At 43.9% G+C, this 71,926-nt stretch overlaps 1 protein-coding gene across 1 annotated transcript; it reads left to right on the top strand.

Annotated features, from left to right (window-relative positions):
* The first annotated feature begins 11,770 nt into the window (after positions 1-11,770).
* On the top strand, positions 11,771-65,328 carry LOC111160520 (mitogen-activated protein kinase kinase kinase 21). The gene is made up of 10 exons (XM_022523677.1): positions 11,771-12,593; positions 27,628-27,808; positions 31,924-32,072; positions 33,339-33,514; positions 41,334-41,574; positions 49,038-49,160; positions 58,598-58,748; positions 59,113-59,210; positions 62,832-63,617; positions 64,931-65,328. The coding sequence occupies exons 1-10, from the start codon at positions 11,771-11,773 to the stop codon at positions 65,326-65,328; spliced, it is 3,126 nt and encodes a 1,041-aa protein (XP_022379385.1).
* Positions 65,329-71,926: the final 6,598 nt, after the last annotated feature.

Genomic DNA, 71,926 nt, shown 5'->3' with positions numbered 1-71,926 from the left:
TACATGTATATTCGTAGGACTCTATATCTGGAGAGATACAATTTAACTCTTTGGCAAAGAAATGGACGGTGGGGAGGTGGAGGGCATGTAGAAGAGAAATTAACTCTTCCAAGTATCCTTTTGTATCCATAACTTTTAAAAAAATATGTATGCAGATAATCATCTAATCAAGAGAACAATAAACTTCTAAAAAATTTTTTTAACTTCTAGAATATTAGTGTTACTTCTAGAATATTAATGTTAGAGCTTGGAATACATCTAAGTAGGAAAAAAAACAAGGTCGCCCATACAAAGGTTAATATTAGAATCAAAATCCAGAACAAGTGGAAGATGGGCCGCATATATTTTCAAGATGTTTAATTTCAAATATTTGAGAGGCTGAGTTTTTTGTTTTTTTTTTTTTTTAGGGCATTCTTACTATTAGTCTAGAAAACCAGTTTGTCCAAGAGCATTATCAGATAAGAAAACACCCCTGAAAGAGATATTTACTGGAAGCATTCCCTCACTGAACCCTCAACTTTATCAAGTGACTGGAGAAAAGATTAGAAAGACTTCAAATAATCCTGTGATTAAATGACAACCACAAAGCCATATTTTACAGGGCACGAGACCGTTTTCAAAGGATTTCACATGGATCATCTCCTTCAGGATAACGTAACCAACCCAACAAGGTAACAGTAACACCCATAAAATCAGGGAGTTCACATCATGACACAGAAGCTGTGGCTTTAGGCCCTGGAAATTCTTGCCGAGAATAAAACTAACATTGAGGCATGAGGAATGGTGGCCACAAGAATGGATTAAACCAGAGTAGTTATAACTGGTACATTCCACTTTTGTGTTTGACGCAAGGAGAGGTCAGCTGGGCTAGCTGGAGAGTTCTGGAGACATTCCTGCAGAAATTTTCCAAAGACTGAGAAAAAGTCTTCACTTCATGAGAGAAACCTCAGCTACCTGGATCAGAACCCAATTAACCTATGCCGAAGCATGAATTAAAAAGAAATGCTTGGATTTATTTATTCTTATTTATTTTTCTTATTTATTATTTATTATTCTTCCAAGAATCTCAAAAGAGCGGTTTCATTTTGTTATTTCATTAATGCTCAATGTATTCATCAACTTCTTAAGGGAGCGGGTTAATCGTCTTCCAATTTTATAAACTAATTATAAAATTGGAGCATAGAAACAAAGGTCAGTGGTGTAAGTTGGCTTTTGTTGTATATCCCAGTATCTTTTAGGAAGCTTATGGATCTGATAACGTAAGAAAATAGATTTGATATGCAGGAACCATCATTTTCATTTTCTTTTTTTTAATGATTATTTTTTTATTTTTATTTTTTTTTAAGATTTTATTTATTTGACAGATAGAGATCACAAGTAGGCAGAGAGGTAGGCAGAGAGAGAGGAGGAAGCAGGCTCCCTGCCAAGCAGAGAGCCCAATTTGGGGCTCGATCCCAGGACCCCAGATCATGACCTGAGCCGAAGGCAGAGGCTTTAACCCACTGAGCCACCCAGGTGCCCCCATTTTCATTTTCATAATGAATAAGATAAAAAGGCACTACAGAGTAAGATTGTTCCGAGTAGAAAAGTCAACTCACAAAAGGAGACCCATGAGTCCGAGAATCAGACATTCTGATCAAGAGCATTAACTTACTGTATGTTTTGTAATGTAAATAGCAAGTTGTTTACACTTAATTAAAAAATGGCAAAAATCAACCTATTATTCTATGTTTTTTTTCACTATGATCTTAGAATGATGACTTGCTCTTTTTTAGAAAGCCATCTCTGTCCTTTGTGTCCTCTGTTTAATATTTCTAGCAGGTTAGGAAGAATTAGTCACTACATTTGAAAATAGTCCAGTAAATTATAAATAAAACTAATTTTGATAGGACAAGATGTACAAAAACGGTAACTCAGGGTGGAATGGCAACCTTCCTATCTCAGGTCCAAGGTCAGGAGCTTTGTAGCTTTTCTTCAGAAGAGATATCTTCAAGGGTTCAAAAAAGCCCTTGGCTCTGTGAAACGACTCGCGTTTTCACATTGTCGTGTTATTCAGCGAAGCAGTTAATTGTCCATTTGGGTAGCCCTGATCATAATCTGTAACTTTCAGCATGGACAGGCAAGGCTCCAGTCTTGTCCAGTGATTAAAGTTCCAGAAATTCTAAAACTCACAATTACTCTAAAGCTGAAAGCCAGCTGAAACTTGGAGAATGGTTAGTAACCCAACACACGGACTGAATCCAAAGCTTCCCCACTTCTGATACAGGCTGATAAACGTTACCTCGTCATTGTTGCCATATCATCACTGTCTTGCTATTATTACTCACTGAACCCCACATCTGTAAGCTCATGAAGCCAGAGAACCAGATGCAAGACACAAATGCTTCCTTGACAACCTCAACACATTCACAAAATTACTTCTCGCTGCTTTGCTTTGTGCTCGTGCTTCATTCCTACGATACTGAAGTCACGAGTTGGGCCTTCCAGAGAGCGTGAAAGTCAAAGTGTACCGTGAACTCCCTTGTGGTATACACATGCTCAAGTGATCTTTCTCCAGATCATTGTTGTCTGATTCCTTTATCTCCTTCCAGTTTTGTTCTGATCTGATCTCACCTTCTCAACAAGGCCACCCTGTCCACCTACCGACGAGGACATACACCTGTTCATTCCGACTCTGCCCCTATTCCTGATCCACGTTTTCTTGTTCTCCTTTTTATTTTTATGGAGCAGTTCATCAACTTCTAATAGACTATGTAATGTATTTATGTATTCTCTTTCCCATCTACTGCTTCTAAGATACAAGCTTCATCATGATAGAGAACTTTGTTGTGTTTAGTCTTATATCCCAAGTACCTTGATTACTGCCTGATACTCAAAAAAAAAACAAAGAGAAAAACAAAAACAACAAAAAAACAAAAAACAAATGTTGAATGATGAGCCTATTCATTCTCTAATTCTGTCCTATCTCAACTGTAACTTATCCATATTGTTGCTTGGTTTTATTGTAGCGTAATTCATGACAAATAAATAAGAAATCTGATGACTCCAGGGTAAAGTTAGAATTTGTGGCGTACACGCCCAATTCGGTTTGTTCAGAAAGCATTACGTTTTGAGTTGTGATATTCCCAAGAGTCTTGGCAATTACCATTCCAACTTTTAATTCTGACCTCCTTGTGAAAAATGTTTAATTTCTGTTGGCAGATGAAGTTGATTTGGGGTATAGGAAAATAAACAAAATGGAAGCAGAAAAAAAAAAGGATATATATACTTTCTGGTTTTTCTTCTAATGGGTCCTTTATGAACAGTAACTAATATTAAAACAATACAAGCTAACATTTATTAGCCCTAATGAAGTGCTGGTACTTGAATATGCTAGTCCAACAAATCTTCAAAACAATGCCAGGGTAAAGATGTATTGCCCTACCATGTTGCAGAGGAGGCCATGGAAGAACAAAGATCCAGTATCATCTAGCAAGTAATGGCAAAGTCAGGATTGGAACCCAGGACTGAGTTAACGCTTGCTGTCAATCACAGTGGCATGGTCCCTTTCTTTGTTCAGTAGTTGATGACAGGTTATACCAAATTATACCACATGAAAACACATCACACACACCATCTCCTAAATGCAATTCAAGTAAGTCACAACAGGTGACATTTGCAAAATTCCAGGATATCAATCAAAACACTTGCTGTCTTTTAAAAAAAAAAAATTGTCAGGGGTGCCTGGATGGCTCAATCGATTAAACGTCTGCCTTTAGCTCGGGTCATGATCTTGGGGTCCTGGAGTTGAGCCCCACATCGGCTCCCTGCTCAGTGGGGATTCTTCTTCTCCCTCTCCCTCTACTCCTACCCCCACTTATGCTCTTTCTCTCAAATGAACAAATAAAATCTTAAAAAAAAAAATTGGCACAGTACCAGACAGAAGCAACTAAACTGAGCTATTAATAGTCTTCTTAATGTTCTTTATTTCACATCCCAAAGTATAGGGGTCTGAGAAAAATAACTAAAAATTCTGGGAATCAATTTTTGAAACCCAAATATTTTTCCATTTTTAAAAGAATTCACACACACAGTTCCTGGGGAAATATTTTTTTCCTCTCCCTTCCTTCCTGCCTCTCCAGGGTTTGTCACTTCTGGCTATGTCCAGACACCCAGCCCATTTTTGAAGTTCTTTCTAATCTGTCTTTTTTCTCAACTCCTCCCAAGAAAACACACTTTCCTGCAGTTGAGTAAACTCAGTGGCCAGTGTCTGGGAACCTGGAACAGTGGTTGCAAACAATCTCTCTTCTCACTGACCTCCTCTATCTTCCAACTGCTCTGTCATTCCACACGTTCCACAAAATATGGCCGTCTCACATGGCTATTTTCTCGCACCTGTTAGTCTTGGCTCTCAGACCCTTGATGGCAGGGACGGCACTAGATGAATTTTCACCACCTTACCTCCTCAACCCTTGTTTATTCCATGGTAGACCACATCTCAGCTCTCCTGAAGCTGAATTTTTACATGTCAGCAGCCTTCTCTACCCGCCCAAGAAAGGGATGATCTTCTCGGCTGTTAGCTACTGAAGTTCTTTCAGGAAGGAAACTGGAAATCAAAGCAGGTGGGAGAGTCAACATGACTCTCTCAGCATTTTTTAAAAGATTTTATTCATTTAATTGACATAAAGAGCACAAGGAGAGGGAACAGCAGGCTCCCCGCTTGCTGAGCAGGGAGCCCAAGGCAGGACTTGACCCCAGGACCCGGGGATCATGACCTGAGCTGAAGGCAGACACTTAACTGACTGAGCCACCCAGACACCACTACTCTCTCCGCTTTTTGTCTTTAAGTCTAAGCTAAGGCAAAGCCCACGACAAAAAGCCCACTTTTCTGGTTTAATGTGAGGGTTTTTTCTATTTTGTGGATTCATTGCCTTTACTGCCATATTGTTGAAATGTCCCAGTTTTGCCTGTACTGTCCAGCAGTAGAATAGGGTATTGAGAAAGGGGTCTAATGCCCTATTTAAATAAAAGCCCCATTTAAAAAAAAGCTTTTTTTTTTTTTTTAAATCTTCTCCTTAACTAGGACAACTCTAAACTCAAATCTCAGGACCCCTTTACATGCCTACAAATTATTGAAGACCTCAAAGACGTTTTGTGTGTCTGTATATATTTTGTGTATTTGTGTTCTAACTACCAGTAATTTCCATGTTGGAAATTAAAAACTGAGAAAATCATAAAATATGCATTTATAGCTTTATTTTAAAATAATAACAATAAACCCATTACATGGCAACATGTAATACATTTCTATGAAAGAAATATTTTTTTTTCCCAAACTGAGACATATAAATAAGTTGACTGGTATCACTTCAGATTTTTCTAGATCTTTTTTCCACCCGGCTAAATAGGAGATAGCTGCATTCTCTTCTATGCTTCTGCATTCAACTTATTGCAAAACATTGTGCTGCTTGAAACATACAGAGAAATTCCAGCCTCATACAGATAAGCGATTAGAAAAAGCAGAAGCATTTTTCCATTTTTGAGGTAATTATAGATTTCCATGCAGTGTAAGAAATCATGCAGGGAGACCCTGTGTTCCCCTCTCCTAATTTCATCTAATGGTAGCATCTCCCATAACTACGATATCACACAAACAGCAACACATAAAGTCCAGTGAACTGACCTGGGTTTTAACATGCATTCATCCATGTGTGTGCATGTGTGTGCTTGTATGTGTATTTACAAAATCTGTGCCATTTTTTCACATGTGTACAATCATATGACCAACACCCTAATTAAGACACAGAACAGTTCCATCCCACGGATCTCTCCTACCACTCTTTTATAACAATATCTCCTTCAGGGCGCCTGGGTGGCTCAGTGGGCTAGGCATCTCCCTTTGGCTCAGGTTGTGATCCCAGGGTCCTGGGACTGAGCCCTGCATTGGGTTCCCTGCTCAGAGGGGAATCTGCTTCTCCCTCTTTCTTTGCCCCTTGTCCTGCTCATGCTTTCATGCTGTATCTTAAATAAATAAACAAAATCTTAAAAAAAAAAAATAACCAGAGTCATTTTCCAATCTCTTTCTCCACTGCCCTAACTCCTAAACACTGTTAATCTTTTCTAAGGCAGACGTGTTTTTCATAGCCTTCTCAGAGAAATCATGGATACTCTCTAATACTATTCCAAAACTGGACAAGTGGTGCTCTTTTAAAGACTTTAGCTACAATATAGAATCTGAAGTCATTATTGATGAATCATAATCTGCTTTGAATGGTTCTCTTTTTCCATTCATGATTTTGTGATACCAAAAATATATTGGTCTTTGGGAAAGTATTAGTTCACGGAGCTATACAGATCTTTCAAATGTTGGTTTTGTTCCTTACATAATACCAGGAAATTGATTAATATTACTACCAATCCTATCAGAAAAGTCTTTAAGTATTTGGGAAGTTATGGAGCTCATGAAAGCTGCTGAAGTTTTCCAAAATCCTGATTTTTGCTGGGAAGCTCAAATTTTATCATTGGAAACTCAAAACTTATCATTTTACCAGTGGTTTTCCATGAAATAATAGTCTTGCTCTGTTCATTTTCTAGGAAGTGTGTCTGCATAAGGACAATTTGTTTATCACTCATTCTTCAAATAAAAGTTGTATTCCAATGACAAAAGTGACTAGGTCAACATTGAACTCAAAGTATCACCCAAGTGCTTTTTTCTTAAACAGTCATCGTATTTGGGTATGCAGCAGAATTGTTTTATATATCCTTTTCATTATGTCACAGTGACTATTAAAGACCTATACTCAAGAGTGAAGATTTGGGGCACCTGGGTGTCTTAGTTGGTTAAGTGTCCAACTCTTGATTTCAGCTCAGGTCATGATCTTGGGGTTGTGGATCCACCCCACCATGGAACCCCCCATCAGGCTCCATGCTGGGAAGGGGGTCTGCTTGAGCTTCTTTCTCTCCCTCTCCCTCTGCCTCTCCTCCCCACCCACGCCCAAGAGTGTGCGTGTGCATTCGTGTGCTCCCTCTCTTAAAAAAAAAAAAAAAGTGAAGCTTTAATTAATAGTTTTTACTGCTTTATCAAGGATATTTCAAAGCAAACCTGACATTTTTTTTTCTTTTACTGCAAGTGTGTGACATTGAAGAATATAGTGACTGCTTGGGCAAGCCGGTGTCACTGCCCTGATTTGCTGCACTAACCATCAGTGCAAATGTCAACACAGTGAAAAAGGCAAATAATATTTTGGTATAATTATGAAAATAATTTTAACCTTGTGAACCCCCGTGAAACAGGGATCTCTTGAGGCACCCAGACCACACTTTGGGAACTGTTGACCTAAGACCACAAGGGTAGTGGTAATTAATTGGAGCAAGATTCCCAAAGAGAAGATGATTCTTCAGGTCTGGTTCTCCTTCTGGAACCAACCCTGACAGATACAATTTTTCAAGAGCACCATTCCATATAGCTGTTCCCCGTTTTCCCTAACATTAACCTATTCTCTTCTTTGTCTGATTCCTTTTAATTTTTCCCTCTTGATTATTTTTTCATCTTCCATTTAAATGTGTCTGTCACCAAAGCTCTGTCTTAGCACCCTGACTTTCCTGTGTTATGATGTTCCTGGAAGAATGTACTGGGCTAGACAGAGTGAGCATGGGTATAGCACATATGTCTAGGTAGTGCTAGTTGCCCAAGTGTAAGATTGGGGGAGGTGTTTAAAAGAAAAGACACTACAGTAACAAGTCATGAATTTTAGGATCATCAAGCCCGGGTGTATCCCATCAGGACAGTCTGCTGCTGAGAGGTCCCAAATGGGGAAAAGGTCCCAGGGGATCACAGTGCTGGAGGTTCCAGGAGGGTCTAGAGAATAAGTCCTTGAACTGTAGTCACTTGGTCCTCCTGTTAGTATCAGTTGTGTGAGTCAAATGAGGGCTCTGGTTTAGCCAAGTTAAAAAGCTTCGCAGGGTGCCCAGGTGGCTCAGCCGGTTGGGCATCTCCAGTTGACTCAGGTCATGATCTCAGGGTCCTGACACCAAGTCCTGCGTCTAGCTCCCTGCTCAGTGGGGAGTCTGCTTCTCCCTCTGACCCTCCTAGCCCCAACTTGTGCTCTCTCGCTCTCTCTCATAAATAAATAATATCTTTTAAAAAATAAAAGACTTCACAGACTCATCCATCTGGAACTGGAGAGGCACGAGGAGTCTGCCAGGGTAAACAGAACTGTCACTCCGCTCTCATAGGCCTTCCAAGTAAAGGGCACACAGGAGGTCCTCCCGCTTTCCGTACAACCTAGAATAGTTCTCTAGAGCGTGAGACATCGCCTTAGAAAATTACTCCCCAAATTCAATTCCCTCCGCCCCTGGTCTCCTTTTGGAGTCCCTGATTTTCTGATATTCCCATTGTATGACTAGGTGCCCCCAAGCCGTCCCAAATTCAACACATCAAAAATAACCCTAAAACCATTTTCTAGGTCATTTGACATCACTACCTTCCACCTACTTGCTTAAGTGAGAAACCCGGGTGGGCTCTGCTTGAACCCTTCCCCACAGGCCCTTATCCACAATTCTAAAACCAAAAGACTCCGAAAACGAAAACTGATTGCTAAGGTGGCATCAGAACTCACTGGGCAACAAAACTTACTTTGAAATGACACGAGGCTCTTTGTGGTCTTTATTTACCTCACTTGGTGAGATTACTTTAACATCTGGGCGCAGAAATGCCAGTGTGTTTGATCGTGGGGTGCGGTCCCATCCCCAACTGGAAGAGTTTATATTAAAATATGTACTATATTATTAAAATTCCCCCAATTCTAAATTCTGGGATGTACCTGGACCCTTGAGTTTGGGATGAGGGGCCGTGGGCCTGTAATTGGTGACCAAGTCCTTTTGCTTCTCTGAACACATCTGGCCCCCGTTTCCTTCCCAATACCAGCGCCATAACTTCTAGGCCCCCTTAATTCTCCCTTTTACTGTCTCGGGAGTCTCCCTCCTGGTTCTCTTGCTTCCCACCCTGTCCTAGTCAAACCTATTGTTTCCATATTTGCTCATTTCATCTCCAGGCAGTTTCAGTTTAATCCTGTCACCACTTGGTCCTAAAGCATCAAGGCTCCCCACCCCCCCCAGCCATGCTATTTCCCACCTCATTCATTCCAGGATGACCTCCTTGATATTTGCCATAGCCATGTGCCAACTGTACTATTTTAATTGTTTTAAGTCGAGTCATCTTTTTTACTTCATTTGTTTGCGTAAGAATCTTAATTTCATTGCTGTCAACGTAAAACCCATCATGCTAGTCATACACAGAAGCCAACCCTGAGTGTAAGTGCTAGAAAAACAAAATGACTAGAAACTATGTTTGCCAGAGGGGTTGACCACAGACAGACCGGACTGCTCTCTTTACTGAAAAGGTGTATCAATTATAAGAGCTAATATATATTGAGAACTTAATATGCGCTAAGCACCTTGCACCCTTTCCATCCATTACCTGCTTCGGTCTTCCCTATTCCCCCCTATACTATTCTTATTATTCCCATTTTACAGATGAGGAAACTGAGCCATAGGGAAGTAAAGCAACATGTTCAGGGTCACACAGCCAGTCACAGTATCATCTGAGGGACTGTAAGTAAACTGGAAAGGCAGTGAGTTTCTCGTTGTGCTACTATAGGCTCTATCCTCATAAAACCCAAATAGTCACTCTGTTCTCTGTTCTCTGGTGGTGAGACTTCAGGAGACTCTGGCTCACTACAGGGCACTCTCATTTCTTTGGAATTTTTATAATTGGGCTTTCTTCTTTCTAGTCTCATCGCTTGCCATGGTGATCTTTCAGCTCTAGCAGTACCCTGAGCCCGATATTTATTTGTTCTATCTTGCTTTTGCTCACAATGCCTAGGATGACCTTCTTCCTCTTTTTTTTTTCTTCTTCTTTTTTTTAAAAGATTTTATTTATTTATTTGACAGAAAGAGATCACAAGTAGGCAGAGAGGCAGGCAGAGAGAGAGGGAGAAGCAGGCTCCCCACTGAGCAGAGAACCCGATGCGGGGTTCGATTCCAGGACCCTGAGACCATGACCTGAGCCGAAGGTAGAGGCTCAACCCACTGAGCCAGCCAGGTGCCCCTTCTTCCTCTTTTTATTAATCCTAGCCATACTCAGCTCAAATGACACACCACAAGGCATTTCCCAGTGACCCCAGGCAAAATGAAATGCTTCACCTCAATCCCAGGAAAGCTGGTTCATTCTTTTGCTGTGGAAGTTTCTCTTTTCTCTTACCACTCTCTAAAGAAGGGGCTTTGTAACCTCCAGTCCTTAGCATAGGATCTTACACAGGGTATGGACTCAATAAACATTAGTCAAATGAGAAGTGCTGACACCTGGAGCGGTTCTTCCCACATCTTCATCAATATAGAGCGGAGCTCCACGTCTGTACAGGCTTGTCACGATCAGGGCAGAACCTGTAAATGGGGGTAGAACGGGGATCATGGAGGCGGAGAAGGGAGTTTCCGTGAGTCTGGGCTGGGCACTGCTGCCCTTTCAGCAACGCAGGGAGAGGAGGTGGGCTTCTACCCCTCCAAGATGATTAAAAAAAAATAATAATAATGGAAAAAATGACAGAGAAGAAAACACGTACATACAAGAAAATCCCAAAGCTCCTCCTTATCGCTAGACTTGAAACGATCCGTGCCCCCAGACATCTAAGCTTCCCTTCCCATCCGTGTTAGGAGGCCACCGTTCCCGCACCGAGCGCACCGAGACCGGTGGAGGTCCTGCTCCGGAATGTTCCTTCGCACAACTGGTCCTACGCGCAACGCCAGGTGCGCCGCGGTGAACCGCCGGCGGGCGGGCCGGGGGGCCTCCGGAGTCCTGCGGACCGACTCTCGCTTTTCTCGCGGTTTATGCGAATACGGACGGCTCAGGACTCGAGCACGCAGTCGTGGCCAACGCCTCCTACACTTGCACCTGCGGCTTCACAGGAGACAGGCGGTCCTTCCCCACTCGAGGGAGCAGTAAAGGCAACCGCTAGGTGACGCGCCACGAGAACGAGCCTCGGGCCTGTACCACCTGCAACTCACGGCGCGGCGATGGGTCGTCCGGTCAGTTCCGCGCGGCCGGCCGGGGTTCGAACTCCCGCAGACGCGCACACCCGTCTGGAGACGCGCTCCGCCGCGTTCTGCAGCCCGTCCCGGGTGCACAGGGACTCTCCCTGGACGGCCACCTACTCCTTCGCGTCCCGCTCCAGAGCACCGAGTCCTCTTCGCCGGGGCTCTGCATTTTAGAGGATCGTGGGCTCCCCACAGCCTTTCCCTTGGCTTGATTTTTCTCGAAAACCTCGTGCAGCCGCGGCCTGTTCCGCCTCCCTGGCCGAAGGGGTGCGGTGCACCCAGCCAGCGAGCAGCGGCGGCGGGCGGGGACCCGCGGGTCTGGGCGGGCCCCGAGGGGGCGGGGCGGGCCGGCGCGCGGGGCGGGTCCTGGCCGGGCGGGGCGGGGCGGGGCGGCCGGAGGGGCGGGCCTGGGAGGCGGCGAGGCCCAGCCACAGCCGCAGGCCCGCCGCAGGCCCAGCGCGCCACTATGGTGCGACAGCGCCCGCGGCCGCGGGGACCGCTGCAGCAGCAGAGGCGGACCAGGCGGAACGCGGGCTGAGGCCGGGGCCTCCGGGTGGCGGGGCCTCCGGGTGGTGGGCCCGCGAACCCCCGCGTCCCCGAGCCCCGACTCCCCCTCCTTGCCGGACCATGCGCGCCCCCAACCGCCCCGGAGGCTGAGTCCGTCTGCCCGCGCCGCCGTCGCCCTCCCGGCTGCCCCGCCATGGCCTTGCCGGGCGCCGAGGGCGCGGCTGACAGGCCGGTATCCCCGGCCCGGAGCGCCCCCGCCGGCTCCGCGTCGTCGTCGTCCGCCTCCTCCGGCGGCTCGGCCTCCGCCTCGGCCTCGGCGGGCGCGGGGCTGTGGGCCGCGCTGTACGACTACGAGGCGCGCGGCGAGGACGAGCTGAGCCTGCGGCGCGGGCAGCTGGTGGAGGTGCTGTCGCAGGACGCCGCCGTGTCGGGCGACGAGGGCTGGTGGGCCGGCCAGGTGCAGCGGCGCCTCGGCATCTTCCCCGCCAACTACGTGGCGCCGTGCCGCCCGGCCGTCCTCCCTGCGCCCCCGCCGCCGCCGCCGCGGCCCGGCTCGCCCGCGCACGTCGACTTCGAGCGGCTCGAGCTCCGGGAGCTCATCGGCGCGGGCGGCTTCGGGCAGGTGTACCGCGCCACCTGGCAGGGCCGGGAGGTGGCGGTGAAGGCGGCGCGCCGCGACCCGGAGCAGGACGCGGCGACGGCGGCCGAGAGCGTGCGGCGGGAGGCGCGGCTCTTCGCCATGCTGCGGCACCCCAACATCATCGAGCTGCGCGGCGTGTGCCTGCAGCAGCCGCACCTCTGCCTGGTGCTCGAGTTCGCCCGCGGCGGAGCGCTCAACCGCGCTCTGGCCGCCGCCAACGCCGCCCCGGACCCCCGCGCGCCAGGCCCGCGCCGCGCGCGCCGCATCCCCCCGCACGTGCTGGTCAACTGGGCGGTGCAGATCGCCCGCGGCATGCTCTACCTGCACGAGGAGGCCGTCGTGTCCATCCTGCACCGGGACCTCAAGTCCAGCAACAGTAAGTGGGCCGGGGGTGGGGGGTGGAGGTGGGGGGACGCAGCCTCGCCCCGCGAAGCCCTCCTTGGTGCCAGTCCTGGGCCAGCCCCTCCCGGCCTTGAGCCAGGTGGAAGGAGGCGGGGGGTCAGCCTCCCGACGCCTGCAGCACCCTCTGTGCCCGCTTTCCGGGGCCCGGAGGTCCAGCTGGACCTTGGTTACTTGCCTTGGGGCGGGTGACGCTTACCTTGACTTTGCTTTGTTGCTTTTTGGGCGCCTTTTAAAAAAAAAATGCAGATCAGACTTGCTTGCTGACTACACAGTTGTAAAGTAGCTGGATCTTCTAAACCTCAGGGTGCTCTTTGGCCTTTAGGTACAATAAGTGGGTCGTTTTGTGCAACTGCAAACCGAAGCCTTCCTGAGATTGTGAGGAACCCATGACCCTCCTTCTCTACTTCATCAAACTCCTCCTTTCCTTCAGCTTTACAGGTGCTGAATTGAGGTCGCTCTTTACACTTTAAATATGGCTTTATGTCCCCTGACATTTCCAAAGCCTTTTCACTCAGACATCTCTGCCCACGAAGTATGCTTCTCTCCTTCGTTTGGTGGCTTGAGTGTTGGTGGACCGTCTCCAGGCAAGAAACAGCCGATTAGGCCAGCATGCACATGTAGGCTTAGACATGCGTGGGGTCCTTGCACAAGTACTTGAACTCTTGAAGACCTGGTCTGTATCGTTTACTTTGTTTATAAACTAGGGTGGATTTTCTAGCTGTCAATAGAGAACTGACAAATGAGCTAAACCAAATCCTATTAAATTTCACCTCTTTATAAAAGACCTAATGGGATCCTCGTTTAAAGTTGGTTCTTGAACATTGAAGATCACCTCGTACATAGTCTCAGGATGGGATGAAATCGCATGAAAGATTAAAAATGCAGCCAGAGCTGGCATTGGCCTACCACCGCCGCATGTCTTTCAACCTGGTAAAACCTGCTAGGACAGGCGCTAACCTAAAGGGAAACACTGTCCTTCCCCAAGTCTGCAGGAAGAAGAGTGACAAGAAGAAATGATGTATTTGTTTCATGTTTGTGTACATTCTTTTTCCTATTCGAAATTCTTCCGCTTGGAAAGTTAACTTGCAAATGATGAAGGTGGCCCTTTCATTGTGGGAATCGGGTTACTTAAGTGTTGGTAACTACATGTAAGCATTGGATACTTGCTTTGGATTTTATTTTATGCCTCCTGCTAACCCCCAGTATAAATTATAACCTTATAATTTAGACGACAACTGGTCAAGTGTCAGAAGCAGATTCAAACAAGATATGGCATTAGAGAGTGGCAGTAGTAGCGTGTGTTCTTAGAGTTCGAACAGAGGACACATAAAGGACTCCAGAATTGTTTACTTTTGGACTGTGGGATGATAAAGACATAGCACAGTTTTCAGTATACTTATTTTTGTCAGTGCTTCAGCCCCTACAGCTGGTGCTTATTTCCTAAAATGTGCTTTCAGTGAACAATGTGTTTAGCTTGCTACCACCGAGCAAGGCCTGCGTGCCCTGTGGGTCCTGTAAGCTCTCTCACCAGTGATGTCCTGCAAGCCCTTCTCTGCTGGTTATATTCTGCAAAACCAGGTTATTTTAAGGACAGCAAAAAAGAGCATCATTGCTTGGGCAGTCTTGGCATTTGTGGCAGTTCTGTGATATACATGGACCTGGCTTCTGCAGACCGATTCTGTTACAAGACATCAAATTACCAACACAGGCAAACGGTTAGGGTTAGACTGATCCTTAGGCCAAAAGAGCAAAAGGGCCTGTAACGATTATTTTTTTCATTACTTTTAATTGGTTTTGTTGCGTTTTGATAATGCCTGAGGTGAGGTCCCTATGATCTGTCCCATTGGCATGTTTGCTAATGTTCCTAAACACATAGAAGGGTAGATTAATCCATGTTCCAATATAACCTTTTTATATGAATTAAGAACTTTCAAAGTATTAATACTATTAAATGGGAAAAAAGAAATATCATGACCCTGGAATAAGAACATGGTTAAATGGTTTTTATTGACAGCAGGAGACTTGAACAGCAGAACAGAGATGGTAGATATGTCATTTGGAGGTGGTTATTTGCCGCAACTTAGTTTTTTGAAAGACTTTACACGCTCAGAAGAAATTGCCGAACTTGCTGGAGCATTTTAATTTTTATAATTGTCAAGCAAGGTCGCCTTTGCTTTAAATTTTTGCACTTTGAAAAAGACATAATGGGCTTGGTCACTAGCCTAGCCAAATATTTGTTACAATATGACCATTACTATAGTTTTTAATGACTATAACAGGCACATTTTGCATAGAGCCTAAAATGTGCACATCACAGTGCCCAGCACAGTGCCTTATCCTCTCTCTCTGGTGTTAATTCAGCGAATAAATGTGGACACTTTGGGACTTCTCTTGTGGTACATGAAACCATGACTTCTTGTTCAGACTTTTGAGAACAGCAGAAACCCTATTACAGTGTGTTTTGTTTGAATTTATTGGTTATTTGCTAATGGTGGTAGTAAGTTAATGATAATGTAAACAAGGTTTTAAAAATCAATATTGAATTTTATCTTCGTTCTGGAGTCCACAAAGAGCCAGTGTAAAACGACCTGGAGCCACATTAGTTGAAATTATTGTTTAAAACAAATGTTTAAGTTTGTCCTAGGAAGATATGGTTCTTGACATGTTTTCTTTCCTCTTTTCTCTTTGGTCTTCTTTTAAGTTTTATTGTACGTGGGAGACAGTGTTTATGTTGAAATAAGAGCTGTGTTTTGATGGTACAAACAACTTTGTTCCTTTTCTAACAGTAAGAGATGGAAAGTTGAACCCAATGACCAAGATTTAAGCATCATTTTGCTTAAGTGCTAGGCCCTGGCACTCCCTGGATGAGAATTGTGTAGAAAATACTGTGCTAAGTCTGTCTATGTGCAACAACAAGAGAGGAGTATGAAACAACGCTGGGTTCCTGTGAACATGGCCAGTTCTCTGTGCATGCAGGGAAGAAAGAAAAATCACTGTGCATTTGTTCAATATGTCTTGAGCCTCCCCTCACCCCCCAGCCACTTCTGGACCCTGGGGACACGGGGGCGAACCAGATGACCGCATCCCCTTTGGCATCGGGCATAGTCTCGTGGGAAAGCTAGACGGTAGCCATGCAGTGTCAGATACTAGTAAGCATCGTGGGGGTAGATGGTGGTGGGGCCAAGGATGAGGACGCCCGTGAGACTGGGTGGCGGACAGAAGACGCTCTGAGGAGTGACACAGAGATGTGGGTGAGGAAGAAGGAGAAGTCCAGCGAAGATCCAGGCAAAGGGAGGGTAGAGGGTAAGGACCCTCACTTCCTGGGGAGTGGAGGGAAAGCTGGGAGGCTGAAGCAGAGAGAGGAGTAGAGGTCGTCACTGTGGGGCTTCTGGCCGTGACCTACGGGTGTCCCACTCTCAGTGCCATCTGTCCAGAGCCTGGGAGAGTTCTGTACAGAGGACAGGTGGGATCTGATGCTGTGTTTACAAGATTCCTCCGGCTGCTCTGAAGGATGGACTTGAAATTGGCCCATGTAAAGGCTGTCGAGGTGGCACCCTTCAAAGAATGTGGTGGTTTCACCCAGGGTACTAGGAACGGGGAGTGGTTTTCAGGGAAGTTACCAAGGAGGAGTGAAGATAAACTAGTATGGTATGTGACTTACTGAGGCTGGTTTGAATTATTAGAATTTAGTCTGTGTTTTTCTGGCATAATTCAGTATTGAAAGAAGATTGTGTGGCATAATGTGTTTTTTCTGTTGTTTTGTTTTGTTTTGTTTTGTTTTAATAGTGCTTACTGTGTTGTACTGGTGGTGGTGGTTTTAGCAAAAATAAACATTCCAGGAGAAACTGAACCACAAATTTTATTTTTTAAGATTTTATTTATTTATGTGACAGACAGAGATCACAAGTAGGCAGAGAGGCAGGCAGAGAGAGAGGAGGAAGCAGGATCCCCACTGAGCAGAGAGCCTGACTCGGGGCTCCATCCCAGGACCCTGGGATCATGACCTGAGCTAAAGTCAGAGGCTTTAACCCACTGAGCCACCCAGGCACCCCTGAACCACAAATTTTGATCCCTACTTACTTTTATATTTTTATTTCAATGAGTAAGCACCTTTTTAGCTTGCTTTTTTTTTTTTAAGCCTTCTGGGGGAATAATTCTTATATGTATTATTATCTACAATGGCATTTACAGTCGATAAATAGACATAGTTACATTTAGTAGCAAATGCAGTTTAGAGCTCTTACTAAAACTACAAAAGGGATATAATTTTTTGAAAAAATTTTCTCATTAATACAGTGTAAATAAAGGAACTATTTGAGAAAATTATAGGAAATGTAATCTCCAAATAAGGTGCTTAAATAGCTCATTGAGGTGATTTGGAGGAACTATTAATTACACTGTTATCAGTTAAAAGACGCACGTCTTCTTTCCCCTCTCGTCGGTTCTTTTATTGCAGACGTGTAGCTTCATGCCACGGCCCCTTCCCACTCCAGGGGGCACCAGGAGGTCAGCACAGATGCCCCAGTGATGGCAAAAGCTAACCTGCTTCTTATAAACAAAAAAGCTAAAGGATATATTTTTAGAAGAATAGCTATGACAAACGGTCCCCACGTCATCCCCTACCATTTTCATACTTACATATTAAAAAAAAAAACTAGGCCACCACTCATTTCTTTCTAGTTATAAGGGCGGGGGTCCGTTATTTGGTTCAGGATTATGCAAACTCAGTCATCCCTGTACACGCCTGATCATGTCTACAGCCATCGTCAAGTGTATCAGAGCACGTGAAGGAACGAGGAGGGGGACGACCCCTCCGTCCACTTCAGAAGGTGTCTGCGAGCTCTGCTTTCTCCTCTCGCACCAGCACGCAGGTCGCAGGTGTTGAACTTCTCCGGAAAGGTGCAGTCACCGGTAGGAACGTCGCCTTCGAAGTCCTTGAGACCTTGGTTCAATTACTGGTGTCGTCATGTTCTCGACGTGTGACCTTGGACAAGTTGTGTAATGTCATTGAGCCCGAATTTCTTGATTTCTGAAGCTGTCTGCTGAATTCCTCTCTGGGGTATGGACAGAGTCCCGGAGGGAACATCTGTTTGATGCTTCTTCAACCCATCAAAAGCATTTGTGGGAAAACCGGCATGAAAACGTAGGGCTTTTTTTAGGGAACCGAGAGTAGTTGGGTGTAGCTAGAAGGAAAGAGAGACAAGGGGTTTTCTGGGAAGGAAACAGGCATGGAAGCCAGCAGGGAGTGGGTGGGCGACTGGAACGCCATCCTAACACAGAGAGCCCCACAACAAGAGCCAACCACGGGAGGTCTTGGGGAGGAAAGTGGTCTGCTCTGCTGGGAGATTAACACCTCTACAGAAAAGAAAAATATAAGCTTGGGGTAATTTGCTTTACGACTGTGCTACCACAGGTTATCAGTAGGGCAGTAAACATTAAAATTCTTAGACACTGGTTTGACGTAAATTGTTTATCATTTACAACTGGAACCTAGATTTTTATAATCAATATTCATCTGGTGAGTTGGTTTAGAGCAATTTCTCCCTCTGGTTCACGAGGGTTAGAAAACAGTGACGAGATTTACCGGGCCAGGCTGACGATTTTCAGTCCAAACCCTCCCCAGCCCTCAGGCCCTCCCACAAGGTGAAACACCCCCATAAAGGAGTGTTGGGGGGCAGGGGAAGGGTTCCCAGACAGGCCGGCAGAGCTGTGCTGGTTTCGTTGTGGCGCTTGAAACACATTTGTACGGGGGACTTCCAATCAGTGCGAATTTCGTCATTTTTAAGAATTCATCTTTTCCAAATACTGCTTCACCTCGGCTGTCTTACTGAAGGGATGGTCTCAGGCACAAGCTCGCGAGTATCTCGAGCTTACCAGGCACTGGGTGCTGCCCAGCCTCGATCCGCACTTACTCTTCATAGCAACTTTCGGGGTTGGTATTTTATTCCCATTTTACAGGCGGAGAGAATGAAGCCGGGGTTTGATTGCCTCTGTGAAGCTCCCTTTTCAGAGAGCTGAATCCAGAGCCTCTAATCCTGGAGCCTCAGCATTTATCTTCTCCATCTGTTGCCCAGATGAGCAGTTCTCAAGTGTGTGTTATCAGGCCTGCAAGGAACTCTTGTTTACGTGGGTGATAGCTGCTGGTATTTACTGAGTTAGAAACTTAACATGATACATTTAAAAATGCTTAATAATATAAAAATAACAGACCCATGACATGTTAGCATAGCATTTTTAATGGAAGAAAAGTCTTATTTTCCCGAAGAAATTTAGAAAGGAGAGTGGCACTGCTTTACACTTTCGAAGCTCACTTTGATGCCAGACTTAAGAGAAGACCAATGGATGTTCATATCTGCTTCTATATTTAATCTGTTGCTACCTTAGGGTTGCCCAAGGGTCCCTACTTTGAGACCCTCCCCCCAAGGCTAGGTGATCAGTTCTGTTGGGAAAGAACGGGACTCTGGAGGAGTTGTTCCTACACTAGCATCAGAAGCTCCTCGTGAGCTTTTAAAAAATAAAACTCTCTGTCTCACTTTTGGATGTTCTGATTTAGTTGACTTTGGTTGGGAACGAGCAATGAATTCCCCCCCCCCCCGATATTTTATTTATAAAATATTGAAATATGAAATTGAAGGAGCTTGAAGTGAGCACTTACATCCTCACCACCCAGATTCTACCATTTGTGTTTTATCGACTTGCTTTAACACAGATCTGACCCTATTCCTCCATTAATCCATCTGAGCTTTTGATGAAGCAATATATATATATATATTTTTTTTTAAGATTTTTATTTATTTATTTGGCAGAGAGAGACACAATGAGAGAGGGAACACAAGCCGGGGGAGTGGGAGAGGGAGAAGCAGGCTTCCCTCCGAGCAGGGAGCCAGATGCAGGGCTTGATCCCAGGACTGTAGGATCGTGACCTGAGCTGAAAGCAGATACTTACGGAGCCACTCAGATGCCCCAACAACATATATATATTTAGAAATCTTCTGGATGCCTTAAAAGCAGAGCCAAGTTTGGAAACTGCTATTCAAAGGGCCAGATTTTGGGCTCCTTCTGAGGGTTCTCTGGGTTGATCTATATAAATCCTTCCATGAACCCAGACTGCATCTCAGATCTGGTTAAGCGTCTGATGAAATTGCACAGTTGGTCATAGAAGGCACCAGGTGAGACTGTGGGTAGCTTTTTCTGGGCTTGTGTCTCTGGGGAAGGGAATCTCTTTAAGCATTTGTTCCTTTGACATTGGGTGACGAATAGTGTCATTGTGGTGTCTGAGGTTTGCCCTCTGACTCCACAGCTGAAGCAGCTGTGGGTTCACAGCCCTGACTTCCTGAGTAAGGTGATGTGAGGATAAAGTGAGACAGTGTACTGTCGGGGTTGGCACACTTTCCCTATGAAGATCCAGATAATAAATATTTTTGAGTTTGTGGACTATAAGGTCTCTCTTGCAACTGGGTCAAGTCTGCTGTTGTAGCCCAAAGCATCTACAGACAGTATGTGAAAATGAATGTGACCGTGTTCCAATAAAACTTTATTTACAAAAACAGGCATGGGATTTGGCCCATGGGATATAGTTTGCCAACACCTGGCCTATTAAAGTATTTAGAAAACTGTAAGACACAATCTCAGTGGAAGTTGGTGACTATGCTCATTTTTATATATTGTTTAGGAACACGTTGAGTGCTTTAAATATCTCATTTGTGTGTGTGTGAACTCATCGATACTTAACAGTTTTCTACAACTCTCTATCATCTTAAGAACATTATTATTAGTCATTCAGCAATATATAGTGCCGGGTAATCACATATTTCTTCATCTTGCACAGGGGTGAGGGTCTTTTTGATGTGGCTAATTTGCTTGACTGGGGCCAGCCAGCAGTATGAGGAAACAGTCTGCAGCTTTGTTCTCTGTAGGAGTGCTGCCATCTGCGCGCTTTGGCAGGTCCGCTGGTAACTTGGCTTGATAAGTTGAGGGTCAAGGAGGAGGCATGAAGTACTATGTTGCTATTGTAACTGTTTCACTACCGGGTTTCATTACCAGTTGCTTTTCTAAGCTATTGGAAAAAGACCAAATCACATGCCATGTGGGGAAGTATCTTGATGGCATACAGGAATGTTTGAGTCATTACTGGCTCAAGGCGATATGAAGGAGTTTATTTAGTTTCAGGTTTTCTGCAAATGTTGAATCACATAATATCAGGTATATGACTTTCTGTTCACTAATATACTAGCATAGGATACTGTCGAAGACTTCTTCCCTCAGTTTGCTTTGCACCTACTTGGTGAAAATACTGAGGGGACACAAATATTGAACTAGATTTGCACACACAATGAAATGTAAAAAGGTTTCTTGTTAAAACGGAGCGTGGTATGTGTCCATAAAAAGGTTTGTACGGTGGCTTTTCTTCCTGGCACAAGAGCAAGGTGAAGCTCTATATTAGGCAATCACATCTCTATTTTCTTCAGAGAAGTCCGTCTTCTTGTATTCAGCAAGCCAACTCATTCATTCATGCAGCAGCTGTTTATGAACGTGTACAATGGGCCAGGAATCCTCCGGGGCTCCTGATGTTCTGTCGTGAGCAAAGCAGAAATGCTTTCCTCCGCTCCCAGAAGTTACGTTCCAGTAAGCAGCACAGATGTTCACCGAGAAATAGTAAGAGATGTAGCATGTTGGAGAGTGGGGAAGTGCTTTAGTAGGAAAACTGAAAGAGTAGGATCGAAGAGGTGAGTCTGTTGAGGTGAGCGGTTGAGGTTTTAAGTGAGATGGGTAAGGATGGCCTTCCAGAGAAGGTGGCTGATCAGGAAAACCTGAAGACGTGAGGGCACGTGTCATCATCAACCGCAAAATCCCCAAAGCAGGAGGCCAGTATGGCAGGAGAGGACTGAAGGAGAACAGTAGGACAGGAGGGGGTGGGGGGTCAGGTCGGGCAGGTCTTGCAAGACCTTTGACTTTACCGTGACCGTGGAGAGCTTCGGACTGAGGACTGGGATCTGCCTTACTTTCTATCGGAATGTGCGGGCTGCAGCGTGGAGGAGAGACGGAAGGGAAATCAGGGCAGAGGTGAATCTGGGAGTCATCTGTGTCTGGATGGTATTTAAAGCCCTGAGGTGGGCTGAGATTAGCTGGGGAGTGGGTAGATAGAAAGACCAGAGATCCACAGCCCTAGTCCTGGTGGTCTGCAGTAATTAGAGATCAGGGAGATAGGAGGAATCAGAAAAAGGAGTGGTTAGAAGAGAATGGGAGCCCCAGGGAGCCGTGGATGCTCTGGAGGTCAGGGAAAAACATGTTTCAGGGAAGAATGATCAACGAGGTCAAATGTCACAGACGGACTGGAATTCAAAACAACTGTTCTGTTGTAATTCTCCTTAAAATGGTCTGTGTTTCCTAATACTGTTTCGAGAGTGCAGAGGCGAGTTGGTTTTCTGTCGTAGCAGCTGACTTCATGTGAGAAAGCTGGTAACTCATCTTCTTCATACTCCGTTTTCCCCCGTATACTATCTATGTACCCATTCACTTAGCAGATATGAACGGCTTGTGTGTAGCATCAGTAAATCAAATACAGAACATTCATTGGGTGCGGATTCTGTCCTCCAGTTGCTTATAATTTAATCAGAGAGATGAGAGGAACAGGTAGGGTGAGACATGATGATAGAACTTCAGGGCATTAAAAATGGGAACTTCTAGCTGTGGTCATGCGGGAAGGTACCCAAGGGGAGAAGGTATTTATTGACTCCTGGAATATTGGACCAGGGGGAGAGTGAGGAAGTTGCCCTTTTTTTTTTTTTTTTTTTAAAGAGAAGGGGAATTGGAGATTGCACAGGCTAACCGACTTGAAGTGGTCTCCCAGTTAGCACGGCAGTGGGAAGGGGGTGCCGGTGCCCTGACACGCATGCAGGAAGAGGGGTGCCCCCCACCATGTGGTTTTCATGCAAGGTGGGAGGGGAGAGGGTTCTACGCAGCAAACGCCGGGATACAATGTTGTGTTTTCCAGAGGTGGCCAGCAATACACAAAATTGTTAAGATGCAGGCTTCATCGTAGAGGATGTAGCATCTGGAGAGGTCATTTCCAGTGAGGTCCAGAAGGGGCTTGAAGGCCAGGGAGAAAGTTTGCGTTTGCCTCCATAGACTGGAGAGAGTGAGTAGAGTGCCGGTTGGGGGAGACAGGTGGTACCAGTGAAGGACAGATGGGAAGTGCTGATGCCAAATGTGGTGGCGCGGACCTAGTGCTTATCCCCCGCAGGCACTCGTTTTCAGACTTGAAATTCTCAGAGCAACCTCCCTTTAGCTGAGAAAATTATCTTCATTAATACTATATTCTTCCACATTTTGCTTTTCCTCAAACCCATTTGCTTCCTTACTCCTTTTTTTTTATAATATATTCTTAGTTAAAGATTAATTGAAACTAACCCATTTGCCTCAAATGGAATTTGGACACAGCAATCCCATAAATGTTGAGAAAATAGAACGGATACAGCATGATTGCTTTTAAAAAAATATATACATTATATGCTATAATTCTGAAAATAGCAGTGTGGAACTTCAAAGGAGCCGGAGAAACCATGTGCCTCATGGTTGAATAAGTAGAGTAAGTACAAGGTTGTAAAGGCTGATTGTTCGAGAACAGGGCTAACAAGGGTCAAAAATCTTCACTGAAGTCTCACAAAAGGGGGCTCCAACACCCGTCGCTAGGTTACCCACAAGAATTTTACCATTTCTGTGGCCAAAAAAAGTTTATGTGCCTGGTCTGTACATTATACCTTCTGGTGGCGGGCCGGTGTGCTGGGGCCCTTCCTGGGGCACAGCAGGAAGCGGAAGTTGGCTGCCAACCCGGAGTCCCCAGGCTGAAACCTGGCCAGGTGCCTGAAGCTACCTGTCGGGACACTGGCTATTTTTGGTTTCGGTCACTTTGCCCAAAAGATAAGGAATTTCAGGAATTCTGCCGAACACCTCTGAAATAGAATCTGAAACAATGGGCCTTTCATGGAACTCTAAACGCTTGGCAATCACAGTGTTATTTTAACTTGTTTTCTGTGCAAAGTGTGGATGCACTTAGCTCCCGTGGAAATCTGGACTGGGGTGGGCGTCGGGGGAGGGACTCTCGGAAACCATCGATACAAAGGCTGCTCATAGCACGTTGTGCCCTGACATTTATTTAGAAAGTGATTAGTTTTAAATGTTTTGTTGTTAGTTCTCACTTTTATCTCTGTTTTCACTTATCTGGGGGCATTCTTGGACTTTGCTTCTCAAGGGCTGCCAGGCCTTCCTGGGGCCTGGGGAGGGACAGTCGGATTTTTATGCCTGTTTTAATCAGTGCTTCCTCAAGCCCCCCTAGGTGGATGTTTGTAAGAGTGAAGGACACACGCGAAAATGTCTTGGAAAACAAAGGTTGATAGAACTACAGGCCATTTTGATCATTGATTTGGGGTTCTTTTTGGTGGTAAAAATAACCGTTGTTTAAAAGTGAAATTAGCAGTGTTATAAGTGGGAAAATGTCACACTGCGATTATTTGATTATTTGATTTTTTTGTTTGTTTCTGTGGCTTAAGTACTTAGGGTTTTCAAGGACTAGATGTTTTGCTTTTCTTCATATAAGAGTAAGGAGTGAGAAAGAAATATGCCCTAAGCTGATCTGGAAGGAAGGGAAGTTCAAAATTAATCTTTTAAGCAATCTGCAAAATGAAATACTGGGTCCTTTTGCTCCCTTCCTGCAACTGGCAGCGTTCTCAGTTTTGCGGAAGGCTGGGGAAGCCGTCTGCCCATGGGGTCTGGAACCTGGCTCTGAGTTGTAGCCACGCGCTTTGGATCACATATCCAGACTGTAAGCTGGAGATGACGATCCCCACCTCACAGAACTGTGTGAGGGTGAAATGCGATGTCCAGCGTGTGAAACGACTACCGTAGAAGAGGACCGGTAAGTGGGAGGCAGTGTTCTCCGTGTAGGCACTGGTGGCAATTATCACTATTGTCCATGCTTCCATGGAGCAGTCAATGTAGAGGGACACAGGGGAAACCTGTAAAGTGCAGCTCCTAGGATTAGGTAGTTTCGTATATGATTTAGGGCAATAAGTCTTATACAAAAAAATAACGGACAAAACAACGTAATACGTGGGTGATGACTGACCGGGAAGACGAAATAGTCACTATTTTGTAGGCTGCCCCACAAGGTTTTCCCAAGGCAGCCGGGCCTTGAGAATAGGTACAGTATAGATGCACAGAAAGCATAAGAGGCTGTTCCAAACGGAAGTGAGTCTCCCCACCAGCCCCCCTCCATCCTTCTCTTTATAGTATAGTGTTGAGATTATAAGCAGGAGAAACAGTAGAATTTTGGCCTTGCTGCTTCCCAACTGTGTGGCCATGGGCAGGCACATAAACCGTCTTAAAGCTGAACTGCCATCTACGTAACGGATGTGAAAGTAGAGCGGGGGGCCTTGCTCTCTAAATCCCACAGTTTGAACGTCAGGTGGGGAAAGAAATGTTACAACACAGCAGTAATCATTCAGTATTGGCAACCTGTGCCAGTCCCCACTCAAACACCTCTTCCTGTTGAAATCTAGTGTTGGCTCTCTCCAGTTGCATTAACTCTTCGACTTTTATGACCATTTAATAGTATAAATATTTGACGATATGATGCAAACACAATACGAATCCATTGCAGAGTGAAATTTCAAGTCTTGGGAAAGATAAGAGGATTCCCTGAAGTCCATGAAAGTGATTTGGAAAGATGTATTACTAATAACACTTTTAAACGTATTGATAAAGGGGGTGTGTGCGTGTACGTGTGTGCGCGTGCGTGTGTGCCCGGCACAAAACACTCTTTCAAACACTGTTATATATTCATCTCTTGCTCCCTACAACCTCGCTATCATGATTCCTGCGACAGGCAAAGAAACAGAAGCGGGGAATCTGAACCAAGCAGTGTGGCCAAGCAGTGCACGTCCTTCCTCACCACCCTGCAGTCCCTCCACGGGGATCAGGTGGTGATCTTGCAACGATAGGAAATCAGAAAGAACAGAACAGGCACCTGAATGGAGAGATATTTCCAACAGATACAGAAAGCTCTCCTGAGAACCTGATAAAAGCCACCCTCCAAGCAATGCCACCGTGGTTAGGAGTGTGTGTCTCTGGGGTCAGACTGCTTCAAGAGCATCGCTGCTCCTCAGCCGTGACCTTGGACGCTTGCGCAACACCTGTGTCTCGGCTCCCTTATCTGTGAAGCACAGAATAGTAAATAGTAAATACCTATTGTACTGCGGTGTGGATTTCATGATTGAAATAGCTGTTAAGTGCATTTGACACACAGAATGAATGTACTTGGTAAATGCTCGTTATTCTTATAACTAACATCTGGGAAAATGGTCCTTTTTAGGATCATGTTCCAAAAATCAAAAAAGGAGAATGTCTTATGCCTTGCTTCAGTTTTGTTTGGATAATTTATTCTAAAGGACATCCCCTGTGTGTTTTGTTTTTATCCTTCCAAGAGTTAGCACATGGTTACAACAATGATGTAAACATCCTTTCTTTAAAAAACCAAATGATGAAAAAGACTTATTTTCATTTTATTTTTTAAGATAAAACCTGAATAACAATACTCCGTTTGCCTTGTTTACAATGAAATTTGGATTACTGTTTCAGTGGATTCATTCTGTGGCTTTATTTTTTTGGTACTGATTGTCTTCAGATAATGAAGGCCCATCCCTTGGGATTTTTATGACGATTGAATGAAATCATGGATGTGTGCAAGGCATACAGGAAAACTCTGCATTTGTTAGCAACTCTCTTACTATATTTGTTGTCATTTGTATTAGGTGGGACTAGCATGAGCACAGGGCAAGTATAAGAATGTGTGTGTTGGGCGCCTGGGTGGCTCAGTGGGTCAAAGCCTCTACTTTCCGCTCACGTCCTGATCCCAGGGTCCTGGGATCGAACCCCACACCAGGCTCTCTGCTTTCCAGGGAGCCTGTTTCCCCCTCTCTCTCTGCCTGCCTCTCTGCCTACTTGTGATCTCTCTCTGTCAAATAAGTAAAATCTTAAAAAAAAAAAAAAAATGTGCATGTTGTGTTTGTTTGAGAGCCTTCAGCTCCTGCTCTGAATAAGATGAGACACGGAGTGGACAGGTGACTACGAATGAGAATTGAACATGTCTGTCCCCATCGTCCTCCCATCCATACCAGCTTCCTCTCTCTCTCTCTCTTTCATACACTCACTCTCTCAGAGCTAACTGTCTGGTGGAGAAGTCAGAGGTGACTTTGGCGGGGATTGTGGTGGGAGTTCTGCTACCAGAAGTGGCTCTCGAGGGATCTGTATTTTGTCAGGAGGCTGGGGGGTGAGGAAAACTACTGTCCGGATGACATTTCTCTAAAGTTTCTGCTTCCTGCTATATTTTGAGCTTTAGTAAAGCAATCCTAGCTCATAAAACACTTTATGAGTTAAAAATCTCTAAGCATTTTGCAAGTTTACTCTAAGATCCTATTTAATAATAATTTATGGTGTCGAGTCACCTGCCTGTGATACTCTTGAATACCTTCGGTAGAAAAAGCTCACACACAGCTAACAAGAACTGATGATGTACTATATGCCAGCTAACTGAACGTAATAAAAAAAGAAAATGAAAGGGCTCTGCATTTAAATCAGGACCTAACTTATAGGAAGAAAACAATGTATTCTTACCAGGGAAACTCTCACAGACTTCTGACCCCATCCGTGATGCCTCAGTAATGTTTCTTGCCCCTAGAAATCATTTACTTTCTCTCAAGAGAAGCATTCATAGAGTGCTAAGCAATGTTGATTTTTTTTTTTTTTTTAAACTTGTAACTGCAGGCACCAGTGACCCAGTAAAGATTATGGCACAGATAATGTAAGGCAAGATGGCAGAACACAAGCCCATTCTCATTTACGCTGCTGACTGAGCTGAAGGTTGTGCCTTCGATATCAAGGAAACAGTGTGACCAGAAAATTTTAACAATATGAAAATAGCCCACCTTTGATTTTTTTTTTTTTTTTTTTAGTTTTGCTGCTTGAGAAGATAGAGCACGATGATTTCTGCAATAAAACGTTGAAGATTACAGATTTTGGGCTGGCGAGAGAATGGCACAGGACGACCAAGATGAGTGCAGCGGGCACCTATGCCTGGATGGCACCGGAAGTCATCAAGTCTTCCCTGTTTTCTAAGGGAAGTGACATCTGGAGGTAAGCACCCCACTTTTCGCTCTTGTAGACGGCTGCAGGAACTGGTTGCCGCACTCCCTGTAGATGAGTCCCAGAGTTTTCAGGAATCGAGCGGAACAGAGAATACAGGCTTTTTCTTCTGTACGTTCATTGGAGAGATCTTCTCTCAAAATCTGTTTCTTTCTTTTTTTTTAATGGTGATTGCATATCAATAAATATTTTTTATTATTTATTCATTTATTTTGATTTCAGGAGTAGAATTGAGGGATTCATCACTTACCCGTAACACCCAGTGCTCATCACAAGTGCCCTCCTTAATGCCCATCACCCATCAAGCCCCTCCCCCACCCACCTCCCTCTGTCAACCCTCAGTTTGTCTTCTATCCTCAAGAGTCTCTTATGGTGCCTGGGTGGCTCAGTCGTTAAGGGTCTGCCCTTGCCTCTGGTCACGATCCTAGGGTCCTGGGATCAAGCCCCACATCGGGCTTCCGGCTTAGTGGGAAACCTGCTTTTCCCTTTCTCTCTGCCTCTCCCCTGGCTTGTAGTCTCTCACTCACTTTCTCTCTCTCTCTGTGTCAAATAAATAAATAAAACCTTTTTTTTTTTTTAAAGGGATCTCTTATGGTTTGCTTCCCCCCTCTCTCATTTTTTTCTTTTTCCCATATCTTCATCTGTTTTTTTTCCTAAATTCTACATATGACTGAAATCATATGGCATTTTTCTTTCTCTGACTTATTTCGCTTAGCATAGCTCCATCCACCTCATTGCAAAGGGCAAGATTTCATTTTTTGAAGGCTGAGTAATATTGCATTGTATACATACACCGCATCTTTATCCATTCATCAGCTGATGGGCACTTGGGCTCTTTCCACAGCTTGGCTTCGTTGATAATGCGGCTGTAAACATTGGGGTACATGTACCCCTTTGAATCTGTATTTTTGTATCCTTTGGGGAAATACCCAGTAGTACAATTGCTGGATCATAGGATAGTTATATTTTTAACTTTTTAAGGAACCTCCATACTGTTTTTCAGAGTGGCTGCACCAGCTTGCATTCCCACCAGCGGTGTAAGAGTTTCCCCTTTTTCCACAACCTCGCCAATACCTGTTGTTTCCTGTGTTAGTAATTTTCTCCCTTCTGACAGGTGTGAGGTGGTATCTCATCGTGATTTTTGATCTGTATTTCCCTGATGATGAATGATGTTGGCCATCTTTTCATGGGTCTGTTGGCCCTCTGGATGTCTTCTTTGGAAAAATGACTATTCATCTCTTCTGTCCATTTCATTTCTTAATTGGATTTTTGGGGGGGGGCGTTGAGTTTGATAAGTTCTTTATAGTTTTGGACGTTAACCCTTTATCAGATTTGTCATTTGCAAGTATCTCCTCCCATTCCGTAGGCTGCCCTTTAGTTTCATTGATTATTCCCAAATCTGTTTATTTCTGTTTTACAAGTTCAGTTGTCCGATTTTCAGTAAAAGCAGCTAATTGGAAGAGGGGAGAGGGTTGCTAAGTTGGTAAAAGTTGGCAGCTGAAAACAAAATAGGTGTTAGGAAGAAAAAAAAGCATGAAATTCCGTGGAAAGGAGTAGAAACTACTGACGTCTAGAGCCACCTGGTTGTGGAGCCAAGCATCCCCACCCACCTGGAGAATGCATTAATCCAGTAAAGCACATTGGAGCCCTGGGGTGTCAGGATGCAAAGGGTGGGAAGTCTCCCCCTCCCCCCCCTTCTGAATTACACACTTCTTTGCTTTAGAATCTCCTGTTATAACATTCACATAAAAACGATTTCATTCAAGAAAGGTTACGATTCTCTGCGCAGCGGACTGGTGGACTAGCATACGGACTAGAACGTTAACTAGCGTGTTCACTGATCGTTTCTCGCCCTTCTTCCTCCTTCATGGTTACTACAGCACAAAGTAACAGAGCTGTCACTGAATTTTCACAGTATCTCCTGAGATGACTGCACTTCCGCAGAGCAGGTAACCAAGGCACAGGGACATTAGGACCTTTCCTCGGGGTTATAAAGCTAGTCAGTAGCTATACTCAGCATCCCAGGCCTGGGAGCCAGGTTCCTGCAAGCACAGCCCTTCCGTAGTCGCAAGCTGTCTGAGTTCTTCGGAGACAGCCTTATTTATATTGTATCCTGCCCAGGTTCGGAGAAAATGCATTACATTCTGCAAATAGTCCCATCAAAATAGTTCTATTTTTTCCATGTTGTTTTTTTTCTCCATATGAGTTTTTAACGTAAGCCCTCTGCTCTCTAGAAACATGACCTGTTTTGAGTTATTCGTTTGCTGAAACTCCCAAGAAACAAAGTTATGCTGTTGTTATTATTTTAGTTTTGTTATGTGCTAATGAGAAGAGCAAGGAAGTGGCTTTGAATTTAGACAGTTTTCAGTTATCTGCAGGAGTTTTATATCTCCTGCTCTGAGGTGATTTTTGTTAATTGATCTATGAGTTACATTTACTTATTCTCGCAATTAAAGTGTCTCTGCTAAGGCACCATAATGTAGATAACTTTTAAGAACCTAAACTGGTAATTACCTTTGGAAAATACTGGTTTCAACTTAATTGTTAATAGTTATAGCGTTATATAATTTAAAAGCACCGTATTATATATTCTCTCTTTTTTCAATGTAACACAGTGCTTTGAGATGGTAGAGTAGACATCGCTATTACTGAATAGATCACCTACTTCACAATCAGCTGTTAAGGCCTTTGTGAGTGGAAACGTAGCTAGTAAGTAGTGATCCTTCCCTTCCCTCCCCTCCTCTTTTCTCCTTTCTTTTCCTTTCCTCTCCTTTCCTTTGCAAGATTTATTTACTTGAGACGGTATGTGAGCATGGGGTAGGGAGGAACAGAGGCAGAGGGAGAGAGAAACTCAAGCAAACTCTGTGCTGAGTCTAGAGCCTGACATGGGACTCGAACTCATGACCCTGAAATAATGACCTGAGCCGAAACCAAGGTCAAGTCTTGAGCTTCCAGATCCAGCTGTCTTTTGGCTGTCTTACCAGGTGCCCTGTTACTCCACCTGCTCAGGGAAGGAGCTGGACTGAGGGCCCTCGGGACTCATACACCTTCACTCAGAGCTGGTAGAACATCATCGGGAGGATCCCCAGACCCCACTGACTGGGCACATTATGTCATTTCTACATTTTTATTCTGAACGTCTTCAGTAGATAGTCTAGATTCCCACTGGCTCTAATGGCGAGGTCTTTAAATGAGAGGCTGTCACATCTGGGGTGGCCTGAACCTGGAGTCTGGAGAGCTTCCAGCTCTTTCCAGACCAGGTCTTGCAGAGACAGCTTGTCCTATTATAGCCGAGATGCTCCGAGTATCCACATCCCTTTAGATCAGGAGGTAATCAAAGGAGACTCAGACATCAATTCCATAGCCAAATTTCAATGCTTTTTTTGGCGTTATTTTGAGCTGTTCTGCCTTTCCTTTAGGCGTATTTTACTGCCTTCTGTCTGCTCTCTTTAAAACGATGCTTTAATGTTCTATGTAAGCAACAAACATAAGAAATGAGAATCAAGTTACTACTCTAAATTTCAGACTTTTAAAAAACTTAAATCTAATGATGTTTTCAAAAATTAGAAAAGTAAATTGGACTGTACGAATTATGTTAGTAGAAGTAAAGCAAATAAATACGACTGTTGGTTATATGCCTGTGTGTTTCCATTTAAAATCTCATGGGATGTCTGGAGTGAGTGTTATTTTATGTATTAACAAAAGATAATTTATACTTTATGCTTTGAAGAGGATAAAGGGAAACTAAGGTAATAATGGATACAAAGTTACAAAGAAGAGGTGTTTTGTCCAACTTGCGGCCCAAGGAGGCCCCTGCAGATTTATTTGTCAGTAACTATTCAGCAATATTGTGGATAGTTTCACTTCCTGTCATGAATGCATAACTGACTTCTGGGAAGGTGTGTACATACATGGGTTTGGGAGGTTCGCTGAAAGGGGTTCGCCCCCCTCCCATCTTGGGGTAAGTGCCACTTAAGGGTTTTGTTGGAAGAAAAGATTCTTAATCAGAGCTGGATGAGGGCTCTGATGCATTTATCCCACCACTTAGGTTGTAAGGAACAGACATCATTTAACCCATGTGACTTTATGGCAATTTTACTTTGCAGCTATGGAGTCCTGCTGTGGGAGCTGCTCACGGGAGAAGTCCCCTACCGTGGCATCGACGGGCTCGCCGTGGCCTATGGGGTGGCCGTCAATAAGCTTACTTTGCCCATTCCATCCACCTGCCCGGAGCCGTTTGCCAAGCTCATGAAAGGTATTTGTGCACCTCAGTTTCTGTGTGTCTGTGGAGGCAACGGGACTCACTCAGGAGAACGTCTGTCTATTTTTTTTTTAAGGGCTTTTTTTTTAAAGATTTTATTTATTTATTTGACACAGAGAGAGAGATCACAAGGAGGCAGAGAGGCAGGCAGAGAGAGAGAGGGGGAAGCAGGCTGCCTGCTGAGCAGAGAACCTGATGTGGGGCTCGATCCCAAGACCCTGAGATCATGTCCTGAGCTGAAGGCAGAGGCTTAATCCACTCAGCTACCCAGGTACCCTGTCTATTTTTTTAAGCGAAAGAGTAATTTCTAGGATTCTAGGGTTACCTGGATGGCTCGGTCTTTGGGTATCTGCCTTCGGCTTAGGTCATGATCCCGGGCTCCTGGGATCGAGCCCCGGATCAGGCTCCCTGCTTAGTGGAGAGCCTGCTTCTCCCTCTCCCACACCCCCTGCTTGTGTTCCCTCTCTTGCTGTGTCCCCCCCCCCTCTGTTAAATAAATAAATGAAATGAAAAAAAGTAATTTCTAGGATTCTAATATACAAATGCTTGTAAGCAACTATACTGTTTTATGAATTAGAAACCTTTTCTTCACTCTAAGATGTAAGGTAAAGTACTGAGGGATTAAGTTACTTTTTAAAAACCCATCTAGTTGTATCAGTGACTCGGTTATGTACAAAATTTGGACAACTGGTAATGAAGTTTTCACCAAGTACACCAGTAGCACTCAAAGACAGAGCTTAGTTGGTTCCATTCTGCTATTTTAAATTCTACCTCATGATCAAAAATGTTTTATGATCCTAACCAGCACGGTTTTGCCATGACCTTATCTATTTCATTCTTGTCTTTTAAAAATTAACTGACTCCTTTTGCAAGCAGCTAATTACCTTCCTTCATTATTAGGCCATTTCTTAGAACCTCTCTTGTGATTATAACCTTTTAGAAACTTTAGTTTTCTTGGGTCAAGTTCTAGAACTCTGCACCTGTACATCCCCTGGCTAGAGCAGCCTAGGCTCCTGAAACAGAGTTCACTGTAAGGCATGAACGGCCCACACCCACATATTAACGTCCTAGAAGATAAACAACAGGAGCCTTATCTAATAGTAAATATTATGCATGCCACCGACCTGGTCACTGTGTAGAATAAAACTTTCAAAACCATTATCAGTTGGCTTTTAAAATCTCCAGCAGACACCATCAGCATGGGCTGATAATCCAAACTATGCTGAGAAATGGAATTAATGTGGTTCTTGTTGATTTTAGAGTGCTGGCAACAAGACCCCCACATTCGTCCTTCATTTGCCTTAATTCTTGAACAACTGACAGCTATTGAAGGGACGGTTATGACCGAAATGCCTCAAGAATCTTTTCATTCCATGCAAGATGACTGGAAGCTGGAAATTCAACAAATGTTCGATGAACTGAGAACAAAGGAGAAGGTGAGCAATCTGTCGTTGCGTAATGTACCCACATTTGTGAAGATTATGGAAAACATTTTATTAGGGGAATTTTTAAAAAGTAAAACAAATTTTTAAAAAGAAGAGAATAGCATACTAAGCCCTTTGGATAAATTAACCAACTTCAGTAATTGTCAATATTTTGTCATTTTGTTCATCTTTTTTCCCATTATCATCATTTTTTAAAAATGGGGTACCTTAAATTAAATCCTCGACTCATGTCATTTTACCTTTAAGTCCTCAATATGCATCTCTAACTGGTAAGAATTTTAGAAATAACTTTTTTGCCATTATTACCTTAAAAAGCAATTGCAATTCTTGGTATCTCATAATATTCTATATTCAGTAGTCACATTTTGTCTGAAAGTGTCTTTTTGTATGGTGACTCACATAATACAGCTAAAAAAAAAAATGAAAGGTGTCTTTTTACAGTTTTTGGTTAAAGCCTTTTTTTATGCTAGCCCTCCTCCTCCCCAACCCCCCTCCCCTACACCCAACCTTTTATCTCCAAAGCATTGCTTTGTCAGAGAAACTGGGAGAGTGTGTAATTTTTGAACTTTTAATATGATGAGTTAAGCTCTGGTTGGTTTGTATATTTTAAGAAGCAGCACAAAATAAACATACATGTTAAACGTGGCAAGGCTGCCACCATGTGCAGTGACACGTGAGACAGGAGGGCACACGGGATCAGAAGGCAGATGGTTGGGGAGTGAGTTCAGGTCGCATGGTCCCCCCTGGTGACGGACCAGGCTTACAGCCCTGAAGGACCCACCGTCACGGACTGCCGGGCTCTGTGCTACAGCAGCAGTCCTCACTTTTTTAAAGACACCTTTGTAGCACTTGAGTGTTTCCATGAATCAAGGTTTATTCTGCTTGAGTGTGTAATTGTTCAACAGGTTAAATTCTGTTGTATGTGCAGTCAGTGTCCGGACAAAGTCCAACATTGCAGGCTCTCGCTAACCTTTATGAAGCCGTGTCATTGTTCAGGGAGGAATTTTTATGCCTCATACATTTGTGATTCTAAAATGGTAGAATTCTCTTGAAGAAGGCGGTAGTGCTTTGCTCAATAGAGTCCACGGGCCCATTCCTGTTTACCCCACGGTAAAGCTACTTGGCCTTCTGTAGCGGGCTGTGTTACATCTCTAGACTTTTACATCTCAAAGGCCTGCAGTCAGCCCAAGTGCAAAGGTCAGGGCAGGAGCGGGACTAGCAAGTTGTGGTGTGAGTATATGTGCGTAAGCCTTTCTTGAGTTAGAGAAACTATTGCCACAGTATTGTGGCGATACCAAGACAACGTAGGCCCACATTCTGCTCTTGAGCCGCTGACGTCTACCGTTGTCTTGCTGAACTGGGAATTTATACAAGGCTTGTCGTAGGTATTCCCCAAGGTGCAACTTGTTTTCTTAAAAATACATGTAATTTAAAAATGTGTCTATGGGGACGTTGGTCTCAATTTCAAGGTTACATTTTGTTATTGTTTTGTTTTCCCCAGCAAATGTGTTGACTGTGCACTGTGGGCTGGGAGCAGTGTTAGAGTCCTGGGGTACAAAGAGGGATATGACAGTCTGTATCCTCGAGGTCCTTAGAAGGCCAGGCTAGGGATTTGGGATCTCACTGACAAGTTTTTAAGACGGGCCGGCTATGTATCTTGGCATCCCTTTCCCAAGAGACACTGAAGTCAGAACCTACTCTTCAAATTTAAATTAAATTAAATTAAAAAAATAAAAAATAAAATAAAATAATTAAATTTTTTTTTAATAATGGGATTGCTGTTCTCATAGCTATCCAGACTAGAGTTCTTGGAAGATGTTTCTGGTGGTCTCCTATGTGACAGAGCCCATCAGTGGGAATCCCTGCCCTCGTCCCCGTGGTCCTCACTCACCGCCTCCCTGCTGCTCCCCTCACCACCACTTCCGGTGCAGATCTGAGCATCCTCCTTCAATGGCCAGTCCCTTTCCTTATGAATTTCCTTTGTCCTGACAGATTTAGGACACTTTGTCACAATCATACTGAATTAATTTTGGTTCCTCTGATGCCATGCTCTTGACCGTAGGTCTTGGTGTAAATTCTCTTCTCTGTCCAGAAGACTGTCCCCTCCCTCACTTTTGGTCCCACTTCATGGGTGCCGGCTCCTTGACGGTTAGTGCTGCCCAGCTCTGTTCTCTTACCGGGACTCACTGGATGGACTGTGTCCTGGCATCCCACATCTCCCTCGTCAGGGCTGTGCTGAGTCCTGCCGGATTACCGTTCGCATGCTTCATTGTCCTTGGTTTGCCTTTTCTGCTTGGCAGTGAGTTTGTCTGCTGTGCTGCCCCGTTCTTGCTCATTTCTATCCACAGCACTGAAAAAAGTACTCAGCACAAGGCAGATAGGAGGTAAATTAACCTGCATAATATTTTTTAATATGCTCCTATTATCCTTATCACATTATTCCTGTAAAAGGGAATTTAAAAGGTGTATTATAAGCCTGTTTTGAGTCTTGTGCCATCGAAGCGGTGTACAACTCCGCTGTCTGACTTCTGCTAGTATGTTCTTGAGAGAGTCCCACACGCATGCACAGGGAAATTTTTGTTGTTCACGTCAGCGTGGTTTGTGAGAACGAAAACCTGGGAACAGCCTCCGTCCGTATCCCTAACAGCGAAGAGACACCCCAACCGCTGTGTATTGATTCAGTGGAAATCTGCAAACTAGTTAAAACCAATGAATTCTAGCTGCATGTTTCAACGTGGAGAAATCTCAAACAGAAGATGGAGCGGAAAAAGCAAGTTGCGGAAAAATAGTTACATTAGATGCCATTTACGTACGTTTACAAAACACCACCACTCAGATGTACAAAAAGACTGAAGGTACAGATAAGGGAAGGACAGAAAGCAGCTGAGGCTTAGCAGATCTGCAGGGGGGAAGGGAGAAGATTAGAGTCCCTGCATGTCAGCCTGCAGCAGACCTGAGATGGATCAGCTTAAAAACTTAGCATCTGGGGGGGCGCCTGGGTGGCTCAGTGGGTTAAAGCCTCTGCCTTCGGCTCAGGTCATGATTCCAGGGTCCTGGGATCCAGCCCCGCATCAGGCTCTCTTGCTCAGTGGGGACTCTGCTTCCCTTCCTCTCTCTGTCTGCCTCTCTGCCTACTTGTGATCTCTGTCTGTCAAATAAATAAAATCTTTAAAAAACAAATAAAAAACTTAGCATCTCTTAAATATTGATGGTGAGTGCATGGTTATTTGCTATTTTAATTGTAGTATATTTTAAATATTTCATGATTTTAAATGATTATAATAAAGACTAAAGAGAAATATGTAAACTGTTAGTCATTTTTTCCCCTAAAGTCATTTTTTTCAAGTAGTAAATGTGTAGGTAATTCAGTCCCTTCTTAGATCTTTCAGTATTTTGTGAGTTTAAAAATATAAAACAGGCAGGGACGCCTGGGTGGCTCAGTTGGTTAAGCGGCTACCTTTGGCTCAGGTCATGGTTCCAGGGTCCTGGAATCGAGTCCCACATTGGGCTCCTTGCTCGGCGGGGAGCCTACTTCTCTCTCTGCCTGCCTCTCCCCTTGCTCTCTCTCTCTCTCTCTGACAAATAAATAAAAATATTTTAAAAAATATAGAAAACAGGCTAATGCAACCTTAGATGGTGGGTTTGATTGTCAGCACTGGGTTTTAAAGAGCCCCACAAGGAAGATGGCCTGAAAAGCAGGGAAGGACCTGGGAACCCATCCAGTGTGGGCAAAGAACAGTAGGGGTACCAAAGGGGGTGGTGCTTTGGGGGGCTACCCTGGAATACTGGAGGATCTTGAAATGGGGGGACTATGCTTCCTGTTGTTTCAGAGTTTGGAAGTAGGACTTCCCAGGTGAAAGCTCCCAGGATTTAAACGTCTCAGAACCACCAACTTTCTGACACTTAGAGCCCACAGTGACAGTGGTGGGGCAGACTGTGTTCAGCTTCCTTCCCTCCGGGGATGCAAGCGTCCCAGCCCCAAGGGGATATCTCAACAGGATTCTAAAAAGTGTGACAGACCCCCGGCCCTTTTGTCAATACACATTTGTAGCAGAGAGCCAAAATCTTTAGCAGTCCAGCAAAGTGGTGACTGGAGCCCGGCAGCTGGCTGGAATCAGGGCTCTACCATTTGCTGACCCAGGGCTCCCCCGCCCACCGTCACGGGAAGGCTGCTGTCTCCCGGGGGTGCCGGGAAACTCACAGAGTGCTAGGTGCAGAGTGCTCAGAGCAGTGCCCAGCACTTGGCAAGTGCTGAGGAAAGTGGTGGTTTTAATTCGAACCCAAGCAGGTGCCAGCAGCCACACCATTCCCTGGGCCAGACAGGCAGGAAACTGGGCTCCCCTGAGCAATAAAATGCTTGAAAATGACCTGACCGGGTTTCTCGGTAAATCTTACGTTGAGTCGAAGGATCACTTTCTGTGATATTATTACTACGTTTTTTGGGAAACTTTAATACATTTTGTTGACTTAGTGTAATAGAGAAAATACTGACTTTTTTTTTCTTTTTACACTTTACCAAATTGTTCTCGGGAATTCCAAGATTAGATGTTTAAATAGCAAAAATAAAAAAGATTTGGGGCATGGGAGTGGACTTTGAAGAAAAATAAAAGAAATCACAGGATTTACAATTTAGAGGTGATATTATTAATAATGCTGATTTTTATTTATTTCACTTATTTATTTTAAATTGTTGATAATTATTTATGACACCGCAGGGTAGAAGCATACCCAGTGAGTTAATTGTTACTATGTATGTGGTATAAAAGTCAAGAAGCGTGCTTCAGGAATGCATGTCTGCTCTTTCACCATTCTGGGGCTTTATAGTAGTTTCTTTATTATTCTTTGGGTACACTTCGGAGCTATCCTCTGGAGGAACCTTTGCTTTTTCTCCCTATATTCTTTCGGTGCGGTGCCCCTTGAAAATACAGCATTCATGTCATCTCGTGAGCCTCTGACTAAAATTAAAGAGAATATTTAATGCTTTCTTTTTGTCCTCAGAGGTTTCTAACTGTGTCTTTTTAGACAGAGTCAAAGGCACAGCGTACGTGCACTATCTCCCTTTCTTATTCACTGATTGCTTAAGGTAGGAGGCGTCAGACTTGGAATTAATGGTCAGTAACTTGGCGTGCTCTGCGTTACTCAGTAAACTGCAGCCTCCACACATAGCCGTTCCTCCCTAAATTCCTGGCCTCTTATCTTCATGGGTCCGTCTTTGTGCATTGGGTGGCAGCATGCACCTGTTTTTGAAGCACTATTAGAAGGCATGTCACCGTTAATGATTAACATCCACTGCCAGGAATCCGGGTTTGCCATTACTAGAATGGCCCGTGCCAAGCAATTAAACAAATATTACTGCCTAGAAATCTCAGCAACCAAAAGAATTTTTGTGTGTGGTTCATAATTTCAGTGTATTCAAAGGGGTTCTAAAACCCCAGGCCTTTTTTTGTCTTTTACTTTTGAATGTTTTTTTTAAATTTATTCAGAAGGAAGAGTACTTTGGCTGCTTTCTTTTTGATCTTTTTATTTTTTCTCTTGCGAAGTCTTGGGCAAGGGATTTTTTTTTTTTTTTTTTTTTTAATTTGTAAAGCCATTGCCGGGGATTCACATTTTAGCCTGGGGACCTGGAATTAAGCATGGTTCCTTCTTCAGGTTTTGTAGGAGTAACACACAAAATACCTAATTGAATTTGCTGCCCTTATCTGTTCCTCATGCCATTTCATTTCGCAATAGTTAATTGGATTGTTATCAACACCACTGAAAAGTCCTATCTTAAGAAAAGAGCAGATAGTAATGAGTTAGACATTGGAAGTTGACTGGAAGGTGTCCTCTGTCCCCAAATAGACGATGGTAATATCTCCAGTTTGGACAAACTGGTTGGAGAAGTCCATCAATTAAATAACAGATTCCAGGATTTTTTTTCTAATATGTACTATTTTCTTTTTTTTTTTCCTTTTCTTGTAATAAATAGTAATTTATGTCCGGAGTAATGTAATTAAAAAAATACTGGTCTGCTTGTAAATAAGAAGCAGTTGGTACATATCACCAGAAGTGACTTGAATTGCCCTAGTTGGTTTTAAGTAAATTTTTGCTTTTGCAATTTTATGAAGTTTGTTTAGAAAAAAATAAATTTAAAGAATGTTTCAAAGGTGAATTTCAGCCCACTTTGGTCAATACAGTAAATTCAGGATTAGTTTGATCTGATTAATTTTTTGTTTCGTTTTTTTAGAGCTCTCTAGTCTCTTCTTGATATTACGATGTTTATTTGTGGAAGGAGGGTCTTCTGTGTTTTCCTCTATGATAATGGTACCAATGAATAACCTCCAAATATTCTTTGAGCCCACCTGCAAAAAGTCCAAGGGACTAGTGGACTTCAGTCAACCTGTTAGTCCCATAGTTCAGCTCTGGTTTCTCCCAGGCGCTTTGTTTTGTAGTGTCCTTTCATGCGTCAGTGTTCCTGAGGTGGGCTGTGCAAAGTGGCCTGCTTATAAACGTGCGCCATGTCTGCCCGATGCTCAGAGCTCCCGGCCCGAAGCTCCACCTGAGAAGGCGTCTACGGTTTCTAACAAAGATCTTGGTTTTAGGATGGTCTACGATTAAATTCTCTGGAGCAGTGTAAATGAAAGCTTGCAAATGCCTTGATTTCTGTGTGAGAGCTTGATTTAGTAGCAGGTAATCAAGGAGAGAAAGTAGCTCAGCCCTGAAAAGACCATTTATGTCTCTGGTGAAGGACGGATCATGTTATAGAAATGAAAAAAGAATGGAAGTGTGATTTGAAAACTTTGTAGAGCTCTTGGTTTTACTATTGAATACTTTTTCCTAATAGGAACAAAAGTACAGTTGACCCTTGAATGACATGGGTTTGAACTATGTGGGTCCACTTATACATGGCTTTTTCCAATAAATACAGCGCTGTGAATGTATTTTCTCTTCATTTTGTTAATAACATTTTCTTTTCTCTAGTTTAGTTTGTTGTAAGAATACACTGTCTGATGCATACAACATACAGAATACATGTTAATAGACTATGTCCTCACTAAGGCTTCAGTAGGCTGTGATTAGTGGTTAAGTTTTTGGGGAGTCAAAAGTTATTTATAGATTTTAGATGGCACGGTGGGGGGAGGGTCAGTGCTCCTAAAACCATGTTGTTCAAGGATTAACTATATGCTTCAATTCATAGATTTTTCTATAACGTTAAATAATTCTGAAACCCAACCAAGAGGAAGCTAGACTCTAGTCAGGAGGCACTGGGGCAGCGGGATGTTGTGAGCTCATACATGAGATCTGCCTGTAACGTGATAGTTTGCATTCACCCACGGGGTCCTAAAAAGTTCATTTCCCATTGACTTATTTTAGAGATGCTCATTTTCAATTCTGATGGGCCTCCAGCTGACTTTGAACACATCAGCTTTGTTTTTCCTTTAACCTCGCCTCCATGATGTTTCAATCTCTATGCAAATTCTTAAAGACTTTGGGCTTTATTTGGAAAAAGATCGTTCCCACCTATATTTTGTTGCTCCACGTTAATGTACATTTTGTATGTCAGGTGATTTATAAAGGCCAGAGATGAGAGAGAAATGTTCAAATCAGCTGTAAAAAATCTGTGATGCCTTTTGAAGACCAAAGGCTGAGAGCACTTGATGGAACCCATGCAAGGCTTTAGCTGTCGTCTAAGTGCTGTGCTAGAAAGATCTCCGCTCTGACTGTCCTGACTGCCAGGGGATCTGTCCCAGGAGGACTGGAGGGGCCAGGGGGTGGGCTGAAGGGCAGGAGCCCCTGCTTCTCGCTCACAGCAGGTGTGCTCTCTGCCCAGGAGCTGCGGTCCCGAGAGGAGGAGCTGACCCGAGCCGCACTCCAGCAGAAGTCCCAGGAGGCGCTGCTCAGGCGGCGGGAGCAGCAGCTCGCGGAGCGGGAGATTGACGTGCTGGAGCGGGAGCTCAACATTTTGATATTCCAGTTAAACCAGGAGAAGCCCAATGTCAAGAAGAGGAAGGGAAAGTTCAGGAGAAGTCGACTGAAGCTCAAAGATGGCCATCGAATCAGTTTACCTTCAGGTATGATTTTCGTCCTCCTGTTTCATAAGAGTTTTGAATGTCAGCCCCGAAGTCGGCTTTGCTTCTCTAACACCGGGAAGAGTGGGAGACTTGAGATTGCAAAACATTACGTGAAGGGCGCCTGGGGGGCTCTGTCAGTTAAGCATCTGCCTCCTTTGGCTCAGGTAGTGATCCCAGGATCCTGGGATCAAGTCCTGCCTCAGGCTCCCTGCTCAGTGCAGAGTCTGCTTCTCCCTCTGCCCCTCTCCCCTGCTTGTGATCTCTCTTTCTCTCTCTCTCTCTTTCAAATAAAGGAATAAAATCTTAAGAGTATAAATTGAAAAAAAAAAAACCCACATTACTTGAATAAGTATCTTCACTTGTTTGCTTCAGTTCGTGGTCATAACATAATGACCCAACTCATGGTCACGTTCACGTGCGAAAAGCATCAGTCGTGCCTTACAGCACATTGTGTCCTGAGAAGTTAGCTCTGGGTGTGCTTGGCTGTAAATGGATTCATAGATTTACTCCTTTTGAAATTAAAGGAGAATTCCTTTTTAGTTCATGGCACTGAACCAGCATTGCATGGCGTGGTGAAAAATTCCTGAACAACAGAATTACTGCTAGTTCGTTACTTAGTTGCTTCCACAAAGATCTACGATGTCATCTGGTAACTAAGTTTACTTGAGGCATTGAAGATGCTATTCGCAGCTTCAACAAAATACATCGAGTACTTTAATTGTTTGCCTGTCATCTCTACATTTACTGGTTCATTTTTATACCTCCTGGATTTTAAAACATTGTGACAGTTTTAAACGTTGTAATACGTTAGAAGAAACTAAACAGAATAGAAAATAGCAAACATAGATCAGTTTGTAAAATTACATTCTTTAATATACATGGTATACTTGATTTAAGGAAAAACCGCATCCCCCTTCCCCCACCACCATACTTTGTGATTCTCCTAATACTGGGGAAGAATGGTGACATGGTGACGGAATGAGAGCTGGCTGCATTTTCATGGAATGTGCACTAAATATCTATTTATCTGTTCTCCTTATGTCTCCACTTCTCCCTGTATATTATGGAGTCCCTTTAAGGATGCTAATGTTGTCCTAAGCTGTTTGTTAATGGCATGGAAACTGATTTTAAATAGCTGTATCAATAGCTTGGTTTTATATGTAAAGTATGTATAAATTGTCTTGTAAAATTGCTAATTACAAAGTACTGGAAGGCTTGCAAAACAATGTGATCTTCCAGGTTATTGCAGAAACCCTCAGTTGATCAGAAAATCGCTGATATGTGGCCGTCAGTATACAGTATACATTATTGATTATTTGGTTTACTGAAGTGAGGATAGGCTGTGGCTCCTTACTCATTTTATACCTGACCTCTCTGGGGGAGAAAAAAATATACTTTTTCAGGTTCTCTTCTGATGTTTGCTTTTTAGCCAAAGGGTAACTTGGGGGACCATGGACTGTGCTATTTTGTATGTCAGACATAATTTAAAATAGCCTATTTTATTTATGATGAGGCTTCTGCTTTCAAGTGTAGATGATAGAAAAATCCAGAGAAGCACTCCATGTGCATTTTCTCGAGTTCTTAGCTATAGCAGCCTTCTATCTGTGTGGTGACTATGTTACCCTGATTACAATTCACTGATTCGGGAGCTGGCCAATAAGAAGTTGATGGAGAATAAATTTGGGAGAAAAAAATTAAATCATTCCACGGATCCTTTCATCTTCAGCGGCCAGATGATTAAAGTACATATCTCAGGATTCCTGAGTTCACTTTTGCTCCTGCTTTTCTTCTCAAATCGTGTTTGGCCAATATTCATATTCATTCCAAGGAGATTGAGTGCATTTGACTATTTTTAGATTTATATTATTTTATATTTTATATAGTATATATAAATACCTATTTTTTAATATTTTATATATTATATTGTATATTATATACATTTAGATTTCTATTATTCCTGAATTGCACTATTTGGCTTTTCTCTCTCTGAGAATTTTAGTTACACATTTATTTACCTCGTGGCACTTAATAAATGATTCCATTTAAAACCATATCCCCCAAAACCTGCTATAATCGGAATCCACCTGAAGGAATGAAATTCAGTTGCTGTGATTTAGTATGGTATGTACCTCTTCTGGCCACAAGGTGGTGCTACATTGTTGTCACACTGTTACCACCATGGAAACTGTTTTTGTTTAGAATCCCCCAACTCGGGTGCCTGAGTGGCTCAGTTGGTTGAGTGACTGCCTTCAGCTCAGGTCATGATCCTGGAGTCCTGGGATCGAGTCCCGCATCAGGCTCCCAGCTCCACGGGGAGTCTGCTTCTCTCTCTGACCTTCTCCTCGCTCATGCTCTCTCTCACTGTCTCTCTCTTCTCTCAAATAAATAAATAAAATGTTTAAAAAAAATTATTAAAAAAAAAAAAGAATCCCCCAACTCTTTGTACACACACACACATACACAGACACACACACAATTTACTTGCACAATGTCCCAAAGCAGGATACATATCCAAAGATTCAAGGAGAAGAATGAACCCTAACAATACTTATTTTTCTCCTTTGGGAATTTGGCTTAGTATAGAAGTAAAAGCAGTTACTCATGCCTTAAGTTCAAGAAAGTTACTGTCTGCTAGAAATTTCCTTGAGTTACCAAATGTTAGTACTACTGAATGGTACACTACTAAGGAAGAAACACTGGCAGTAGGTTGAATGGCAGTGACACTTTCCTTTCAGTGTACCAAATCCCTCCAACCTCTTGCAGGAATTTTCTCCATGTTCAACTAGCATAAAAATTTTCTCAGAAACATATCTGAGACTCCTACAGACTGGTTTTTGGTATCTGTGCCTGTGCCTCTTTCATAACCTTGTTATTAAGTGTGAATAGTTATCGCAGCATAATTTTGTCCTTAAGAATCACTGAGGATAACTTTTGTCTTATTGCTGTTTATAGCTATGATGACGTACTGCTAGAAAACTCAACTGTAGTTCCTCGCACTGGCAATCCTTCATGGAGCCCTGACCAAATAAGGATAGATGCTTATAAAAGGAGGAAACATAATCTAAGACAAGAGTTTTTAAGTTATATTTTATGAATTCTTGGAATCTGTAGGAAGAAAACGTGATCGTGGTAGATATTTTCCTATTGTGACCACTTTCTATCATTCACTCTGCATTATGCTTATCTTAAACCAAAGTTATGTTTTTAGAACATATAAAACAAGGCCAAGAGGCTTTGAAGCCTTCAGAAGTTGGTAGGTTTCTGAAACTATGGCGTTCCAATTTCAGCCACTCAGCGATGCCGAAAGCCCGCCCAGTCATCTGCCTCGTGTGCAAATGTGAGAGTCAGTGCATGCACACGCAAATGCGACTACTTTCAGGGCCAAAACGATCATTCCCGCTGAGACTATCATGACACATTGCCAATAAAAGTATTAGTGTAGGTTTTACCCCAAAGCCTGTGGACCTCACGATAACCTGCCATGAGAAAACTGTTCTCTCAAGTTCAAAGAAAAATAACACCAGCCTGTTTCCTAAATGCATAATGGGGACAGAGTCAACCTTTCTCCACTTTATAGGGACAAGGATATTTATAATAAAAAGCATTTTATGTTTAAAAAGATCAAGAGTGCCCTTTTTTTGAGAGAGAGAAATTAGGGTTTTTTTTTTTTTTTTTTTAGAAAATCAGAAGCACTCTGAAGCTTAGGTATCATTGAAATCCAGTTTTGTGTCTTTGCTACTCCTCCTTGGTCTTACTGACGTTCTGTGCCAGTTACCCTGCCATCATCTGTTCCCCTTGGTCTCTGGTTCACATGCTGTCACTTGGTTCTCTAGTTCTGAGGATGGCAAGAACACACCCGCTTTTGGCCCTCCTGTTCTGAGGGCTGGCGTCTCCTGGACGATTTTTTTCCAGAATGTTCTGACATGTCACGGGGCTAGCTGAACCTTCACAAAGTACTTCAATCTAAAATAAACTCTTTTGTGTCTATGGGTAAGGGTAATTCTTTCTTTTACTTTTCCCCCCTCCCCCACCAAATCCAGTCCGTCACCATGTCCTGCTAAACTGCTCTCTTGCATCCATTCTCCACTTAGGTCAGATCTTTCATTTTTCTTACTTGGTAGACGGGAGGAGCCGCCTACCTGCTCCTTCATTTCCCCTCGCTTTGTCTTCCAAACCACCGCGCACCCTGCTAGCTACATTCCAGCCATCAACCGTAAGCTCCAGTTTGATTCTACTGCAAAACCTTACACCGCTTTCTTGTACCATGATCAAGTAGCAGGGATTACGAGAAAATAAACAGGATTTCTGCCCTTATGTTATTTATAATCTTAAGCAGAGAAAATATTGACTCAGCAAAGATTTCCTTAGTAGCTTTTCTGGGCGGGGCAGTGTGCCAGCCCGCAGTGGGGTGCTGCCGTGGTGGAGGTTTCTGGCCCCTGCCCCAAGAGCTGACGTTGTCCTGGGGCAGGGGAATGAGACCAAAGCAAATAATTAAATACTCATTTACTCACTAAGATTATGAACTACGATGAGAGAAGGGTCATATGACAGTGATTAGCTGAAAGGTGTCACCTGCTCTAAGGAGAGCATAGAAGTCATCCTAACGAGGTAACATTTAAAATGAGACTTGAGGGGCGCCTGGGTGGCTCAGTGGGTTAAGCCTCTGCCTTCAGCTCAGGTCATGATCTCAGGGTCCTGGGATCGAGCCCCGCATCGGGCTCTCTGCTCAACGGGGAGCCTGCTTCCCCATCTCTCTCTGCCTGCCTCTGCCTGCTTATGATCTCTCTCTCTGGCAAATAAATAAATAAAATCTAAAAATAAAAAAAAAAATAAAATGAGACTTGAAGTTAGGAATTGACTGAATACAGAGGAGGAGGAAGAGAACAGGCAGCGAGCACAGGCAGAGAAGGCTTGGTTCCTTCCAGGAACTAAAAAAGACCACTGTGGTTTGTCCGGGGGCAGCCCCCCATCCATTCTGTGCAGCCCACAAAACGGTTCAATGGTTTATGCACTTTTAAACACTCGAAAAGAAGACCAATATGTCATGGCATGTGAACATGATATGAAATTTAAATTGCCATTTCCATAAATAAAGTTGTATTGGAACACATGTATGTATCGTGTACGACCAATTGCTCACGAGATCGGCAGATTTGAGTACCTGTAACAGAGGCCATGTGGCCCACAGTGTTTAAAACATTTCCTCTGTGTCACTTTACAGTAAAGTTTGCTGACCCCCCAGTTCAGACCACAGCAAGTGACGGGAGAACAGGGCAGCAGGAGGTGGGAGGCACGAAGAACCCAGACTCAGATTTGAGGGCCCTACACGGCATGTAACAACTTTGATCTCTGTCACTTAAGTAATGCAGAACCTTTGAAGACTTGTCAGCAGGGGGATGCTGTGGGCTGGCATACATTTTTAAAATGCATCTGGCTGCTGTGAGCTAGACCCGAGGGACCCAGGGCAGACACGGGAAGCTGGGAAGGGAGCTGCGGCAGCTCCTCCAGCGCGGCATGGCAGTGGCAGTGGTGGGCGGAGAACAGAAAGAGTCACCGACATGCATCACTGCAGCTTCTGTCCCGAGCCCCGAGCCGAGTGTTCTCTATACTTTCTAGTTAATTGTTCAGCGCTGTCCTGCAGAGTAGAAATTGTGATTTACTTTCCATTTTTGTATGTGGAGACAACTGAGATGCCTCCTGAAAATTCATGTGGCTGCCAAGCGCAAGGCTGGGATTGACACACGGAGTCTGCTGCTTCCAGAAGCTGGCGTACAAGCTTCTCAACTAGAGCTCTCTGGTGAATCTGGAGCGCGGGACTGACACGATACGTTATGTGCGCTCAGATGCGGAGGGTCAGGGAGAAGAAGACAATGTTACACATTTCCGGATGCGCAGCAGGGACGAGCGGAGACACGTCTGACTGCCGGGTTCCAGCTCTTCCGCATGTCAAACACTAGGTGGTTCTTTCAAGTCCTTTAAAGTGTAAAGTACAGTCTTCTAAAAGGAAAATCATAGCTCTCTTGCCAATATGAAATGAACGCGTGTCAAAGATTTTTATCCAACTCGCCAATAATTAGGACAACCAGCTAAAATTGGTTTCAGTGGGAGTTTGAGGAGCTACATATCTATGGGCAGTTGAATAAGGAAACGTTAGAGTTAGATTTCTAGGTTAAATATAAACAGGGTTAGTGCCCAGTGTGGCCACAAGCCATAACCTTTGGGATTGTCTTTCACACCAGACAGAAATTGTTTGCATCACCACCAGACAGAACCTACCAGTTAACCTCTGCCCCCACCGAGCTGTAAAAACAGCCACTAGAAAATCCAAAGGTTCAGCCCCGCAGTGCACTGGAGTAATTTCTTTTACCTGCGCCTGAGGTTTTGATGACTTTCCAACAGCTGACAGAGTTCTCCCAGACACTCTCCTCTTCCACTCTGGTGACCGCTAATTCCTAGTCGTTGGCTGCAGTTTCATGACAGCTGTCCGTGTGACCGTTAGGTCCTAGGACTGTGGAATGCTTTTAACCGGGGCAAGGTTGGGGGAGTTTTCCTTGACCCTCTTAGGGTCCCCGTTTGGGTCTGAAAGTCAAACTGTCAAAGGTGGATTAATGGGGCGGGAAGCATAAAAAATTATTTAACATAAGTTTGATGTGACAGGGGAGACTTCATAAGGAAATGAAGACCTAAAGAAACAGACCGGAGTGTTCTTCTACTGGGTTTGATGAAGAGTAGACGGTTGTGGAGAAATGTAATAGGTTAAGGGAAGGTTTTGGGGAGTAGCATGTTCCAGACCCCCTAGAGCCAGCATTTTCTGTTTTAATTACCACAGCAGAGATGTGATGTATTGGTTGTTTCTGTCCAACAGTAGCAGAGATGAGCTCAGAGGGTTCCTTACCGGTTTGAGGTCCCTAGATGGTCTGTAGCAGAACCAGGACTCACTGAAATCCACAGTGTCTCCTCTTTCAAATTTGTTTTCCACTGTGTTAGACCACACCAAGGTCACGTTCCTTCCTAGAAGATGGTTAGGTTCTACAAGTACTCAGTAATGTCCCATTGGTCTGTGCCTGGGTGTCTGACTATACCTAACATATCCTAGACTCCGATTATTTTTTTGAAAGATTTTATTTATTCATGAGAGACAGAGGGAGGCAGAGGGAGGAGCAGACTCCCCGCTGAGCAGGGAGCCTGATGTGGGACTCGATTTCAGGACCCCAGGATCATGACCCGGGCTGAAGGTAGACACTCAACCGACTGAGCCACCCAGGCACCCTTGTAAACTCTGATTATTATTGACTCTCGAGCCCTGAATGGAAGATAAGAAGGAAACCAAGAAACAGACCCAGAGATACCTGCTTCTTACCCTCTGGCATATTTTGCTCTTATTGTTTTGTACTGACAAAGTGCCTGTGAATAGAGCCTAAAACCATGAACTCTCAATTCTCACTTCTTTGCCTGTCCAACAGACTTCCAGCATAAAATCACCGTCCAGGCCTCTCCCAACTTGGACAAACGGAAGAGTGTGAACAGCAACGGCTCCAGCCCACCCAGCAGCCCCACAGTTATCCCTCGGCTCCGAGCGATACAGCGTAAGCCTTCCCCCAGGGCACGGGGGCTCCTCTGGGGCTTTCTGTCCTTCACTGACTTGGAGTCCATCAACCAAACATGTACCATTGCTCACTGTCACTAACACGTGACTTTAATAGGTGTCCCAACTTTTCAGAAAACAAAATTTGGTCTTACATTTCTTAGTCTAATTTTCTTCTTCTTTTTTTAATTGAGACATAATTGACGTATAACATTATACTAATTCCAGGCATACAACATGATTATCTGATACTTGTGTATATAGTTGACCCAGAAACAGCGTGGGGGGTTAGGGCTGCTCACCACCACTGCGCCCACCACCATGCCGTACAGCTGAAAATCCACATACAGCTTTTGACTCCCTAGAAATTTAAGTGCTAATAGCCTGGTGTTGACTAGAAGTCGTACTGATTCACAAGAAACAGTCAATGAGCACAGATTTTGCATGTTATACGTATTATATACCGTATTCTCATAATAAAGTAAGCCAGAGAAAAGAAAATATTAAGAAAATCTTAAGGAAGAGAAAATACATTTACTAGACTATATTGTACTTATTGAAAAAAGTCCACATAAAAGTGGACCCACACATTTCAAACCCATGTTGTTCAAGGGTCAAATGTATTGCAAAATGATCACCACAGTAAGTCTAGTTAACATGTCACCATGCATAGTTACAAAATCTACTTTTCTTATTATGAGAACTTTAAAGATTGACTCTCTTGGCAACTTTCAGATATGCAATACAGTGTTCCTAACTATAGTCACCACACTCTACATTCTGTCCCCGTGACTTAGTTATTTTATACCCAGCGGTTTGTTCCTTTTGACCACCTTCACGCATTTCGTCTACCCTCTGCCTTTGGCGGCCACCAATTTATTCTTTGTATGTATAAGGTCTTTTTTAAAAAATTTGATTCCACATATAAACAAGATTATATAATATTTGTCTGTCTGACTTACTTCCCTTAGCATGAGGTCCATCCGTGTTGTTGCAAATGGCAAGATTTCATTGTTTTTTTTTTTTTCTGGCTGAATAATATTCCATTGTATAGATATACCACATTTTCTTTATCCATTCATCTGTTGATGGACACTAAGGTTGTTTTCATGTCTTGGCTAGTCTAAATAATGCTGCCCTGAGTTTGAGGGTGTGTATATATTTTCGACTTAGTATTTTTGTTTTCTTCAAGTACCCAGAAGTGGAATTGCTGGATCGTATGGTAGTTATATTTTTTTCCAGTTTTATTGAGGAATAATTAACATGCATCACTGTATACATTTAAGCGTGATCATTTGATTTATGTATACTGTGAATTGATTACCTCAATAGGTTCAGCTAATGTCCATCTTCTCATATAGATATGATAAAAAGAAAAGAAAGAAAAAAAGAAAAAGGTAAAATGTTTTTTCTCTTTGTGATGCGAACTATTTGGATTTACTCTCTTAACTTTTCTTTATAACATACAGCAGTGTTGGCCATAGTCATCCCACACATTATATTCCCAGTACTTATTTATCTTATAACTATAATTTATCTTATACCTTTTGACCACCTTCCTCCGATTCTCCCTTCCTCTCTACCTTACACCTCTGGTTTTAAGTGTGATCTCTTTTTCTGTCAGTTTTCTTTTCTTTCTTTTTTTTTTTTTTTTAGATTCCATGTGTAAGTGAGATCATATAGTATTTGTCTTTTTCTGTCTGATTTATTTCATTTAGACTAATGTCCTCTGGGTCATCCATGTTGTTGGAAATGGCAAGCTCTCATTCTTTCTAATGGTTGAGCAGCATTCCATTGTGTATATATACATTCATCCATTGATGGACACTTGGGTTGTTTCCATGTTTAGGCTATTGTTCATAAAGCTGCTATGAACAAGGAGGTATGGATATCTTTTCAAGTTAGTATTTCCATTTCCTTTGGGTATATCCCTAGAAGTGGAATTGCTAGATCATATGGTAGTTCTATTTTCCATTTTTGAGGCTTCTCCATACTGTTTTCCATAGTGGCTGCACCAACTTGCTGTCACACCAGCAGTCCACAAGGGTTCCCTTTTCTCCACATCCCTTCCAGTATTTGTTATGTCATGTCTTCTTGAGGGTGGCCATTCTAAAAGGTACAAGGTGATATCTCATTGTGGTTTTGATTTGCATTTTCCTAATTACTAGTGATGTTGAGCATCTCTCATGTGCCTGTTGGCCATTCATATGTCTTCTTTGGAGAAATGTCTGTTCAAGAACTTTGCCTATTTTTTAATAAGGTTACTTGATTTTTTTGGGCTATTGAGTTCTGTGTTTTTTTATATATTGGTTATTAGCCCCTTACCGGGTATATAGTTCACAAATATTTTTTCCCATTCCATAGGTCTTTCCACTTTGTTGATGGTTTCTTTTGCTGTATAGACACTTTTTAGTTTGATGTAGTCCACTTATTTTTTATTTTGTTGCTTGTGCTTTTGGTTTGATAACCAAAAAAATCATTGGCCAAGACCCATGTCAAAAATATTTATTCTTATATTCTAGGAGTTTCATGGTTTAAGGTCTTACATTTAAGTCTTTAATCTATTTTGAATCAATTTTTATGAGTGGTTATAATATATGGGCTGAATTTCATTCTTTTACATGTGAATATTGAAGAGTCTTTCCTCCATTGCATATTCTTGGCACTCTTGTCAAATATTAGTTGAGCATAAACGGTGGAGTTTACTTCTGGGCTCTCTGTTCTGTTCTGTTGGTCTATTTGTCTGTTTTTATGCCAGTACCACACTGTTTTGATTACTTATACCACTGCTTAAAATCAGGGAGTATGATATCTCTTGCTTTGTTTTTTCTCAAGATTTCTTTGGCTATTTGTGGTCTTTTGGGATTCCATATAAATTTTAGGAAGGGATTTTCTACTCCTGTAAAAAGGGCCATTGGAATCTTGATAGGATTGCATTGAATCTATAGGTAGCTTTGGGTAGTATTGACATTTTAGCAGTATCATTTCTTCCAATCCCTGAACACAGGATACATTTCCATTTATTTGTGTCTTCTCTGATTCCTTTCATCACTATCTTACAGTTTTCAGAACAGAGATCTTTCATTTCCCTGTTGAATAGGAGTGGTGAGTGTGGGCACTCTTGTTCCTGATCTTAGAGGAAAAGTTTCAACTTTTCACCATATAGATGATGTTAGCTGTGGGCTCATCATACATGGTCTTTATTTTGTTGAGAGATATTCCTTCTGTGCCTAATTTGTCAAGGGTTTTTAACATGAATGGATATTGAATTCTGTCAAGTAAGTGTGTGTGTGTGTGTGTGTGTGTGTGTATCTATTGAGATGACCATATGATTCTTTTCTTTCATTCTATTAATGTGATGTATCACATTGATTAATTTGTATATGTTGAACCATCCTTGCATCCCAGGGGTAAAGCCCACTTGATCATAGTGAATGATCCTTTTAATGTGCTGCTGAATTTTGTTTGCTAGTGTTTTATTCAGAATTTTTACATCTATGCTCATTAGGGATATTGGCCCATAGTTTTCTTTTCTAGTAATGTGCTTTTCTGGTTTTGGTAACAGGGTATTGATTGCTTTAGAGAATGAGTTTGGGAGTGATCCCCCATATTCCCCCTGGTGCAGGATCAGAGTACGGCTCCTGCAAAAGTGACCCACGATGATGGGGGTGTACTCTCCCCCCGGTTTCTCTTTGTCCACTGGAAGAACTGGAGGGTCAGGGGAGACCTGTCTTTGTGGTGCTGCACTGGGCCGGGGAGGGGGGGCAGTGCACTCCATGTGTAGCTGCTTCCCTTAGCCTTATGATGTGGTCTGTCCTGGTCTCTGGGGTGTAAGGGGAGTGCTATAGCCTCGCCCCTGTGTTCTAGGATCCTCTCAGTGGTATCTTATTCTCAAATAGTTGTTTGATGTTCTTGTGAGGAGGAACAAAGTCAGTATACCCTACATAACCATCTTGGTCACAATTTGGTAGTTCTTTTTTAATTTTTTGAGGCACCCCCATATCATTTTCCCAGTGGCTGCAGGAGTTGACATTCCCACCAACAGTGCACAAGGGTCCCGTTTCTCCACACCCTCATTAACACTTACTATTTCTTGTCTTTTTGATACTAGCCAGTCTAACAGGTGTGAGGTGATACCTCACTGTGGTTTTGACTTGCATTTTCATGATGAGTGATGTTGAGCATTTTTTCCTGTGTCTATTGACCATCTGGATGTCTTCTTCGGAAAAATTCAGCTCTTCTGCCCATTTTTAGTTGGATTATTTGCTTTTTGTTAGTGAGATGTATGAGTTCTTTATACATTTTGGATATTAACCCCTTATCAGATATGTGATTTGCAAATATTTTCTTCCACTCCATAGACTGCCTTTTCATTTTATTGATAGATTCCTTTGCTATGCAGACTTATTTTCACAATAATGGTTTTTAGATTCTATGCAATTGGTGATCTGCCCAGGCCACAGAGTAGAACGGGGAGTACCATATCTTGAGACACTTTGATAAACACTTGTATGCAAAATTAGCATAACCTAATTATATCAGTAGCATATTTATGGATATTTTGAAAAATGAAATCAGGAATTCAAGATTTTTCCATTTCTTTCCTTGTTTGGAAAAAAAATTGCTCTTGAGATCTATGTTTCATTTGATCTATGCTGGGCAACATAATACTTTAAAATACTATGTAGTATTTTGATTTTAGAGAGAGTGTTCAGACTGGTGGGGGAAAAAAAGGCATGTAGCTAATTTGCCTGGCACCTTTGCAATGTGAGAGTTTTCAGTTAGACCTTAAATCAACGTTTAGTGGAATTAAATAAAACTATTGACTTTTATCAAAAGTGAGTCCAAAAAGTAGGCAAAGCAAAACAAGAGTGTGTTTTATATGTATATGTAAGTAATGTGGTGATCAGCCCATGTTACTGTATTAAATAATTGACTTGCTGCTTCTCCTTTCTTCACCAAACTTAATGTTTTGCTACTCACTATACTTATTTGGAGAAAAAAAAAATCCAAAACAGTATTTTCCCTGATCAGGCCTATAATCAATTTCTTTTTTTGTTGGTTGGTTTTTGCTTTGTTTGTTTGTTTGTTTGTTTGTTTTGTAATGAAAACATTGGCACCGGCAGAGAGATTTTTTTTTGAAGTTCCCAGGATCCCAGTATGTTAGTCTCCTCATAGTTAAAGAGACGTGATCTGAATAAATGTTTAATAACCTGAATCAGTTTAAGGGACCATCATTTTATCATAAGTAACATGTCTTTCTGAGGTAGCGTTTCTAACAAAGCCATACTCGGCCTTTCCTTAGACTGAGTAGGAGCTTAATGAAAGGACAAAAAGGATGGCAGGTCTTACCTCGTAGCCTGTAGAACGGACAAGGGAATGGGAAGTCATGATCCCTCTGTCTTTACGCTGCTGTTTCTCTCTTCTCTTCCATGTTTTCATATTCCTTTTTTTTTTTTCAAACTTGACTTTCAGAGCAATTTTAGGTTCACAGCAAAACTGAGAGGAAGGTGCAGAGATTTCCCTGGTGCCCCCTCCCACACCCAGGCCCCCTCTATGACTGCAGTGGATGCTTTGTCACGATCAGGGAACATCCTCGTCACCCCAAATCCGTCGTGTGCCCTGGAGTTCCCTCTCGGTGCTGTGCATCCTGGGCTTGGACAAATGCATGACATGTGTGCACCACTCTGGTATCACAGGGAGTGTTTTCACGGCCCTAAAAATCCTCTGTTCTCCGCCCATTCACCCCTCCGCCCTCTGTGCTCAGCAGCCTCTGATCCTTCCCCTCGCCGCAGTTTTGCCTTTTTTAGAACATCACACTGTGGGAGTCTTTCGGCAGGAAGCCTTTCCAGACTGGTTCCTCTCACTCAGCAGCGCACATGGACGTGTCTTCCACGCCTTTTCGTGGCCCATAGCTCTTTTCTGTCCGTTGCTGTCGGGGAGCGGCCTGCCGCTGTGCGGGCAGAGCTCAGCTCGCTGTCGCCCGCTCACCTGCAGAAAACCATCTTCGTCGTTTCCAGCTTTTTTTTTTTTTTTAAAGATTTTACTTACTTATTTGACAGAGATCACAAGTAGGCAGAGAGGCAGGCAGAGAGAGGGAGGAAGCAGGCTCCCTGCTGAGCAGAGAGCCCGATGCGGGGCTCGATCCCAGGACCCTGAGATCATGACCTGAGCCGAAGGCAGCGGCTTAACCCACTGAGCCACCCAGGTGCCCCTCGTTTCCAGCTTTTAACTCTGACAGTTACGAATAAAGGTGCTAGAAAGTCATGCACGGGTTTTGAGTGGATGTAGTTGTTCAACTCCTGTGGGTGAATACCAAGGAGTGTGATCGCTGATTCGTGCGGTGAGCGTGTTTGGCTCTAGCAGACACACCAAAATGCCTCCCGGAGTGGCTGTGCCGTTGCCCAGTCCCACCACAACAGAGAGTCCCCGTCTCCACACCGCTGCGTAGTGGCTACAACCTCGCGTAAGTGGGGAAGTCATACCTGCATAAGCCCGGCGAGGCCCAAGACTTGTACTACTTAAACTGAATACTTCAGGGATGTCACGTAGGTTCTCACCTGGCGGGGCTGCCGCAAAGCCAGCTCGGGGAACATCCCCACTTTCCCCAAACAACAGGGCACTCAGCATTGGTTCTCAAAATGACAGATGAAAGCGTCTGGAGGCAGATCTGCCAAACAGGCCCAGCTCTGTGCGCACAACTGTTTGTTCCCATTCTATGTCCCGAACCATCATCCTCTTGTTTGTGACCCCAGGTATTCCCAGCAGCCCCTCTTGTCTACGTGTCTGTCCCCTCTGGTCCCTAGCTGGCATGGATATCCTGCTTCGAGGCTTCAGGAGAGCATGACCGTTGAGGGCATAGTCTGGAGCCACGCTGCCTGGGACAAATCCCAGCTCTGGCCCTACTACGCTACGATTTCAGACTTTCTTAAGCTCGTCCTGCTTCAGATTCTATTTCTGTGAACCGGGGACACAGTAGTTGACCAGGGTCAGGCGTGTACATGTGGTAAGAGCCCCGTGTGCGCCGGTAGTTGTTTTGATCATCGTGTTTACCATCGCTCTTCCCATGAACCTGGTACGGCCTGCGGCTCTCCCGCGGCCGCCTTCGTCGCGTGAGCGAGCCTTCGTCCTGAGGATTTTGCCTCTTGGGTCGATCAGTAGACGCGTCTGATTCGGAGGAACGGGCTTCCTGCCGCTGCGGGTGGTAGCTGGGTCTGCACATTTCCTCCAGGTCGAAGACGGGGCAATGTGCGTAAACTTAGAAAAATTTATTATGAAAGCATTGTGAGAAGAAAAGAAAAAAAAAGAAAAGAAAGGAACAACACCTCCCAAACCTCTGAAACTGAAGGAGGCAATAATTATATTTACTGAGAGACGTGAGAATCGTTTCAGTGAGATTGAACAAAAGCGATTACCCCCAATTTGTTTAAAGACTCCTGGAGTAAATACCAAAATCAAAATACAATATAAGCTTGACTTTAGGTAAAAATATGAGTATGTCACCATCATGGAAAGAAGCACGGTCTGCCAAAAACATCTGATATTGGCACAAAATATTTGCTTCGTAGTTTTTCTTACTCTATGTCCTCTGGCTCTCTCTAACATGACACCATATGCAGGGTGTCCTTCTCTTTGGGAATAAGAAAAAGATTTACTCCTCTTCTGAGAATTCCGGTTTCAGGGTGTGTCTCAGAGCAAGAGTAGAACCCACCTTTCCCACGTTGTCAGATAGAATCCAAGGGCGGAGGAGCCCACCAGGTAGCGTTGTGCCCTTCCAGTAGCCTGCCGCTGTTTACGGCTGTGGCGTGCTTCCCAGTAACCGAGTGTCATAATCTGGAGTAGAGGTAGAGCTCGTATTTTTCCAAGAAGAGGATTGATACAACCTGAAGATGTCAGCAACCCTCCCTCCTCCGACCCAGTCCTACTTACCAATTCGCATAACAGACAAAAACCAAGAAAGTTTTGCTAGCTCAGCGCTGGGATGACTAGTCTGTGATGCTTTGGTGGAGGCAGAAGGAGTAACCCAGAAGCTCCGTGCGGGCAGAGATCTCGCCACCCAGAGCGCATGCCCTGCCCCGCTCCATTGTGAGCAGTTCCCATCTGTTCATCCATGTAATTCTCAAAACGACCTCAAGAAGTAGCTTCTTACGTGATCCCACAACAAGGCAGAGAGGTTGTGCACTTCGACCCAGCTCAGTAGCTCTGCAGCTGTGACACTGCAATCAAAGAGTCTCCAAGAGCATGGACTCTTCTCCATGCCCTTCCCAGCCTGCTAGGACAGTAAATGTTTACTAAAGGGCCAACAGAAAGCTCTAGGATCGTCGCTGTCCCAGGGGCCGGCAGGCGGGTGGATTGTGCCGGTGTGAGCGGGTCCGGTTTGGCGGTGCCACAGCTCAGCAGAGCCAGTCTGCTCCAGCCCGGGGCCCCCACACACCTGCAGACTGCCCGCCAGTCCCCTCTGATTCTGCGCTGACGCCCTTAATAAGTTCAAACGACTTAGGATTGTCGCACACACACACATACACATGCAGACACACAGACACCTCCCTGCACAGGGATACGTCTATTTTAAAATGTGGAAATACCGAAACACACAAATCAAGCATCACCCACAATGCAGGCAATTCTAAAAAAAATGATTATAAAGAAGTGAAATTTCCGTCTTTCCGTAAGCAGACGTCTCCCTCAAAGGTCAACACTTGAATAAGAGCTTGATGCCTGTGTTTATACACACATGTGCATAAACACGTATATTTCCTAAAATGGGTCTGTGCAATCTGTAACATAGACACTTGACATCCTCCATATCTGAGCCTCATTCCCTGTGGCCATGGAGTGCTCCCCTCTGTAGATATGTCATGATGTTTTGCACTGGGCTTTGGGCCATCTACTCCCGGGACTGGTTGTCAAAGTCTATAGCAACAGGAGCCTGGGATAGCAACTGTCCCCAGGGATGCCTGAATCCCTTGCAGGCAGTAAGGGCAAGTGCGCTTCAAAGCTAGAAGGATAGCCTGGGGTGTGTCAGCAAAACACAGACACTAAATGTGGATGCGGACCTCCCTGTGAGGCCGGGAGAAAAAGCAAGGGAGGGGGCGGGCAGGGCAACCGTTCAACAGCTGGAGGTTTGAAAAAGCGACTGTAGCGATGGCTGCGGGAAACTCGTGATAACTAACAAAAACTTGGATTAAACCGCAACCTAGAAACTGGCTTTTGTTCCTTAGGCTCAGTTTGTCTTTTCTTTTAACTCATTCCACTTTTTGGCTACTTTAATGATGAGAGGAAGCCGCTTGCCATCGGTAGGGCGGGAGAAGTCCCTTCCACACCTTCCCGTTTCTTCGCTTTCGGCGTTCCTCGCGTGAGGGAGCTGTATCACTGATTGGATCGGTCTGACTTCAGGTTTTTTTGGTAATCGGTTAATGCGTGATGCTCTCTCCCTAGTGACTTCAGACGAAAGCAATAAAACCTGGGGAAGGAACACGGTCAGCCGACAAGAAGAATTTGAGGATGTGAAAAAGAACTTCAGGAAAAAAGGTTGTACCTGGGGACCCAACTCAATTCAAATGAAAGAAAGAAGTGACAGCAAAGAAAGGTAAGCATGTGACACCCAGCGGCCCATCAGCGTAGACCGTGACAGGTAGCGGTGCCTTCTAGAATTCCGCATCGGCCAGACTTCACTTCTAGACCACGACTGGGAGAGTGCAGAGATACCCGAATGTTAATTTCATTTCTAGGATGAGTTTGTCCTACTAAATTATGTTACCACGTAGTGAGGCAGTTAAAACACTTTGATCTATTTCCTGTCTCGTTTCCACGTTCTGTTTGTGCTTTGTCAGCCCTTCAGAACGGTGCAAATGTGGTCCCTCTGCGACTCAAAAGTGCCGTCGGCATGTATCTGTCAAAACCCAGTCTGTGTGCCACGTGGTTCTATCGAAATAAACGTCTTTCTCTTTTAGAATAAGACCTCTCTCAGACGGCAACAGTCCTTGGTCAGCTCTCTTAATAAAGAATCCGAAAACCACGCCATTGGCTTCATTATTTGTGGACCAGCCAGGTAAATCTGCTTCAGCAAATAGAATCTGTTCGAGTTCGACGTAGCATCTGAGTGTTGTAGACGCTGTGCTTTGAAAGTTTCATGTGGTCTTTCAAGTAGCACAGGGAAGGTTAGCAAGAAGTTCTCCTGCGTGTACCTTTACTTAGGCTCAAAACTTACTTGCTGTCCTGTCCTGACGGATAGTAATTAGGCTCCACATTACTCCTTGGGAATTTGTAACTCCTATTCTCTACCAGAAAAATTAGTCTCATAATTAATTCTGTAGAATTAATGTAGTATAGGAGATAGCAACTATGAGAATGTGGACATCCTGGAATTCTCCTGAGATCTAGGGGTGGGCTTCGGCTGCATTGCCACTGCTTAACAGGACAAAATCTTGTCAAGCAGGTTTCTGTGGAAAACCACCACTTAGAGAGGATTACCTTGGAAACTCTTTAATTTAGAGGAATTATAATTATTTTCAATACTTGGTATCCTATTCAGTATTCAGATATTAAAAGGCTGAAGAGAGATGGTGTTGAAAAACCTCAAGGAGGGGCATCTGGGTGGCTCAGTGGGTTAAGCCTCTGCCTTCAGCTCAGGTCATGATCTCAGGGTCCTGGGATCGAGCCTCACATCGGGCTCTCTGCTCAGCGGGGAGCCTGCTTCCCCCACCACCTCTCTGCCTGCCTCCCTGCCTCTCTGCCTACTTGTGATCTCTCTCTCAAATAAATAAATAAAATCTTAAAAAAAAAAAAAAAAAGAAAAAGTAAAACCTCAAGGATGGTCATCACCAGAGAAAAGAAAATTGGTCTTTAAACTTGATGATTTAAAACCACTCTTGGACACGGTGGCCAGATTAAAGATGTTTTCGCAGAACATGGTGTCCACTTCTTGAATTCGTCATCAGGGCCGTGCTTAATTCAACAAGCATCCCGTCAGTCACTACCCATGTTCACTTCTCTTTCGCATTGTCACGAGGACGTGCACAAGTATATGTGGGCACACGCAGGATGGGTGCTCAGGGCTTCCTGTTGTCGTGTTCCCGATGACATTCTGACTCTTGCCTCGGAAGGTTGAGAGGTTCCCCTCTTATTACATGTTGCAATTTATTGTCAAATATGGTTTGAAGACCAAGGAAGAACAGCTAATTGTAATAAAACTGTTCAACCTAGAGTATATTTTTCATTATTTGTAACTAAACAGGGAGATTAATCGGAGAAGTCCTCCCTCTTTTCCCCCTCAATTCTTTTATTTATTTATTTGTTTTAGAATGTTCTGACCCATTAGTAGGTCCTCCACAGGACAGTTGGAGGAAATACTAGGATATATTTGGCTCTGCTCAAGCTCCATTAAGTGAACTCCGGAAGTTCTCTTGATGAGTTAATGGGAATGACACAGTCGTGTGTCCCTCCTGTGTGGCCCCTCCCACCGCCTGTCTGTGTGGTCCTGTCCTCCTAAGCAGTTGTGTCTCAGCCCCGGATCTCCTGAGAGCTTTTCCTGACCGTTCACTGAAGCAGCATCACACCCCATCCCTGTGTCTCATGACCCAGTCTTACTTACTCATAGCTCTTACCGGAAATCCTTACTTGCCTACATTGACGCCCTTAATGTGTGTGTTCTGTTTCACTCCCAAACTGGAATGTCAAGGGTTTTATCACTTTTGTTTACCACTCGCAGTGCCTGGAACCCAGCGGACACTCACCACCTGTCCAGATGCCTACATGAATCCTCAAAGGACACATTTTGATGTTATGTAGATATTTACCTTGGTTTGAGGGCTACAGATGCTGGTCATCAGTAATCAAAAGGGAAGGTTACAATGGACCACCATAACTTCATGCCCACTTCAGGGGGAAGAGTCTGCTTTACTGACCAGTAAAGGTACCCATGAACACACATTAGGAAAGGCTCAATGTACTTTTTTTTTTTTTTTTATTTTATAGAGAGAGATCACAAGTAGAGAGAGAGAGGAGGAACAGGCTCCCTGCCTAGCAGAGAGCCTGATGTGGGACTCAATCCTAGGACCCGGAGATCATGACCTGAGCTAAAGGCAGAGGCTTAACCCACTGAGCCACGCAGGCAGCCCAGGCTCAATGTACTTTTAAGTCAATGAATTTCACTTGTCGATAGCATTCCCCCCACTCTTGTTTTTGTTTTTGTTTTTAATTTTTTTTTATTTGTTTACTTGACAGAGAGCTAGAGAGAGAGCACAAGTAAGCAGAGCGGCAGGGAGAGGGGAAGAGAGAGAAGCAGGCTCTCCGCTGAGCAGGGAGCCCAATGCGGGGCTCGATCCCAGGACCCTGGAATCATGACCCGAGCCAAAGGCAGCCGCTTAACCAACTGAGCCACCCGGGCGCCCCCCCACTCTTGTTTTTTAAATGATGAGTTGATAATTAGTTGCCCGTTACATGTGCTGGGCACATGTGTGATGCATATTCATTTCACCCAAATGCATTTCGTGCCTACGTGATGAGAGTACTATGCAGGGGAGATCCTTCCAAATTTAAATATGCAAACAGGTGGTCAGAAGCCTACCATCTGCCGGCGTGCACATCTGGACTGTGATCTCAAAGTACAAACACCGAAAGATGCAAGGGTTAGGGAGCTTCGGAGAAAACTAAGATTGCATGTGGGGGGATGGGCCGCCTTCGGCTCTGTTGGCATCAGGGGGTACTTTGACAGAGGGCTTTCTGGGGGGAAAGGAAGCTTGGGGTCAGTGTGAGAGCGTGGGAGGAGGCCAGGCAGAGGAAGGAGAGGGCACCCCAAAGGACGGGGATGCTGGGAAAAGCACCTCCAGCTCGTTGGGGGCAAAGCTGGTGTCTTGGCTTATCTGGATTCTAGATCACACTCAGGTATTATAAAACATAATACTGGGGAAGTCATGGGAGGCTCTGTTGTGATTGCTTGGAACATGGATTAAGCCATTTGTTGTTTTTGTTCACTCACTGCTGAGCACGTCTGTGATAACAATGACTGCTTGTTCTTTAGCTGATCTAATGCGTTACCCTTTGGGCCCTCTTTGGAGAATCATCTTCTAGTCCAGTGGCTCCCAAACTTGAGTAAAGGTTATTAAAACACAGACCCCTGGGCTTCAGCGGTAGAATTTCTGACTCCATAGTCTGGAGTGGGTCAGGAATTCACATTTCTGCAAGTTTCCAGGGGATGCCGGAGCTCTGGGCCAGGAGGCACACTCTGAGAACCACTGATCTGGGGCCTGTTGGTTCTTGTACACGCAGGTGTGCTACAGATAACTGGGCCCGACATGCTGAGAGGAGGCAAAGGGCATGTGTTGTCTGACACGTTACAGGGCCTGCATGTGGGTGTATGCGTTCTGTAACTTGCTGACTTTTTCCGATAATAACTGTATTGCCCGTGCCGGTGAGGAATGTCCTTCATTTCCTGAAGGACAGGGAACAGCGGATGATGTGCTCGCTGCATCCTCTGCAGGGGACCGTGAGTTCTGTGCCCCAGGCTCCCTTTCCTTCAGGTCCTCCTGGACGAACGGTTTGCTGAACTGAAAAGGACTCTGTGTGCTTTGACTTAGAATGTTTATTAGATTTTAGCCTTATTTTATGGTACAGTTTGAATTATTTTTCCTTCAAATCGTACTTAACAGGTACAATTTATATCTTTGTTTAGGTGCTTCTGAAGAGCCAAAACTTTCCTCCGATGGACCAGAACACAGAAAACCAAAGCAAATAAAATCTCCTAGCCAAGCCTACGTTGATCTACCTCTTTGGAAAGATGGCCAGAGAGAGGATCCAGTAGAGCCTGGAAGCTGGGAGGAGGGCCCCTCTTCGAGCCCTGCTGCAAGCCCTCCTCAGGTGACCCCTACAAGTAGTCGGAGCAGGTCCCCCCAGAGGAAGAAGACGGAGTCTGCCCTGTACGGCTGCACCGTGCTGCTGGCATCAGTCGCTCTGGGGCTGGATATCAGAGAGCTTCATCAAGCACAGGCTGCCGGAGGACTATTGCCCAAAGAAGAAAGGAAGAAACGTGAGGGGATCTTCCAGTGGGCTCCCAAGTCCCGAGGCGGGGCCAGTCCTTCCACAAGGCCACCGTCTACGGGCGAGAGGGCCAGCAGCCCACCCTTACTCCCTCCACCAGGCGCCATGAGCCTTCTGTCCGGGCCCTCTCTTTCCACCAAGTGCTTGCTGCAGACGGACAGCACAGAGCTGTCCGAGGGCAGCCCATACGTCGCTTCGGACCCCGAGATGCCCACTCCAGGCTTTTGCGCGGCCATTGGAGGACGTAGTCGCGAGCCGACCTCCACACCAAGACTCGAGACTGATTGCAGTCAATGGAAAAACCCATCTCCTCCTTTCCTAGAGCGGACGTGCGGGAATGTGCCTTATTCTGCTTCTTCAAAAGAACGAGCATCACATCACAGACGAACCCTGTCCGAGGGAAATGCTTGTCAGACCCCAAGTAGGTTGCGTTAGTTGGGTCCAAGTACAAATCCCCACCACAGAGATTAGAACGTAAAGTTGCATGGATACCTGCTTGTATCTTTCCAAGTGGTCACATTGAACAAGCTTGTTTGCACAGTTAATACGGCTCCTTGAATTTTACCCTGCTTTTTTATTTGACTCTATTCTTTGAATTCTGAGAAAGGCATAATTGATCTCAACAGTGTCAGTATATGCTAGCAAACTGAAACAGAACGGGCAGGTGGGGAATAACTGCCCCAAGCCCCTCACAGGAGAGAGGACAGGTGATTTGCCCACATCTGAACCACCGATTGCTGGGAGAGCTGGAGTTCAAACTGGCCGCCCAGCCTCCCCTGTGATAAGCTGTCCTCTGCTACCCCCAGCATCACTGCTCAGCTTACCGTCAGGCTAAATTTTAGCAGGGGGAAGAGCCAAACATGCTGTGCGGGGCCTGACTATTATTTCTTTTGTATATTAATTACAAATATATGTTATGAGTATTAAGCAAGGTCGTGTGTACGAAAATGCCTTTTAGATTGTACAGAGTTGTGCAGTATGGCTAGTTGTCCAGTGTGATTGAAACTGAAACTGTTCCCATTCTATTGCTTTTTCTCTGCTCTTCCAAAACCCTGCCCAGAAGTGATTTTTTTTTTCAGTTTATTGTCCATTGTCTTTAGATAAATGTATTCCTCTCTTGTAAGGCAGTAGCTATTAGTAATTGAGGACTGCACAGGAGAAATCCTAGGTCAGCAATCCCATGAGAAACCATTTTTTTTTCTCTTACTTAGAAGCCAGTGATTATGTGCTAGAGTGGTGAGGAGTCTGGACTTTGGGACAAGAAAGAGAAGGGGCGACATATAAAATCTAAAATCTAACTGCTTTCTTGCTGCCATCCATTTTTTTCAGGTCATAATTTGAAAGTGAAGTTTCATCATGTTGCCCATCACTTAAAAAAAAAAAACAAAAAAAAACTTTTAAAACCTTTAGTGTAATCCATCGTGAAACTTCCCCTGTTTCTAAGACAGCCCTAGTGATCGTCGGCCCAAAGTGCTGTGGAGGTGATGAGCCGCGTTCATGGTTGCAATTTTCCCCGGGCAGAAACACCCCTTCCAACCTTGCAGTTACTTCTTCATACGCACACACACACACACAGTGTCCCAATAGTTTGGAAAGGTGTGTGCTGAGGGTGTTTTGTTGACGCTCCCTTGAAGGTGACCCCGTAATTGACCGGTCCTCCTAGTTACGGGTCTGCATGTTGGCTGGCTTGGAAGTCGCGATCTAACCACGCACCATCTTTGCTTTCTCCAGCAGCTGCTGCAGGCGCAGCTCTCAGCTCAGACCCCGGAGCCTCGGACCTGCCCCTGGAGTGGACTCTGGGAACGCCCCGGTGCTCCCCGCCCAGGGAGGCCCCACCGGAAAAACAAAGAGCCGGCGCCCTGGTGCCCCCACCTCGCCTGCCAACCTTCAGGAGCCGCTCAGAGTCACAGCCCGCCAGGCAGGCACAGGTGCTCTCTGTCGGGCCGGGTCCAACTCCCCCCACTGCTTGTCCCCCCAGGGGGGCCGAGGACAGGACTACACCCCACGTGCCTTCCCTCCTGGATGCCAACGCCCAAGGCCAGAGCAGGGACGGCCCAGTGCCTTTGGGCAGGATGACGAGCAGAGCCAGCGGACCGTCCGTGCGGCAGCTGGAGAAGGAGTTTCTGTCTTAAGTGCCTTACGTTGTTCAAGCATTTCTGTGTTTCGTTTTGTTTTTAAGGTGAACAAATGAAAACAATTTGAACTGTTAAATGCTGCTGTGTTTTCGAAAGCTGTGGCCATGTTACTGAAGTAGTAATGGATGTCAACCTTCCCGAAAAAAATGTATGTGATTGCTGTTAGCGGTCTATTGTTTTTTGGCTACTGGAATCTTATGTAGTAACTTGGAATGTGCAAAACAAGTGTAAATGAGTGTGAAACAAGAAACGTGCAGCAGCGTAAAGCTATGCTGGATACAGTTACCTGAAGCGTAGTTGTAAAGTTCCATTGGTTCTCACCAGCATCCCCCAAAACCCAAATCAGAATGAGGTGCGCCATGTTTGTCCCTCCTTTTGTTTTCTCCCCCTTTGCCTTTCCTTCCTTCTCTTTTTTCCTTCCTTCCCTCCTTCCTTCCTTCCTTCTTTTTTCTTTTTTTGTTTGTTTCTTTTGTTATTTGCGCAAAAAATCCAAGAATAATGTGATATTAGTCAGTAAAGGTATGTATTTTGAAAAAATTGAAGACTAGAATAGATGGTGAGCCCCAGTGACACCCCCTGAACTGAGCAGTGGGCTTATGATGCATGGATATGTTGAGGCGTCACATGGATTATGCCTATTTCTCTCTGAGGAAATTTTACTGAATGTACTTGTAAATGTTTTACTGAATGTAACTTCTAAACATGTTATCTATCAGAACCCCAAAATGGATTTTTTTAAATTTTATTTATTTATTTGTCAGAGAGAAAGAGCACAAGCAGGGGGAGCAGCAGGCAGAGGGAGAGGGAAAGGGAGAAGCGGGATGACCAAGAAGCCCGATGTGGGGCTCTATCCCCGGACCCTGGGATCATGACCTGAGCCAAAGGCAGACGCTTAACCAACTGAGCCATCCAGGTGTCCCCCCAAACGGATCTTTAAAAGGTCAGTCAGTCAGTCATGGGCATTTGGCTAAGACCACATTATGTCCCCATGAGCAAGGCTAATCGGTAGGTTCTTCCTATAGAAATGGTTCTTGTTTCGTCAGGAGCCACTTACTCAGTCTCCAGACTAAAAATCTTTTTCATTTTGTAGTAGGTTTTTAAAAAATTAAGTGACATAGGTATTCATTGTAAACATTCATGTCATTCCATTTTATTTTTCTCTATATAAATGTGTGATTATTCTGATAAACCCAAATACCATTAGAGAGAAACACTGCCAAATCAAGAAACAGTGACACTGTTAGAATTCAAGTGTTTTGTAGTTATCTTCATGCTTCAGTAAATTGTGGAAAAATGTTAGACATCTGCTAAGATAAGCTGACATGGTGGAAATGACAAATATGGATTATTTTCAGATACAGGATTTTAAATGGATTTGAGGTAGCAGATCAGGATTTGAAATGATTTGAAATGATTTTATGAGTTATTTTATAAAATCATACCTCTATGATACAAATAGACTACTGAGTTATTAAGCTACAGAAATGCTGTCCAGGAGCTTGTAAATTTGTCTGAACTCTTTTGTCAAGTTCCATTATGCTTCCCTTCTGCCACTAAAATGTGGTTATTTTGGATGACAATAAACACTTAACATTTGATGTACAAGGAAAAACTAAATTGCAAACATCACTTGACATTTCATTTAAAACTCTACCTTGGTTAAGGTTTCCCGAATAACTGAAATGTCGGCAATTTAAATCAGCTGTGATAAAACGCCCACCTGTACCAGAAACAAGAAAACGATACTCTTTGGCCACTCGACACATCCAGTGACTTGGCAGGTACGCCCCCGCAGATGGTGAACAGAGCACTGAAAGGATTCTATCAACATGAGTGCATTCTACCCCAAGGAAAACAATCCTGGGTTTAAAATTCTTGCAGCAAAATCTCAGGTACTTCCCTTTGTTATGTCGTAGTACAGTCTGTTCTAGGATTCGGCTTCACTTTCGGGAGATTGTTCAAGTACGAAATCAAAATCTGATTTCCTCAAAAGTGTATCACATTTGAAACTATGGCTGGCTGCTTCATTCTATGTTCAGTCATTTGGGGGCATGTATTTCCTGCTAAAAGTAAAGGAAATACATGCCTAAAATAGCACATAAAAGAAGTATAGAAACTCAGTTTCGCTTCTGCCAAAACATTGTGTGTGTGTGTGTGTGTGTGTGTGTGTGTGTGTGTGTGTGAGTAGGGGTGGAGGGTAGCGGTGGGTGTTCATCTGTCTTCTCCCTCTGCCCTGTTCCTGCTCCCATGTAGCTCTGTTTCAGTCCACTGAACATTATGATGAATTTAGAAATGAAACTACATTAAAAAGATAGTTGCAATACCAGGATTCAAGCTCGCATTCCAGCAAATTGTTGTTTTTTGCTGAGATCTGTTGTATATTTGTGATTTTCTATGTGTGCTAGGATGTTTAGCAGAATCCGGCTATTTATTTTCATGTAGACGTGCTAGCTCGTCGAAAGAGAAATTAAGCTGATTACCATTAGTCAACATTGAAGGTGCTCCCACTGCAGAAACTTAAGGCCTGAGCCTGTTATGCTGTATTATGAAGCCTTGTGACTGAAAAAGATGTTTACATATGTTGTCTATTTTTTTAATAAACTTCTTTTTATAGCTAGTCTACTTGTTCCATGGCTTTCATCTGATGATGGTGACTATAGTTTGTAGTGGTTTATTTTGTATTTAATAAGGAAAAATACATTAGTGAAGATCACTGATGCTTCATTAGACAGGTATTAGCCTGCTAACTTCATTAAACTGAAGATCACTAAGTGAGTCATGGGATTAAATACTTTTTTAAATTTTATTTATTTTTAAAAGATTTATCCATCTCTTCTAGAGAGAGAGCATGCGCATGGAGAGGTGTGGAGGGAGAAGGAGAGAGAAACTCAAGCAGACGCCTTGCTGAGTTCAGAGCCCAACAAAGGACTCGATCTCATGACCCTGAGATCAGGACCTGAGCCAAAACCAAAGGATTGGACGCTTAACCATACCACTCAGGGGCCCCTGGGATTAAATACTTTTTTAAAAGTATAATGAGATTCTATATTTGAAAATGTGTGGTTGACATATGCATTGAAAAGTTGCATTTCACTCTGAGAATTTTGCAACTCCATCTTTTCAGAAGGCACGCTTTTGCAACGTGGAACTAGTAGGAACTTAATCTCCATTGATCTGCAGGGATGTGATTAATGAGACATGCTAATTATTAACACGCTTGAATCAGAAGAATTTTAAGAATCGTGAAGCATCCAGCGATTCTTACTTAGCAATGGAAGCTTGGGAAGATCAAGAAAGAGATCGTAGTAACCCACGCAGACCCAAGCATCGCCTTGCCACATGAGACGGATGGACAGGTGACAGCCATTGCATATCCAAGTGTTAGCGACCCTCCTAGGTGCCTATGTAAGACGCCTATAATTATCTTCAATACAATTTGTGAGGCAAGTGTAATAGCCCTATTTCATTAGGAATGAAATAGACACAGAGAAGTTGGGTAGATTTCCAAAGACCCAACCTATATCTACTCCCTACCATCTACCTGTTCACACCTGTCGTAACCCACTGTACACATAATGGAGAAGCTGGAGACTTCTGAAGTGTGAGCTTTGTAAATGGAATCCAAAGCTAACGTAATTTTTCACCAAAAAGTTTGGAAGTCTAGAAATGTGTGAGTACTTAAAAGCAAAGCTAACCGTGGTTAATACAGTGGGATACTTTTTAAGTAAATGTGCAATGAAACCGAAAACATGCATACCTACTAGGTCAACTCAGAAAAATGGCATATTCTGATCGGTAGGTCTATACACATGAAGTTATTTAAGAACTGCAAGGTAAATGTATAATAATCAGTCAGAAGCAGTCTATACTTTTCTGAAAAGGCCAACATGGTAAATAAAACACAGTGAAAGAAGCTTTTATAAATGGTAATAGTTACCATACAGTGCAGTAATTATTACCTATGTTTTTATATCCAAGCAAAACAAATAAGCTGAGTTAGGGAACTTCTGTATGCTGACAGACTCACGGAGTGCCTCCTGACTGCTGGGAAAGACTAAAGGACTTAGTGGTGAGCCAGGGAGAGACCACCTGTGTACCCAGCCTGCATGATTCATAAGATCTAGTAAGAAAGACTTTGAGTGCGCAACTAGGCAGGGCTGGCTTCGAGAGCATGGACTTGTGCCATTCAGAGCTCAGGGCCCGGAAGTTCCTGAGCTTGATACTAATGCTTTGCTACCATCATCTTGAATTCCTTAATACATTTATTTATTTATTTTAAATATTTTATGTATTTATTTGACAGGGAGCACAAGCAGGGGGAGCAGCAGGTAGAAGGAGAGGGAGAAGCAGCCTCCCTACTGAGCAAGGAGCCCAATGCGGGGCTCGATCCCAGGACCCTGGGATCATGACTTGAGCCGAAGGCAGACGCCCAACCAACTGAGCCACCCAGGTGCCCTCTTAATAAATTTAGAACAGGGTCTGCTAATTTTTTAACTAGGCCTCACAGACTATGTGGCCAACTCTGACTACACGTGGAATGAATTATAAAAGGTGAAGTAGTTGCTGCTTTGTTAGCTCTGGAAGAGGGATGTAATCTGAGGGACTCAGGGAAGGTGGGAGGAAGCCAGACCCCAGCAGAGGGAGAGGCGCTCCCCAGCCACTAGCTTGTGGGAGGCCTTTGACTCCTTTTCTCCTTAAGGGTTGCTTTCCAGTTTCTTTGTTTTTGGCTTTCAGTATTTTTACCTACCATGATAGGTCTTAGTGTAGATCTTTCTCTAGACTGTATCCTGCTTGGAGTTTTTTTTTTTTTTTTTTTTTAATTACTTGGAGGTGTAGGTTAATGTTTTGAGCAAATTTGGGGCTTTCAGCTGTAATTTCAAATATTTTTTATGCTCCTCTTGCTCTCTCCTTCTAGTACTCCCATTACACATATGTTGCTGTAGTTAATGGTGTCCCACATTTCTCTGGGGTTTTTCATTCATTTTTATTCTTTTTTTTTTCCAGATTACATTGATCTGTATTGATCTCTTCAAATTCTCTCATTCTTCTGTTCATATCTACTGTTGAGCCCATCTAGTGATTTTTCACTTTAGTTGTTGTATTTTCAACTCCAAAATTTCCATTTGATACTTTTTTGGGTAATGTTTATCTCTTTACTGATTATCTTTCTAATGAGAGTCATCATATCTTCCCTTACATGAATTGTATCCTCCCTTAGTTCATTGGATGCATTTATAATGGCAGCCTGGAAGCCTTTGTGCTGTCTGAAATCTCCCATGGTCCATTTCTCTTGCCTCCTTTTTTCCCCAGCATATAGGTCATGCTTTCCTGTTCCTTTGCCTATCTCATATTTTTGTTGTTGCTGCTGAAAACCAGACATTTTAGGAAATGCACTGTAGCAGCTGTGGGTAACGATTTCCCTCACCCCCTCTTCAGGTCTCACTTTGTGGTTTTTGTTTGGTTGGTTGGTTAGTGATTTGGCTTGACTATTTTGGTGAAGTCTCCTTCCCCCTACAGTGTGAAGACTTTGGTGTTGCTTCTCAGAATGTGCAGGCTTAGTGTGCACCCACCACCTGGGATGACAGTTGTAGCACGGTTCCCTTTGACCTTCTCTTCCACTCATCTCTCGTTTACGCTATGTGCTTCATTGGGTATTACACCCAGTTGTTAGGCCCCAATAATTGCTGACCAGTTGTTCTATTATTTTTTATTATGCCTGAGGCACAAATTGCTCTACAGTCTGTTCCAATTAATTTCAGACAGGGGTGGTTTGGGGGCCAGTCTTTAAAGCTTTGTTCTGACCCCAGGCAGGATCTTATTCAATGCCTTTTGCCTGATTCTCTCTGGTAAAGCAACTCACCTGTGGTTTAGCTTTATTGCTCTTAATTAAGAGGAGCCATGGTTTTTGAGAGTGCTCTTAGGCTTGAACTTCCCCACACGTGTTTTAAGTAAAATTAGATCCTTTGATGAGAAATTTGCAGCTCTGTTCTTGAGTAACATCTCCTGCTCTGAGCAAAATATCTCAGCCACACTCTGGGCACTGGATAGAGTGGTAACTTGTCATGTTGGTTTGCTTCTCTCAGAGTAGAACCACTGCCCTCCAAGTGAACTCGTGTAAAAACATTTAGGAATCCAATATTCTCACTGGGGTAGAGCCTTGCCCTGTGAGTGGTAGCTGGATGGAGGAAGAATTCTGAGACCAAGCTGCTGGCAGGGTTGGTTTCCTCTGAGGTCTCTATTTGGCTTGTAGATCATCTTTCTGTGTCTTAGTATGGTCTTTTCTCTGTACATTTCTGTGTTTCAATTCCTTTTTTATAAGGACACCTATCATATTGGATTAAGGCTCACTCTAATGACTCACAATTGACTTGATTATCTCTGCAAGGGTACTCCCTAATACACTCACATTCAGAGATATTCAGTATTAGGGTTTCAACATACAAATGGGGGGGGTGGGACACAATTCATTCCATGACAGACTGGAACATGTTTCAAAATATTAAATATGACAGTTGTGTATAAAATAAAGGGCAGAACTAGAGCCAAAGAGGAGGTTTCATCAGATATACCAGCAAGAGGAAAGAGGGAAAGGATC

The sequence above is a fragment of the Enhydra lutris genome, unplaced genomic scaffold (genome assembly GCF_002288905.1).
Source record: "Enhydra lutris kenyoni isolate GAN:26980312 unplaced genomic scaffold, ASM228890v2 scaffoldscaffold76, whole genome shotgun sequence".
Classification (NCBI taxonomy): domain Eukaryota; kingdom Metazoa; phylum Chordata; class Mammalia; order Carnivora; family Mustelidae; genus Enhydra; species Enhydra lutris.
Note: the sequence above shows the minus strand (reverse complement) of the source record. Positions and strands in the feature narration are given on the sequence as shown.

Bases quoted from the DNA above. Each gene is read 5' to 3' on its own strand.
- LOC111160520 (XM_022523677.1), top strand. From the start codon at position 11,771: ATGGCCTTGCCGGGCGCCGAGGGCGCGGCTGACAGGCCGGTATCCCCG. The intron at 12,594-27,627 runs GTAAGTGGGCCG...TTTTTTTTTTAG, and splicing joins GGACCTCAAGTCCAGCAACA to TTTTGCTGCTTGAGAAGATA. The intron at 63,618-64,930 runs GTAGGTTGCGTT...TTTCTCCAGCAG, and splicing joins AAATGCTTGTCAGACCCCAA to CTGCTGCAGGCGCAGCTCTC.